Raw genomic sequence first — 72,089 nt, 5'->3', positions numbered from 1 at the left:
TGACTTAACAGACCAGTTTGTTCTATACAGTGACAACAAGCTGTGAAGTTGCAGATTGCAAGCACTGAATACAGCACAGTCCTCCAAATGTGAAACTATGGTGGCTGCGATATCTGTTCTGGGCTACTATAGATGGACTCATCATTAGAAAATGAATTTGTTGTGAGTTTTATAGAACATCTGCTAACACAGTCACTAATCATTAATACATGTCTGAATAGTGGATGTGCAAGTGCATGCAGAAATGTACAGTACAATGAAGAGTAAAACATTTATAACTGTAATTATAAACCACATAGTAATGACTATTTACAGCAGAATCATGCTTTATAAATGATGAATTCAGTATTTACTAATCCATAACTAATGTGCTTATCAATGATGAATAAAACATTTTTAACTGTGTTTATAAACTACATACTAATGTGTATTCATGCATTATAAATGATAATTTCATTATTTATTCATGCTTAACTAATGCTTAATAGTGTGTACTCATTATAAAGTGTTACCTCCTTGGGTATCAACAGATCCTCCTAAAAGTTACACTCTGGATCTTTAAAGTGCTATTATAGGCTATATCTCACTTTCATGGTCTAATTATCATCAAAATTTGGTTAGCCTAGCACATAGCATACCTCAGTACAGGAAATGAGAAAGTTGACTGAGGTTCTGACCCAGGCTTGCTCAACTGTTATTGGAGCACAGAGCAAAAAAGTGTGGGACTTAGAAAGGGTCAAATAAGGACATTCCTAGTTGTGTCAAGTAAATTCTTTTTCCACAGTTTTCTCTATGCTGCTTGTTTTTATAGTCACTAAATGTACATACATACAATGTCCTGTGACTAATTTTTTGTCTGTCAGACCTCAGAGTGGACACAGACCATGATATATTGTATCCATGTGTCTTAATCTGTATATTAATATTTTTTAAAAATCAATAAATCAATAAAACACATTATTTCACAAGCCTCGGCAGGGCTCATACAGTAGCGGTGGGCAGACAGATTACATGCCCAGTGCTGTAGTGAAATGACTTTACTGTAATGGCTGATGATGGCTTTATGGTCAGGGCTGGCACAGGCAGCCATGTGCTACTAAATGTTTGGGTTTTTTACCATGGAAGAAGAGTGACAATGAAAATGTACTGCATTATTATGACTGCGTTTCAGGTGGATTTCTTCGTCCTCCTGAGCAGATGAGGAAGCTTCATCTGGCAGACTGAGGCACAGAGCCATTAGCATAGTTATGAACTTTCACACTGTCTTAATTCTCAAATTAAACACCTGCCTCGTTCTGCCGCTGAGGTGTTTCTGTGGCTATCTCTCTTTTTCTGTTTCATAACTTGTATTCCTCTCTTCCCCTCCTTCCCCCCTTTCTCTTTTTCCTCTCTTTTCTCTCAGGTTTTTAACTTTCCTTTGTCCCCCCTACTTTAACAGTACAGGATGTATTTACCTCTTGTGTGTTTAAGTGATTTTTCATTTTATAGGGTCTCAGTACATAATGATTAAAAAACTAAAGGTTTTGATTGTGATCTGAAGTTGAGCCCTTTGGTAACAGTCAAAGGGTTGAATTCTTCAATTCGTTTTCTAAAATTTTCCGAAGTAAGGACCATTCTTGGAAGTTCTTGGGGCCCAGCGTGATGTATATTTTGGTGTTATATATTTAAAGCACCAGTGTGTAGGATTTAGGGGCATCTAGTGGTGAAGTTGCACATTGCAGATTGGTATTTATATGTTTTATAGGAAACTACACGGTAACAAAATAGTTACAAGGAAGTACTAAAAGAAATGGCTAGAAAGTACTAAGTTATAACTTAGTAAGTACATGGAAACAAATGTGATGAAATTACCCAAATTAATAGTAATTAAGTACTTAGTTATTACCCAAAACTCCAAAACTAGAGGTTTGATCTGACCCAATCCTTGAAAAAATGTGTGCAAGCCCGAACCACAGAAGCAGTTTTGAGCCAGAGCCCGACCCAAACCTGAATTTCTGATAAACAAAAAATAAAAAAATGTTTATTACAAGCTACAGTAAAATACACTGTGAATATAATATAGTGCAAATTATTATCATAACTGATAAATAACAAATTCACTCAATAAAACATGCATTATTAATGACCCGCGCCCCGACCTTCAGCAGCAGTTTTGGGCCCAAACCTGGCAGGCTGGGTCCAGTCCAATCGGGTCTGGGCAAAGAATCAAGGCTCTATCCAAAACTAAATACCTAACAGGGCTTAAAAATAATTAAATTGAAATATTCAACCTATAATGATGCAAAACTATGAAAATGTATTTAATGTATTATTAAATTTTAATGACGGGTGTTTTTGCTTAATCAAAAGGAAACAAACTGAAAACACTCAGCGTAGCCGACTGGCTCGTTTTGTCTAATTCTGACTGCATGAGCCTGATTAATAAGAAAAGCTGATTGGCACATTTTTTAAAACATTTCATCAATATCACAAAAGTTGTCTTGTGCTCTTTATGCTGGTTCAATTTCATTGTACACAGGTTGTCACGAATGTCACATTCTTAGGTTCACTTGTCACAAATGTCAAATTTCTCTTGAGCACTACCTCAAACATTTATACCTGCTGTCTGCTCCATGTGTATACCATATCTCCATGGCGACTGTACTATATTGAAAAATAAAATATGATCAACATTAGTTGACACTAAAGAACAAGAAAAATGTGCTCGCTACTAATGATTTGTCAAAAGACTGCTTTCACTTTTCTGCTTGAAGTATTTTTAAATGTTCAGTGGGTTGATTTCATTTTACCCAGTTGACAGAATGTGTTTTATTCTTTGTTGAGTGCTCTGCAGTAGCTATAGTCTACGTTCCCTTACTCTTTTTTTCCTCAACAAAGCCTAAAACACTTCCATCTATCTTAAACAGGGGAGTAAATAACAAATTAAAACTACTAATGTTACGATAATTAGTTCATTTTGTGGTAGTTGCTCTTTTAAGCCTGTAATTTTATTCTAAATTATGTATGCATTACACCAAGTACTCTACTTAATACTTTTAAAATCAGAATTTGCTACTGAGTAGGTCTTGGACATTTCATTTGCGTTATTGAAACCAATGACCAGGGGTACCCAGGAGGTGGAAGGACTGCCTTCTTCCTTTCGGTGCCCATGTTAACCAATTGGACTCCGACACTGCAGCATGGTGTGGGACCTTGGGCAAATCTGGCAAGAAAACCCGCCCACTTAAGGTTTAAGCGCTATCCATTGAAGCCCCGCCCATTCCAATTATGGAAACGGCTGTGCAGGTAATTCAGTTGTTTGAAAAGATACAGATACAGTTAATGGTGTACTCACTCATCACCACTTTGTTCTTTTACTCAAGTATTTAACACCAGTAAACTGTAAAAAAGAAAGATTGAGAAAGCTTATTATTTCAAGGCAACTGTCATTAAAAAAAAATGTAAATGTCCAACTCAAACTTTTAAGTTTTGAAATAAAGTTGAAAGTTTTGCTGACTTATAATCTTTTGTAGAAAGAATTTACTTTTCTTCTTCATCACAAACTTAAAAGATCTGTACTTTCAAAAATTGTTGACCCTGATTTTCTATTATTTAGGAATTTGAAAATAAATGCCTGCAGCTGAAAATATGAAGTAGTTTTTCCACTTTAAGAATTTTTGAAATACATATTTTTGGTTACGATTCAAAAGTAAATCATGGTATGTTATTGTTAAAATGTAATGGAGACAAATTTTGTCTGAGTGCAGTTTTACTTGTAGTTGACTAATAACAGTAATAGTACTTCTACTTGAGTAAATGTTTTCCATACTGTTTCCACCACTGCTCTCCACAGTCACCCCTCTGCTCTGAGCTGCAATACAGAATCCACTTTTTTTAAATCACTGTCTTTCTCTCCATGGTGAAAAAAAATCATTAGATTTGTCTGCTGTCTATTAGATCCCTGCTAATTAAAGAAAAGGTCACAGAGAGCAGTAGAGATGCCACAGTGAGAAACACTGACACAGTATTCTTATTTTCTGTTGCTGCGTTTTTCTGTTGCTGCATTTTTATGTGTTTGTGTGTTTTTGGTTTTGCATCATTCCTGTGTTTGCAGCGTTTTGCCGTTTGCGGCGCGTTTGCCCGTTTGAAGCGCGTTTGCCCTTGTCGGCCACCGTACCTAAGCTTTCCTATAGTGAGACTAGGTCAAAGTGTTCCACTGAAATATCACATCTTCTATATGGATGGGCAGATCCTTTTGTACATACATTCATGGTCCCCTAATGATGTATCCTAATCACCTGACTTTTCCTTTAGTTTCACATGGTTGATCTCTGTCATACAGGACTAAAGAAAGCAGAATAAAATCATTTGGGAAACATTTTATGCCCTAAAAATGACTCAAAACAATCAAAATATTAATTTCATAGTTAACTAATAGTTACAACTAATCGTTGTAGCTCAAATATAATATCAAATATCAGCAATTATTTATTAAAATTCAGGCAAAGAATATGGTACTACAAAAAAAGAAAAATGAGTCTACAATGAGGCATGGACTTTTCCAGAAGACCAGAACATCCGCCACTTCAATCTCTACACCCTTACTAACTATTTCACAACATTTTGGGTACACTTCAGCCTGCATTAGCACTGAGACATAATGGAATTTTCCAACATGTAAATAATAATTATTAATAATGCCGAGATCGTGGAAATATCAGCATCAACACTGAAAAAGACAAAGTATATGTTTGTAGAATCATTCTATCAAAGACATAAGGACACACATACAGTATTGAACCTTTTAATACCACATGTTCAAACAAACATCCTTGTTTGGACTGCGTTGTAGACAAAAACTGTCATCTCCTCCATCCTCACATTTGTCCTTTGGAGCATTTGACTCACAGTCCATCATTCACAAAATGACTCCCCCGACTCAAGCGCCACAGCCCCAGACTCCATAAAATCTGAGACAGCCTACTATACAACATACATGTGTATGTTTTCTGATGGTAGACTACAGTGGATTTTGTTATCATCTTAAATCAGTTCAACAGAGGCTCTTTGAAAAAGGACAATATGTTAGAAAATAAAAAAATAAACATCAAAAGGGAGGCATCCTGACAGAGGAATGACAGATTTGGTCTGTATGTGAAAGCCCCACCTAGGACGCCTGGCAGGCAGTAATGCTGTGAGCGAAGGAAAACCTCATAAAAGGAGTGGTGTGCAAGGGAGATGGGCTTCGTTGCCTGCGGGGGACTAATGGCAGCCGAGAGGCAGCAAAGCCTGAAATAAGGAGATACTAAAATTTATGAAAAGAATCAGCCATCCAGCCTGATTACCACTCTCACAGAGGAGGAGGTGAGAGTGTGTGTGTGACAGCGAAAGAGCATCAGATTCCTTCCTCCTCTTTTAGTGGAACAAGAAGTTCTTCACCTTGTGGTCTTAAGCTAAAACAGTTAAAGATTTTGAGAAATGGGCTTGTTTCCTGACTTATTCTGGGAATTATGTGGAGAGCTACAGTACAGTTGCTTGTCTGTGATAAGCTGGACTAAACATACCCAAGATTTGATGGACAAAGACTGGAAGTAATAGGAGAAATACAAGCTTGCAGTCCCTACATGCTACATATAACGAATAATTAACTGTATATTTGAATAATATAAATAAAATAAATATACAGTGCTATAAACAGTGTCCATCCACTTTGCATTTGAGCACCAAGCATCATCGATATACACACAGAGTCCGCCTCCTCTCGTCCTGTGCCCTGCCAGCTCAGAATAAAGTGTGTCCGTCAAGGATCTAGGATGGAGCAGGTCTCTGTAAAGATGTGTCAACTACAGTCTCCGCAGTGGCAGACTCAGGCCTTTTGAGGGGAAAAGGCACTAGCTTTTCTCCAATGGTAGGGCACCCTAGAGGACACTATATCACATTTTGCCCACTGGAAGGGCACCCAGGGAAGGCACTCTAGAAGGCACTTTCACATTTTCTCCACTGACAGGGCACACTAGAGGGCACTTTGTCGTGTTTCTACCATAGGGACATCCAACAAGGGCCCTCTCTATTTTTCGAACATGGTTGTCTCAAGGTCCACTGCTCTTTAATCCAAACCCAAAGGCTCCAAAAGCAACTAAAAAGTTAAAAAGTTTAAAAGGAGCTTCTGTAGGCGGCATCATAAGAACATCTTACCACAATTCCAAAACTGCCGCCATGTTTCAACAGTAGCCCAGAATGGGAATTTGCAACTAGGACGGTGTATTAAGTCATTTTGGAGGAAAAGTAATTACTGCTAGTTTGTTTTTTCATTCAGTGTGTGTGATGTATTGTGGATGTAGGTGCTTTTTTTGTTGGTACAACAGTGGTTTAAAGGTATTTGTGTAATCAGTTAATTTTGTTATCAAAGTTTATTAATTATCAAAAGATAATATTGAAAACTTTAATTAATATTAAAGATCCTCGGGGGTTTAATAAGGAATCATTTCATAACATACACTTAACTATTAATTTAGAAATCGGATTAATAATTTAATTAATAACTATAACCAAAATCACTATTAATAGTTAAAGTGGAAGGCTTTGGAGTTCTGCATAGAAGAGGTTGGTATCTCCCACTCTCCCGAAATAAATAGGCCAGAATATATAAACACAAGCATTTATTAATGAGATAATAAAAACAAAAAGAAAATACACTATATACAATCCAACTTAAAGGAGCTAAGCTAGAGAAAAAAAGTATTTCTTTGTGTGTGTGTGTGTGTGTGTGTGTGTGTGTGTGTGTGTGTGTGTTTGTGCGTGTGTGCGCATGGGGTACCAGAAAAGGTGTGTGTCCTTTGTCCTCTGACCAGAAGTTTCAGCTGAGCATGAACTGTGTTGGTGAGAGAGAAAGAGCATGGGGAAGCGGGAGGGTTTGAGCTCCTCATGTGTGTGCTAAGGTTGAGGCTGAATATGTGTGTGTGATCGTAGATTAATTAAATCAACACCACAATAACATAACCTGAATAAAACACACCAGTACAGCAACATTAACAGTAATTAAACAGTCCTTTCTTAGCTGTTAACTCTGTTAAGTTATCTGAAACTGTCTATGCCCAGTACATTACCAACGGTCCGTGAAAGGAGGGAGGAAGAAGAAGAAGAGCTGCCAGTGTTCTTCTTTATCATTTGAATAGTGCAAAGTCAATCTTGGTAATAAAACAAAACTGCTGAAAAACAATCATACTTGTGTGCATTGCCTATAATCCAGTTTTTGATTATTTGTGTTTTGATATTTCAGTCACTCTGAATTTCACAATCATGTTGAAAAGTCACATTGTTAAACTACCAGCATATGGAGCTGTTGGCGCAGACTGACCACACCATGGCCTGCTCAAAGAGAATCCCAGATTTCTGGTGGACTAGACCATTTTTCAACCAAACCCAAGTTTAATAAAAGCTCTCAAACTTGCAACATGTACCAATTTCTCAGAAAAACCTGTCCAATTGGTCTAAGTATGACAATGGCATGTGAGTAAGCAAGCTAGTTTGAAATATGGTCACTTGGAGACAGAATTTCTACACAACCTGAGAGCTTGAGAATCCAAACTCAGAGCATGAAGTCTCAAACCCCATACTGTGGAAGATGTTTGGTCACATTACATGTCTATCCTGTGATAATCAGCTTTTTCCATTCACTTCAGTTAGAGGTCATATGTCTGGCAAACACAAGAAAGTGTTAGAATGACAGGTAAAAGTTTGCTTTCTTTAGACTGTGGATTTACCAGTGGACATAAAAATGTATTGTGCTTAGAAAAGGGGAAGTCATTGTCCTGGCAGTGTCGCATCAACCTGTTCAATACAACATAACCAGACTACATAGAGCATAATCGCTCTGATATACCTTTCACACTTTGTGATCGCTTTATTACCCCTACCAAACCACAACAACATTGGACATTGGATTTTGGAATGCAGAGAAATTTTTACTGAATGCAAGGCTAAGAAGACTGTGCCTGTATTTCTAAGCCCATGGTAAAATCAATGACTTATGTCATTTACAATGTGTGATTTTAGTTAGAACAGTCATCCTTTGAGTATTTTAACAGTGAATTTCACTACATTTGAACAGAGCTAAATTAGGCTAAGCATGTTGTTTTTTAACTTCATAGAGAGACAAAATAACAGCATCCACATGAGTTGGTCTGACTCTGGATTGTAAGGAAAACAGAAAACCCATCTGAAACCAAACTTTACATTCAGTATCTTTCTTAAAGTGCATAATAATACGCCAATGGTGTGCTGCCCAACCTGGTATATATTAAACAAAGTGGACTGTGGAAGCATGTCAACCTGAGAGCAACAGTGAGTTTAATGACAGCACTTCAACATGATCTGACCCGCTCATTTGAAAAGCCATTACAAGCTGTTTGGCTAATCAGTCGATTAGTCCCGAACTGTAACACTCTATTTATCAAGTGGCCGGGGCTCCAACTCACCTCACACTCCTCTTCCATCTGATCCTGGCGCAGGGATCTGCTGTTTGGCAAGAGAGCGCCTATAAATAAAGCGAGGCCAGCACAAAAGAATGTGTTAATTACTAATTAGAGAGAAAGGGACCAACTGAGTGTTTGTTGGAAAGCTACAGTGCATGCATGCGTGTATGTGTGTATAGATGGGTTGGTGTGTGTTTGATGCTTGTTCTATTCTGAGCCATGCACTGATAATGCCACCAGGACAAAACACTTCCAATCAGATGGAGGTGTCAGGGGGACATTGGATGACAGTTTAAAAGTGCAATGAGTAAAAGTGATGACACTAATCGATCTCTGGGTATTGATAGGTGAAGTTAAAAATGTAAAGTTTGTTCTAAAGATAGTGTTACACAATGGGGTCATTTAAATCAAAAGGTTTCACCACAATCTACCAATTTGATTTTAATAAGTGGAAATTGTGGCCTGATGATGGTGCTAGAGGAAGAGATCACTAAAATGAATATTTAAAAAATAAACCTTATCATAGACCAAAGGGTTGGTCAAGGTGAAGTTTTGACCCAATCGGCTTTGTGCAGCTTGATGTGGCTTCAATAAAAAAAAAAAGAAATATGATTTGTAATCACGCAGTTAGAGCTATGTTCCCATCTTGTCTCCAACACTGGACATTGGTTTCCACTCATCATGACTGCAATTGTTACCAAACCTTAAAGTCATTTTAAGTTATTTTAAGTTAACCAAGTACTAAACATTGCATAGCTGATATCACCATCACTATATCTAGGCCAATGCAGTAGCAGCAACAAATGTACAGTACAGCATTTTAGAATGTATCATTCATTTTGCTCTTCACAGCTGGGGATACAAACATAATATTATTTGCCAATAATCCCACACATTCACCTTCAGTTCACCTCCAACCAACTTTTTACACAACCACTGAAAAATACTGAAACTCTTGAATACACTAAATAAGCCTTGCCACCCAGTTAACATGGAGGATATTAGTGTCATATAAAAAGTGGGTCCTCTCTTGCTCACTTCTCAACCTGCCATTATAACTGTGCCATGAAAATATTGCCATAGCTGGTCCCCCTTCCCTTCATCTAAAAAAAATGTTTTCATAATATGAAATAATAATGCCCTGTTTGCAGCTGCCGTCGTAGCTCCGTAATGGGGATGCAGGAGTGAAAGAAAAGTGGGTGAATTAAACTTTAAGGAGACGGCAGCGGAAATTTAGCAGTGTTTATTAAAACTCACATTTAAAGGAAATGGGAGGGGGGGGTGTGTAAAGAGTAAGAAAAAAAGACAGGTTTGGAATAATAGGTTTGGGGGGTTTCTTCCCTCACTTTGCACGTTCCTGGTTGGCTGACTGGGTGCCAGTTTGGCAAGGCCTCGTCATTAAAGATGGCATATGCAGCCGACGGGTCCCTCAGAGTAATGCGAACTTCTGCAGCCTGTCTCCCCAGACTCACCCCCCTCCCCCTACACCCCTGCCCCGCCCGCCTCCCTCTCACTGATGTTAAAAGAAATCTTTATTGTCAGTCACATATCCTATTCACTTTGTTCACCTGCACTGACAACCCTGAGCTGTGTGTGAGAGAGTGTGTACAGGTGAGTGTATGCTATCCATGCATGTGTGGGTTTCACATGCACGAAAGAAGCTGTGAGGATGCAGCAGGTTTGTATGTTGCTGTGTGTACTATGTGTGTGTCCCCATACACACGTTCATCTCCCTCCTCTTCTAGATGTTGGCATCCCTGAGTTTCTAAATGCTCCCTCATTAGCTGAAATCTGTTTGAAACCTCCAAGTGAGAGGCTGGTAACGAAGTGGTACCAGCTCCATCCCTCTATCTCCCAACGTCTGACAGGTGGGGAGAACAAGGGGTGGGGTTGGGAGGGCTGTTTGATTTGAGGATGAGGGGGTGACTGAAGGGAGAAGGAGAAGGAAGGAGGAAAGGATGTGGGAGGTGGACCTCGGTGATGTGGAGGGGTGGGTAGTGTGTGTGTGGGGGTGTCACCAGCTTTGCGGAGTCTCTCCACCCCAGAAAGCCTTCATGTGTCTTGCTGTTCCTCTGTGACTGCAGCAACCTCGATGGGAGAGGGATGACAAGTCCCAGTAAATTATTTATCTGTCTCAGCCACTGAGTTTGCCCCGCGCTTCATTATACCTGATTGGCTCCTTAATGGGGTGAATCATTTGAAGGTGCTGTGCCAGTTGATGGCCTCCTGAAGAAGAAGGGAAGTCTGATCTTTCCCAGTGTAATGGGCAGGAAGAGACCAAAGTCCAGACACTTTTTCTTTGAAACAAGTGGCAGTGGTTTGGTGGCCGGCTGAGATTTTAATGATGAGGCTCCATAAGTGGAGTCCCTACTGCAAATGTGCTGGTGACAGTTTAACCAAGAGATAGTGCATGGATACTTGTCAATTCATTAACTGCGCCCGTTATGTAAATTATTTCTTTGAGCTGTGTTGCACCACTGTCAACAGTTTAAGGAAATTTCCCTCTGAATAAATCTGCTTTGAAGACCATTTCCATGCCTTGATATTAAACTACTTTGCTCTTAAAATGTAGTGTGAAAGCCTTTGAAAGCCAAGTGTCAACAAAATAGCAAAATAATTGTACTAAGTGTGGGGAATCTAAACTCATTGAGGAGTTGTGATTGGCAGCCCGTCAGTTGGAAAACTTCACAGTAATTGCCTTACTCCAGGTGAGGCAGTGGGATCTGCAACTTGTTTGCGGAGATGGAAGTATCAAAATCCTCCGGGTGACGAGCTAAAAGCACCTGGCATACAATCTGCCGGCTGTCTCGTGACCCACGACGCCAGGGCTGATAAGAGGCGGTCACGTGCACCCGATGAGCTACCTGGGAGTGATAGAGGGAGATTTTAGGCTGCGTGTCACGCAAGCAAACTGAAACTTTTGCATCTTTTCCTTATCTGCAGCTGTTTTTTTCTCCACAGGGAGAGATAAGAGTTCATGCTTAGAAGGACTGATTATCTCCTAAAATAAACAAATATGGACAGCCATGTCTATCAAGCCATGACAATACCTCTACCTCCACCGCTAAGTTATATGCATACACTTCCTGCACTGATTCTGGGAAAGAGGAAGGTGCACTTCCCTCCTCTTTCCCAGAGTCACTGTGTAATCCAGTCAGATGTTTGTATTAGTTTGGCCAAAGAACTTTAAATTGAATTCCCCTTTTGAAATACACACACTGTGCTGTAATCAGACATGTCAAATTGCAAAGTGCATCGGCTCATCTGTTTCATTTATAAGCTATCTGAAAATGAATTAGATCACAGGGTCAGAGTCATCTTAATTCCTTCCAAAGTCAGGTGATTCTTATTTGCTTTGGGTTAATACACCCAAGGGAACACAATTATGGAACAATTAAATTCACATTAATGAGGTATACAATGTCCACCTTTAGAAGAGTTGACTGCATTAAGAGCTTGGTTGGAAAACAACTGATACAGTGCGTTTGTTTCCAATTAGTGCAGTTACAAGCTATTTCCCTTTCATTGTGTGTTTATCTCTTTAACTAAGTAGAGAGAGTTAAATGAACAAGTTGAACAAAAGTGCATGTCTCCAAGAAGCTGGCTGATTTTCAATTAACCTAATGACATAGAGTCCGATGCTATCTGTTTGCTGCAGGTAGCATAATGAATAAACTGTGCACACATAACAGATTCAACAAACTACAAATTGTGACTGCGTTGCTTCATGAATCACTGTAACTCTATGACAGTGTATGTCTTAGTTAGAGAAAATGGAGGGCTCCTATCAGCTCTTGAAATAACCAAGCATACCTCCCTTGTCTGACTCTTGTCAAAGCTGCTGGCAGCTTGACTCACTTTCAGCAGGAGTTCACGGTTAGAGAAATGTAACCCTCCATTTCTTCCCCCTCTGTGCTGACCTAGCTCTGGGCCGGCAGGCTAATTTTTTGCTTCAATGGCCAGCAGTCGGGATGTGTCACTTAATTCAACCTGGAATGGATACAGGTATGCATGACACGTGCAATTGAATTGAACTCTCCTCTGGTTGATCTAAGGAGCATATGCGGAGAAATGGGGGTCCTGTGATTTCATTTTACAGATAGTCTCAGACAATGAAAGGGTCATGATGGCGTTTGCTGTAAGAACCTGAAGCTTAAACATACACAAATGTTTATGTCTGGAGACACCTGTATAAGGTATATAAGGGATATCTAAATCTACATACAACCAGCGCTGACAGGGCCAGCTGGGCCTGAAAAGAACATGGCTGGAAAGTTAAAATCTGAAAATGTAATAGCAGCTTGCAGATGGTCACTTTATGTGTGTTAAAACTGCCCATGCCCCACCTACCTTTTATTACAAACTCCATGTGATCTATATGACTGTTTTACAACAAAAATGTAAGATACCTTTCTACATAACAAAGTCCAATTAAACATGGCCTTTTACCTGTTTGTCTTACAGTTTAGGACAGTTCTTGTCCATATCAAAGGTTTGTAGGGCAACAAATACACAACTTAAGGACCAGTAACATTTAATTTTCACTGTTAAAAGATCCTGTGATTAAGTGGCATCTCATGCTGTAGCTATAGATTGCAACTCCTTCACATCACCCTCCCCTTCCAACCACAAAAGAGAAACTACAGAGGCCGTAAAACATGCAAAAAACGCCCTATCTAGAGGCAGGTTTGTAGCTCCTCCTAAATGTTAAACACTAGACTTTTAACAAAGGAACATATAACCTATAAGCTATGTTTCCCTATTGACTTTTAGATAACCCTGCTTTACTCTACTCCTCAAAAGAGACATGGTTTGTAGACAGTTGAGACAGAAGGAAATAGTTAAAATACTTATTTTTAATAAACTGTCTTGTCTGGGTTAGCCACCAAACTACCTAGGCTTGCTAGCTAGCAGCAAAAGCTATTGTGACTGGCGCGTCCTAGCATGTTTCCACCTGAAAAGCATATTAGGTAGCCTAGCAACGCCAGACTCATTCACAATTGAAAATTAGTTTGGAAACTATCAGTTAATTAGGGGCAAACCAGACCTTCGCTGATAGAGTAACATTATCTCAGTAGCCCAGCTGCTAACTTTACTCCTTTGCTTTAACCAGAAAAAAAATGGGTAGAAAATAAAATATCCACTTCCTCAAGGTCCCCACCTCCCTTTCACAATATATTTTTTAGTGCTGGGCAATGATTAGAATTTTGTAATCACGATTAATCGCATGATTTTATGCGATTAATCGCAGTTACGCAAAATTCTGTAAAGAATTCATTAGTAGTGTATTGCGCACTTTTATTTCAAAAGTACTGCTATATGAACAAAAGTGAAAAAACATTGGGTTTGCACTTATACGCAACTTAACACTTTAAACAAATTAGTTGCTTTTTAACAGCAGTATTTCCTTTTCGCAGTTAAAATAGTTCATGCACTTTCTGTGTATCATTGTGCTGACTTTATTTGAAACGTTCCACGTCTGTACAAACAAGATGTCTCTGTTTTCATTACAGTAGTGCATGTGAATGCAGCTCCCACAGTCCAGTAGTCTCCAGTAAGAGCAACAGGTGATGCACGTTGTAATGCTGTCGCTTTTGTAGTCCTCTCCTTTTCATACAACTCGTGCATTCTTCTTGTGATGGTGCATCTTTCGGGAGGCTCATACGTGCCGTCATTTGTTCTATAGATCCTATCTTCCACAATACTAATCGACCTGCAGTTTGAAGCTATCCACTTCGCTATGGCATTTGTTAGCTTGTCTGGCTTTTGTTTATCTATACTCTCCCACACGCTGCGTCCAACGTAGTGTGCTAAAGCCTCCCTCCACTCCCCTCTTGTGACCCATGTGTCTGTGTATTCATACTTTCAAAATAATAATAATAGTAAAAAAAAAACTGCATTAATGCAAGATAAAATTATTGCTGCGTCAATTTATGCATTAACGCAATAATAACCTGTTAACTTGCCCTGCCCTAATATTTTTATGTGCATAGTGTTATAGAGCCTAGAATGGGTTATCATCTCTGTGGGCATCATGATGAAATCCTCCTGCCCAACGATATCCTTAATACCAGTTCCACAGTAGAACAACTAATTTGGGCTGTTAGTAATTTCAAACTGCACCCTGTTAAAACTCAGGAACACTTAAAGTACTCAATCAGTCATTGTATGTAATTAGTAGAGGCACTTTCATGAAAACTTTACTTCTGCTAATAAGAGCAGACCTTTAATACCTGCTATTTAAGTCAGCCTTGTCTGTTTTTGCCAGGTTCTGGCAAACCTAATGCAAACAAATCTACCTTTACATTGCATTTGAGCCATTAGAAGTATCTGAATCCTGTCAAACTTCATTGAAAATCAAACAGCTTTTGATCTTCCAGCGTTCCCTCTTCTTTATTTCCACCATTACAATCAGTCTGACTATGACTTATCATTGCCATAAAGCCACAAAACGTTATTATGAATGTCGACACTTCAGACAGTGGAGGAAATGTATTTAGACAGATGACTCTAGACTTTTCTGAAATGCATGTCCTCATAGTAACACACTGGTGCATTGCCGCTAGGCAAAATGTAACAATCAGACCTCATCCATGACTGACTGAATTGTCTTGGCATGTGCAAACAGCCCACAATATGACAGGAGGAAGTGATTGTTATTGCTGCTGCTTTAAATCTGGAACATGAATGAAGCACAGACAACAAGGATCACCTACAACAAAAAAAAACACTTTCTTTTCTTTGTGGGGAGTATAGTGGTTTGTAAACACAGATCCTTCTTCTTTGTGTTTATGGACAAGACTAGCTCTCATAAAGTTCTTTTTAATGCTGCTTGTATTGGAGAGGAAGGCTGGTGATTACAGAGAGGAGGGGAAGAGATAATTAATTTTCTTTAAGATGACATTGCCTGGTCAGATTTTTAGATGCTTCTTGGTCATTAAGGGAGCAAATTGAACCATAAAGTAGTATGTTCAGCTGTGTTTATTGGGAAATAAACACTTAATTTGCTCCAATAAGGTTTGGTTGAACCTAGTTTCAGCTGCTGGAAACTGTTAGGAGACAATACAGAGAAGTATAGTGCCTTCCCCCCTCTGTTTCTATCTTCTATACTGTCCAGGCTGTTTATATTGGTCTACATCTTCTACTGCTGGCAGCACCAGGCTATGCTAGCTTTTTTCATTAGTGTAACAAATTATAAGGATCTAAGGGGGTCAAAGGTCACACAAGTCGATACTGATAATTACTGTAACGTGTCATACCTAGATAATCATAAAATGCACTTCAGCTGGAAATAAATAAAACAAAGCTCAATAAAATCATCCTTAGTCTTTCCAACAATCACCAAATCTGGTTTGGTCAAAATAAAACCTTAATTCACTGATTTAGTTAAGAAAATAGCCATGAAGAGGACTACAATGGCTGCCATGTAATGTTAGCTAATCCTTGTTCAAAGGACTTGGAAGTCCTAACAGTTCTTGTTCTTGCGATTGACAGACTTTAGAACTTTCTTTAACCAGAAATAGCTGTAATATTGCTATCACTCACGACCAGACTCCATAGATGAAAACAGTAATTCAACCTTGCACATCATCGTAACATTTTAACTTAGGTATAGTGGACAGAAACAAAATAGAACTCAGCAAAATAGTCCTTGTTAGTAAATGGACCTGTACTTGTATAGCGCCTTTCTAGCCACATTCACCCTTTCACACACATTCACACAGTGATGGCAAACTCCATCAAACAGAAACTACCTCATTCATGCACATTCACACAATGATGCACAGCATTTGGAGCAATTTGGGGTTCAGTATCTTGCTCAAGGACACTTCGACATGCAGCGGACTTTGGAGAGAACAATGATTAGAAATCAAAACAAACAAGAAACAGAAATGAAAACATACTAAATGAAGTCAATGTCATAAGTTTAGATGAGAAACATGTCACATGACCAAAACTAAATATTCAATTAAACTCATGAATAAAGAGCTTTTCACATGACTGCTGAGGGAGTGAGTGTAGTTCCCTCACAGTTAATTTGGATGATTCACAGAATAATAATAATATATTAAGCTTCACAGTTAATTTTTGACTTCGGGAACAGCACCTGACAAAACAATCACCATCACAAAGTCCACTTACTTGCTTGCTCTGGAGCTGTCAACCATATCATCAGCAGAAGAGGTTTGTCACTGTTATTATTATTTTAAAAACTTTTTGGACCGTGTTGGACTTGATTGGAGACTGGTGCCTCTGTCATTCTCATGTAATTTTTGGCACAGCTGTAGGCCAGGCGAGTGGGCAATGTCACCTGGCTGATAAGCTTTTGTGGACAAAGCTATTGACAGAGTCGAAGAGGATGCAAAGGGTGCTCCTCTCAAGTTGTCAACTTGCTAGTTTTTGATCATGAATTTATCATAACAAATGCACATGTGCAGCTGTCCATATTCACCACAGTGGGATTGCAGAAGTCTTACATAGTGTTGCTTCAAGCCACAGAAAAGGTTTTATATGGTCTGTGTTTCGTGGAGAGTTGCTCTAGTGAGACCTGATCACAGTGTGTTCTGCAGATTACCCAGAAGACAGTTTGTGGAAAGAGAATTCTTCAAATGTAACTTTTCTGAATAAAATTCCATTAATTTGGGTTGAGGCATACAAGTATGTTAAACCTAGACAGATGAAACAAGATGATCCGCATGGGTAGGCACAACTAGTGACTGCACCATCAATTTGAAGTTTATACTGACTGTGCAATCCATGATACATTGTCATGATAAAGGTGAACCTCTGGTGAGAAGAAGGTGGACAAAGTTTGGTGGGTTCAGCCTTTATCCCTGATGTTCAGTTTGCAGTAGCATATCTATAGAAAGGAAGACTTAATAATGTGGCAGAGCCGTCCTCTGTGGGATTTATCAAGGAACTTTCTTTTGATTGTCCCTCCTTTCTTCTTTCTCTTTACGTCTTCTTCCTCTTCTTTCCTCTGTCTTCCCTCTCATCGTCTTCACCTTCAAGCACGCTGTCATTCCTCTCTCTTGTCCCTCATCAGCAGTACACCACTCCACACCCCACCTCACCCCACCCACCCAGCTCCCATGATGGGGACGGGGGGGGGGTTGTGTTGCGGTTGCCCTGTTTATGCAATCCCCCTTGTTTTGAAGTGACAGGCCGGGGATAGATATGCAATATTAAAGAGAGGCCTTATGAATTTTTGACATCTAATTAGTTGCTTCCCCGTTAACATATCGTGGCTCGCGGGGGCATGGAGCGCTCTGCCGGGGCCCCTCTGAAGTGTAGGGTAGAAAAAAGGGGCCCGCTGCCACCTCTAATGTATTCCACTCTAATGTAAGTAGTAATCATAGCACTAAGGTTAATTAATGGCCCTCCGAAGCCCTGCTTTCCACAGAATATCAGGCCTGTGGTATCACCGGAGCACCAATTAAAGGCTTTTTTCTGCTCCTGCTTCAAATGTTAATGGCCACTGTTTCAGGGTCGCAGAGCGACAGGGAGGAGGTATAAGGCTGAGGTGAATGTCGTAACACTTGGATGTTACACAGGCCAGCAGAGTGTTTCTGCACAAAGCCACACATAAAAAATGACTTAGCCAAATGTTGAGGTTAAGCTGTTTTACAGGTGTGCCAGTGCAATTGCTGTCTTGTTGCACAAAATGACCATAATTGATCTGTAGGAGGTTAACAAGGTTATTGATCAATGCCATTGACATTTTCAGCAGTTTTCAGTCCAGCTCCTAGCCCTGTGAGACCCAAATGTGTTTATCTTATGATTTGGATGTCTCTTTTGTGTCTGTCAATCAAACATGATGGGACAAAGGTGACAATGTATTGATGAATCTGGAAAAACCCAGTGTAAAACTAAAGCCCTTTAAAGGGGTATGTTCACAAAGTTGTGGGACTCACAAAAGACACATTTAAAAAAGATGGTAAAAAAGGTAAAATAAAAGCAGCAGCAGACTACTGAGACTTTTAGTCCTTACTACGGGTTAAGGTAGATAGCTGGATCCTACATTTCCTATATTTCAATCAACAGCATTATTTTATTAGATGGTATTGATACCTTGTGAACAACCACATCAACCTCATGACCATTTTGTAACGGAGGCTCTCTGTAATAAACATGGAGTCTCCAAGTTGAGTTGACATCATTATGAGATCATCAGGGTTATTTTCTTAGAACTAAAAGAGTCCCTCAGCAACACAGACGAAGAAAAGAGGATATGCCTGGGAGTTCAATTCAATTCAATTCAATTCAATTCAATTCAATTTTATTTGTATAGCGCCAATTCATAACAGAAGTTATCTCAGGACACTTTTCAAATAGAGCAGGTCTAGACCGAACTCCTTATAACATTTACAGAGACCCAACAGTACCACCATCAGCAAGCACTTGGCGACAGGGTCAAGGAAAAACTGCCTTTTAAGAGGCAGAAACCTCGGACAGACCCTTCGGCTCTAGGTGTGTGGTCGTCTGCCTCAACCAGTTGGGGTGAGAGAGAGAGAGAGACAGACAGAGAGAGAGACAGACATAAGGACAGGTGCACAGCAACAACAGTAGCAACAACTACACTAATAGTAGTGACCGATGATGATGAACATTAAGAAGATGATGATGACGACGACAACAGCGACGATGGGGGACAATGAGCAGTGAGAGTGAGTTAGTTCTGTTAATGTTTACTTTAAATTAAGTTTAAACTTTAAATTTAAAAAATGACCAACAATGATAAGGTAAATACATGTATGTCCTATTGTGGGGCTAACCAGCTGAAATTTGGTAAATTGTAAATGGACCTGTACTTGTATAGCACCTTTCTAGTCTTCCGACCACTCAAAGCTCTTTTACACTTTGTGCCACATTAACCCTTTCACACACATTCAGACAGCGATGGCAAAGTCCATCGAACAGAAACGAACTCATTCATACACATTCACACACTGATGCACTGCATCAGGAGCAATTTGGGGTTCAGTATCTTGCTCAGTATCTTGTCCTTGGCAGTGGCAGCAGCGTACCAGATGTAGATGGAAGTCACAGGCGCAATGTCAGAAAGCCGTGGTGGAATTTCAGCGTGTGTTGGGAGAAACTGAATGAGTAACACTTCCCCTCATCAAACACTAACTGCCAGAGTGGCTAAGACCTTCCAACATCCCTGTTGCTCAGTTATCACCACTAGCAGACTGTGGTTGTACTGGGCAGCTCCCAGTATGAATGTGTGAAGTGTTTCTGGAAAAACTGCATACAGCTCTGTAATCTTTCCCTGGGTAAATAAAGGTTAAAAGAAGGCTGTACACATACACACACACACACACACACACACACACACACACACACACACACACACAAAAAGAGTTACACACTGTCACTCACAGTTCAGCTCACATCACAGTCCACATAATGATGAAGTGACCAAAGGAAAGAGTGTATTGTTATGTATGTGGAGCCTCGGCACCACTTTGAACTGGAGATGTCAGCGACTCCCTTACCCCGTCTTCTTCTTCTCCTCTCTGATGCGCTCCTTCTGTCTCTCTCCTCTATACGCCTGTATGTCTCTTGCCCGCTTTCCTTTGTTCATATTTGATTCCCATAGGTGTTGCTGAAGTATGGGCCTTGGAGGGCAGCCACAGCGATGGCTTCTCTTCAATAGTCAAACATATGTAAAGACAGTGTGTATATCTGTGAGTGTGTGTAGGTGTGTGTGTGTGTGTGCGTGTGTGTGTAGGTGTGCATGTGTGTGTGCATGTTTACTGAGAATACATATAATAGAAGCAGTCATACACAGACATAGAAAAGGAGGTGTAGGCTGTGAGTGAAAGGATTGGTATGCTGGTGGTAGTTTGTGTGTGTGTGATAGGAGGTTGTGACCTATATATAAAATTGCATACTCAGCCATATTTGGATATTTTCATCTTTTATTGCTACAGTAAAAATAAGCTTACAAATGTATGAAAAAAAATTCCTCTGACAATGTATTGTATAGTTTGTATACTGTATACATAAAAAATAATTTAATTATATGGGTTGATTTTCATTTTTAACATGTAATTTTTAAAATAATCTAAATTATAATGCAATGAATTTAACAGCATTTGACACCAAACTGCCCTCTAGCTCCGCCCCTGTGTGGAGTAGATTATGTTGTCTCTGGGATTACTGATTTCTATATGACACTCATTAACACCTATTTATTTAACTTTGTTTTTAAACAACGGCAACAACAACACAGTCAATGGCCTGACTGGACATACGATTTGGTGTGTGATTTGATGCTGAGCAAGAGCGGTGTGCAAGATCTTCTTTTTCAGGTCTTGTAAATGAAGTGACACAATCTATGTGAGTGAGTGAGTATGTACTTACAGTGGGACCTCTCTTTCATACATAGCACATAAAAAATTCTGATGCTTCACTCTGCATTCAGACAGTCTTAAAGTGTCAGGAGACTGCATTGGACCATGTGTCACTCCTGCATCACCATGGTGCAAAAGTTTCGGCATGCTATGCCAGGAGGTGGACGTTTTGGAGGAGGCAATGCTGTCATTGAGAGATGTCCAAGCGGAAACCCTGGAGTGTCCTATCAATAGCTGGTAAGTCAGCTAGCTTAGTGCCAATATGGTGTTGGCTATAGACAGGAATATGACAGCGTACAGTGCGAACAACATTTCAGTGTGCAGTTTGTTTACATACAGTTGTTGTCTGCCCGACACAGTTTAGTTTATGTTGCTCCCCCGGTACTAATTACTAGCTAAACCTAGCTACTACAGATGCTAACAGCTGTTAGCTCGCAATGTCAGTACCAAAGTTGTTCATGGGGTCACATAACTTGACCGACTAGGTTGCATGTTTCTGGTGGACGAGCCAGTCTGATGCCAAACATGTATGAGAGCTGACAGGACGAGTGTACAACCTGTTTGTTTGTGTACATCACATTCGCTGCACATTATGAAACCAACATTTGGCACACCGCAGTCAAAACACTGTGGTGTAGACAGTTTGGTGTTGGATATAGACAGACATTTAGCCGGGTTCATTCTCAATAACTTTTGCGTGAGATCATCAATACACAGTATGTATATTCAGAAATCTGAAAGAAATGATTCACTTAATAATACATCATACATTCAACTTGTAATATACAAAGGCGGAAATTAAATTTGCTCAAGTAGTGTAGTTAAGGGCAGTTTGGATGTAATTGTAATTTACTGTAGTATTTCCATTTCATGCTACTTTATATTTCTACTCAACTACATTTCAGAGGCAGATATGATGTACTTTTTACTCCATTACATTTATCTTAGAGCTTTAGTTACTAGTTACTTTACAGATTCAGATTAATACTACAAAATATCATTATGATGTATTATTATGATGTATTATTATTATTATTATTATTATTATTATTAGCAATTCATTTCTGGGGTGGAATTTACAAGCTACCCAGTAGTAGCATATATAAAGTAGTTCAAATTAGCTGCACCTTCACCACTAACATTAAAGTGATGTACATATTAATTCACAATATTTGTAATACAATAATATAATTTAATAATTTGAAATGGGTCACTTGGCATTATGAGTACAACCACATGTAAACAAAAAAGTAAGTTTATGAACTTTGAATAATTTGAGACTGCATAAAACAGTTTTGGAGAGGAAATGTATATGAGTACATGTGATTATACGTAATCTAACTAATACATTTCTTTTTTTACCAGTCTCTTCAGGTTGACTGCGTACCGCCAGTTTACCATTTGGGCCAGGGGTCAGTTCCCATTCCAGCCTGTGCTGTCAGCACCATCAGGGCTGTTTTTCCCTCCTCCAAATATTATGGTTTTGAGTACGCCTTTGATGAATTTTAATTTGTTTGCCATTAAATAGTTGTTTAATGTGCATTTATATTATATTTGGTATTTTGTTTTTTTGACAAGGGGTGTGTTTGCATCCTTAACAACAATGTTTATGCAATGCATAATCCAAAATGGTTTTTGCTGAAGGCTCAGTTGCTCTAATACACAAAAAACACAAATTAATGACTAGAGCTTCTGTGACACTGAACTGAGCTCTGACTTGGTGCTAACATTGTTATTGCTTATGTTATGGGAAATTCACATTCACAACAACCTCTGAGAAAGACTAATTCCAGGTGGGATAGAGAAACTGAATATTTAACATATATACATAGCTGATTTTAATAGTAAAAATAGATTGGATGGTGGATTCAAATATCAGAACAATCTAAAAACAGAAATGAGCCCAGCAATAAAAACTATCTACATAACATTCTGCAGGGTTCCTATAGAAATTCAAATCCATAGAACTCTGAATTTGAACTTTTTTCCTCCAAATTAAATCTGATATAATCGTGGAGCTTATATTATTTTGTTGGTAAGTATGTCATCTGTCAAAGTGCCTGTATTGCTTATCTCTCTTCTCTATCATGTTCAAATGCGTCAGTCTGTGTGCTGACACTGACTGTCAGGTTTGGGACACTGCCTCTCTCCTGCACTCGCTCCTGCTCTCTCTCATTACTGACCACTGGTTGTGAGGACATCAAAACAGTGGACCAGTGAAGCTTTTGGACTCTACTGACTGGGATGTTTTCAGGACTGCTACCAACAGTCTGGACGAGTACACAGAGGCTATGACGTCATACATCAGCTTCTGTGAGGACTGCTGTATACCATAACGCACCAGGGTGAGTTATAACAAAGACAAGCCCTGGTTCACAGCCAACAGCTGGAGACATGTCATGTGCCAGCCTGCTTCAAAGCATCCACCATCATCCCTGTCCCAAAAAAACCAAGGTCCACAGGACTCAATGACTACAGACCTGTTGCCCTCACCTCTGTGGTCATGAAGTCCTTTGAGCGCCTTGTGCTCTCCCACCTCAAAGCCATAAGGGACCCACTCCTGGACCCCCTGCAGTTCACGTACAGAGCCAACAGGTCTGTAGACGATGCAGTAAACATGGCCCTGCACTTCACCCTCCAGCATCTGGACTCCCCAGGAACCTACGCCAGGATCCCGTTTGTGGACTTCAGCTCTGCTTTCAACACCATCATCCCAGCTCTGTTACAGCACAAGCTCTCCTAGCTCACTGTGCCTGACTCCACCTGCAGGTGGATCACAGACTTCCTGTCTGACAGGAAACAGCAAGTGAAGCTGGGGAAAAATGTCTCTCAGACCATCAGCACCGGATCCCCCCAGGGCTGCGTTCTTTCTCCTCTGCTTTTCTCCCTGCAACTGCAAGCTCCTGAAGTTCACGGATGATACCTCCGTGATTGGGCTCATCTCTGGTGGGATGGGAGATTGACCATCTGGTGACCTGGTGCAGCCAGAACAACCTGGACCTAAATGCCCTGAAAACATTGGAGATGGTTGTGGACTTCAGGAAGAACCCAGCCCCACTTGCCCCCATCATCCTGTGTGACTCCCCAGTTGACTCTGTGGAGTCCTTCCGCTTCCTGGGTACCATCATTGCCCAGGACCTCAGGTGAGAGCTGAACATCAGCTCCCTCACCAAGAAAGCCCAGCAGAGGATGTACTTCCTGCGGCAGCTGAGGAAGTTCAACCTGCAAAAGACAATGATGGTGCACTTCTACACCACCATCATCGAGTCCATCCTCACCTCTTCCATCACCATCTGGTACGCTGCTGCCACTGCCAAGGACAAGATACTAAGCAAGATACTGAACCCCCGAATTGCTCCCGATGCCATGCATCAGTGTGTGAATGTGTATGAATGAGTTAGTTTCTGTTTGATGGGCTTTGCCATCACTGAGTGAATGTGTGTGAAAGGGTGAATGTGCCATGTAGTGTAAAAGAGTGGTTGGAAGACTAGAAAGGCGCTATACAAGTACAGGTCCATTTACCATTCACCATTAATGCACTCCTGTTTTCTGTACAGTTTTCTTATCTTCATTTATTTATATTTTGAAAGTTATTTATTTTTGTGTGATTTTTGTGTGATTTGTACATTTTTGTGTGATTTGGATATTTTGTGCACCAAGACAAATTCCTCGTATGTATAAAAACCTACCTGGCAATAAACCAAATTCTGATTCTGATTCTGATTCTAAAAAGGCAAAGCAGGAAAAATTGCCATATATGTGTGGCATAAGGGCTTTACCGTTGGTTAATTTAACAGGTTTATTGGTGTTATGGACCTGTTGGTTATTAATAAAAACTGCTGTTAGTGAGCAGGTAGAATGAATCAGCCAATCGAAAGCGCTTATTTTGTTGTGAGCTAATTCCGAGGTGGTAATAAACAAGTCGGGCATCCAGCGGTATTCCTGTATTGACTCAGCACTACTACATAGCACTCAGGATTGAAAAAGTAAGATATAGTTCAAAAAGTAAACAATTGTGCCTTACGTTGTTTTGTGATTATTATAATTGATATTTTTATTTTACTTTTTGGCAGTTGTAACGCTGCAAACCTGGGAGTCAACACTCATGCGTGGGCTCTTTCTCTTCAGTGCCGCTAGCCAGCGCAGCAGCACTGCTCTCCGTTTCAGTGACAGTTTATGAAAATGGACTGTTTTGTCCTTGGCTTTCACCCTATAAAACTTTTGTTATAGAATTATTGAGTAGAGGTTAAATCCATTTAGTAAATCAGCTTAACTCGGGTTGACTGCTTCATATCTACTTTAAGGGCATGCAAGGGGACAATAAAGCAGCTTTCTAGTACTTTTAACTAGTTTGTTTTGAAAATATTATTTGTGGCTCATAGAGATTCCTTTCTTTTAGACTGAATCTATATATATATATATATATATATGATTCATTTACAATTTAAGGAACTGAATAATTAAAGGCAGCTTAAAGGCCCAGTGAAAACATTTCTTAGAGCAACTGTAGCTTTCATGAGGTGACATATTTCAGAGTGAACTAGAATGTGTGGGTGAGGTATCAAATGTGGAAGGGAGTAATAAATTAATTAGACATCCGCTGTGCCTTATAGAAATATAAACAAAGCTTTAGACTATGAATGATACAAAACAGTTTACACAAGGATCGATACTAGATTTCATTGATGCTTCAACTACATCAAATCATTTGCATGGCAGCAGTGGTTGTTTGAGGGTCAGGGGCCAAAAAAATAAAAAGGGCATCAGCATGCAGGAAGTTTTGATGCATGTATTATGAAACAGTTTGGGGTTAGGATTAATATCCTAGAGGGAACTTGGTACATTTTCTCCACTGGAAGGGCACCCTGGAGGGTAATTTAACGTGTTTTATCCACTGGAAGGGAGGGTACTTTTTTGTGTTTAGTCGACTGGAAGGCCATGCTCGAGGGAAATTTAACATATTTTATCCACTGGGAGGGCACCCTGGATGGTACTTTATCATGTTTTATCTATCATAGGAGCATCCAAGAGAGCAATTTTGTGGAAACATTTGTTTTTCGAACATGATCACCCCTTAGTCTTTATCACCCCCTTACTTAGCTTTTATCAAAATTTATGTTTTTTAATTACAGGAAACAGTAAAGAAAATTTGCCTTAGCTAGCTCTAGTTAGCTTTAGGGAGTGTAAGCACGACTGTGCTGTTTTAGCTCCATTTTTAGTTAGGAGAAGTAAATTTACAGGCTATCATTGGAATTACATATTTCTGTGGCATAATAAGGCTTTTCATGAAGTAAAATAATGTTAAAAAGTCATAACCTTGTCTTATCTCAGATATGACCAATAGCTTTCATCGTGGCTCTCTATAAAGCAGTACAGTTGTTGTTTTTTACACACAAACACATGTCCTGAAACCTACTACCGACCAAGCCACTGACCATCCAATCCTATCTTAGTGATCCCCTCATGGGGCGGCTGTGGCTCAGAGGTAGAGCGTGTCGTCTATTTTTTCGGAAGGTTGTTGATCCCCTGCCGCATGTGAAAAGTGTCCTCGAGCAAGACAGTGAACCCCAAATTGCTCCCGATGCTGTGTCATCCTGCATGTGTGATGCCCACTAAAGTGTTATCACATTTGTGGTAGTTTCTGTAATTTTATAATTAATGGTTTAAATATTAGTTCAGGGGTAATTAACCTGTTTCCACCATCCTTGCACTAAAATATTTTATATAGATGTCAGGAGTAATTGTGGGGTCACCAGCAGGGGGCAGTGTGGCGCTTATTGTGTTCCGGGAGGCTTTACGTCAGTTTGGTCCGCTTTGCTGTTCCTCTTTCTGCTGAGCGAGATGAAAAACGGACGCAAAGTTTGCCCTGTCTCACTTATTTCTCCTGTTTCCAGGTTGGTGGTATAGTAAATTAAGCTAAGTAACTGAAGTGCAATACGTTGTCATGTCACTGAATGATTTAAGGTCTGCTAATAAGGCTGTTTTATGTATATGAGGACATATATGTACATATAGCAGTAGTCGCGGTTTTGCGCCTGATGATATCACCTGTTGCTACCTAAGTCACGTCGGCAGAAGTTTTATTTTTAGCTCCTTGAACATTTTTGTCAAATGTAATAGTTTTGAAATGTATGATTTTGTGTAAAATGTAATGTGGCTAAAAAACAAGTTAAAAATCTGTCAGCTCATGCATTATGGAAGAGTAAAATGATTTTAGTTGGAAATGGAAAATGCATTTAGGAACCATATGTAAGTGGTAACATAAGCTATGTTTTATATGTAAGTCGTAACATAAGCTATATATATATAAGTTAAAAAGAGACAACTTACAGGGTAACAGTGGTTATTGTCATTTTTATTTATTTAATCACACAAAACTTATAACTCAGTATTTGCTGAAAGATGAGGAAAGACAAATTGTATTTTATTTTGAAGTCGTGTTTATTTCATTGAGAACATTGAGTGTTTGTAACAGAGGAGGATTTAAATGGTGAAAGTTTTAATAAATCCTCTCTCCTCTTTGACGCAGAGTTTGCCCTGTCTCACTTATTTCTCCTGTTTCCAGAAAGAGCATATAAGCTGTTGACGTGGTGCCAGCCGGTACCTGTAACACATGGATCGGTGTTTGAATGTGCATGAATGCAAATTAGTTTCTGTTCGATGGGCTTTGCCATCACTGTTTTGGTATTACTTACAGCGGATGCCTATCTGACAGTGCTGTAGCTAAATTTAAGGAGGAGATTCCATCAATGTTTAATTCAATGCCATATCTGAATATATATAGTCCTATAATAACTTTAGTCCCTCTCAAATTGATCATCTTGTTAATTGTGCTGCAGGCTCCATTAGATTATATCGCTCCAATAAAGAGGAAAATATTAAAACATAGGAGACTACCGTGCACCGTGGTACAACCACCAGACCTGCCAATTAAAGCAAAAAGCGCAGAAATCTGAAAGGAAATGGTGCTCTTCGAAATTATTAGAATATCGCTCAAATTGGCAAGATAATCTTAAAACATATAGAAAGGCCCTCCGTAATGCCAGAGGAGCCTATTACTCAGCACTAATAGAAGAAAATAAGAATAACCCTAGGTACCTCTTCAGCACTGTAGCCAGGCTGACAGAGAGTCACAGCTCTATTGAGCCACATATCCCCATAACCCTAAGTAGCAACGACTTTATGAGCTTCTTTTACGATAAAATTATTACTATTAGAGATAAAATTAATAACCAAACGCCCTCAACAGGTATCACTGTCTCTCCAAGTTCAGGAACTTTAACTAATGTAAAATATATTTAGACTGTTTTTCTGCTTCCAATCTTTATCAGTTAACCTCAATAATTTCTACATCCAAGCCATCAACCTGTCTGTTAGACCCTTTCCCAACAAGGTTGCTTAAAGAAGTTGTACCTTTAATTGGCACTTCTTTACTGGATATGATTAATCTTTCTTTATTGTCATATGTACCACAGTCCTTTAAAGTAGCTGTAATTAGACCCCTTCTTAAAAAGCCCACTCTTGACCCAGGGGTTTTAGCCAACTATAGACCGATTTCTAACCTCCCCTTCCTCTGTAAGATTCTGGAGAAAGTAGTCGCCAAGCAGTTGTGTGACTGTCTACATAGCAACAGTCAGGATTTAGAGTTCATCACAGCACAGAGACAGCTCTGGTTAAAGTTAATAATGACCTTTTGATTGCTTCCGACAATGGACTTGTCTCTGTACTTGTATTATTAGATCTTAGTGCTGCATTTGACACCATTGACCATAATATTCTTTCACAGAGACTTGAGCATCAAACTGGCATTAAAGGAACCACACTAAGCTGGTTCAGGTCATACTTATCAGATTGTTCTCAGTTTGTACACGTTAACGATGAATCTTCCATAAATACTACTGCTGTTAGTCATGGAGTTCCACAAGGTTCTGTACTTGGACCATATTATTCACTTTATATATGCTTCCCTTAGGCAACATTATTAGGAATCACTCCATTAATTTTCATTGTTATGCAAATGATACACAGTTATACCTGTCGATCAAGCCCAATGAAATTATGAATTACTGCAATTCCTTATTATCATCAGGCTGCCCCAATAGGTCCAATTAATCCAAAATGCTGCAGCACAAGTACTGACAGGAACTAGGAAAAGAGATCATATCTCTCCTGTACTAGCTTCTCTGCACTGGCTCCCTATAAAATTTAGAATAGAATTTAAAATCTTCCTCCTCACCTACAAAGCTCTTCATGGTCAGGCCTCTTCATATCTTAAAGAGCTCATAGTACCCTATTACCCCACTAGAACACTGCGTTCTCTGAACGCAGGGCTACTTGTGATTCCTATAGATCTCTAAAAGTCGAGGCAGACGACCAACAACCTAGAGCCGAAGGGTCTGTCCTAGAAGTGCTTGCTCATGGTGGTACTGTTGGGTCTCTGTAAATGATGTTATAAGGAGTTCGGTCTAGACCTGCTCTATTTGAAAAGTGTCCTGAGATAACTTCTGTTATGAATTGGCGCTATACAAATAAAATTGAACTGAAAAATTGAATTGAATTTCTTTAAGTGAAACACTAGTGTAATAGCTTTATTATTTATCTATTTTAGTATTTTGCAATTGCTGTGTACTGTTACATTGTAGATGGATAGGATCAAACTGCTTCAGATAGATAGATGAAAATATTGAGGTTGTTGATGTGTTCAACCTTCTGTTAGAAAATACCCAGTAAAATCCAACTGACAACACCTTCATTAATAATCAGCAGAATAATGGATTTTTACAATATAAAATAAAGGTGTCATGTGGCCTGTTATGACAGAACAATTCTTATACAAGTCAGTTAAACGCGTTCTTCACATGCTCCAGCTTTATTATCACAGGTTTTTAGTATAATAAGTTCTTCATCACCAGATGCATTAATAAGAATGTCAATCAAAGCTTTCTACATCACACTGTTACATCATGTCACACACAGGGACGAGGAGCAGAGCTGCATTGTGATCTCCAATCACTGCCTGTTTCCCGAACACTCACCTCATCCGACGTACTTGCATATCTCTGCCATAATATTCTTTTTTGTTATTCCCTCTCTTTTTTTCAATTAGAGTCAATTGACCTGACAAAATTGCCAGCAATTAAGTGATTTTTGTAATGGTCCTGGGCTAATTTGCCTTGGCTTGTCAGCTGTATTTTATGTCGCCAACCCCCAACCTCGCTTACTCTCTCTGGCACATAATAGCTTATAATTTCAAAATCTTTACCCTCCGCTTCCTTCTCAATAAATCGCAATTACAGGAAGTTGTTAGAGATGCCTAAACTCCGCAACACCATCCCCACCCCTGCCGCTTTACTTTTTTTATATATTTTTATGCAATTGACAGAGTGGCGGAGAGCAGCAGAGGAATTCTATTTGTTTGCAGAGCCTTAATGTAATCGTGCTTCATGTGTGTACACTGAGTCCAACTTTCCCGAGCACCAGCACACAGGGAAGTTTACTCTCTCCACATTGCTCATTAAGAATATGATTTTCTGGCAGCTGGTCTTTGGACGGAGTAGCTTTTATTTCATTTTAAAGGTGCTTATTTTCCTTAAGAGCTGCATCAATGCATCGTCTTGAAGCTTCTATAGGTTGCATTAATACGTCATGACCGAAAATCCTGATGAAAGGGAAAGGTTGGCTTGTGGTTTCTGTCTGGGTCACATTATTGTTTCAAAGCCTTGGCAGCAGGGGTCAGTGAGGGAGCTTGCTGCCTCCCACCACCCCATCCCACTTTGCTCCTGTTTCCTCTCATCCATCAAACCCGTGCGCCACGCTTTGAGTCTCCTCATGAAATATGCAAATGAACTTCAAATGAAATACCTTTTTTCCTGTCTCTCCGAGCTTGAAGGCCTTACATCAGTTCAGTGAGACACCCCCTCCCCCCTCCCCCGACACTCCAACCCACCAACACTAATCATCTCTGTATGTAATAACTCCAGAGGCGAGCATCTGCTTGCCTCCATAACACTCCACTGATCTCCTCTCCACCCATTCCACATTCCCTCCCCCATTTGCCATCACAATCTACATGTATTAGGTCGTAATGACTTAGCAGTTAAAAGCAAATAGATGCCAGGGGACATACAGATGCCCCCCCACCCCCACCCCAACACCACTACCACCTCCCCACATTTCTTCTCATACATACACACTACCACCGTCACACGCACTCTGATGCCCAACTCTGGCTATTCAAGATAAATGGTAAGGGCGTTTGTTATCAGAAAGTGGGGCTGTCACCCCCCCTTCAAAGCCTGTGGGAGTTGGGGCAGTGGTGAGATTAGGGTGGTGGGGGTAAAAGTTTGTTAACATCTCAGCAAATGCTGTTGACGGCAGCGGTGCACATAGCAGGCAGTTGAAGAAGTGGGGGGGGGGTTTAACAAGGAGCAGTGGGCTTTAACCAATTAGCACACTCACACACACACACTTGGATATTAGCTGGTACCTGTGTGTGTGTGTCACTGCATCTAATACTCACCTAACTTTCTCTATCCCAAAGTTGGAGTCTTGATGTTATTTCAGTTTAGTGCAGTAGCAGCAGAGGCGGCTGATCGATGGATATTTTGCTGCTTGATAACTCTATTTCCTCACGCAATCTCATTTCAGTAAGCATAAGTATACCGAGGCCCTAATGTCTGCGCGTGCTGTGCTTAACACAGTTTGAAATGAATAACCCCACTAACAGTCTCATAGCCATTACAAGCAGGACTTAAATGATCATTTGGGAGGATGGGACCACTGATAGCGTTTTTGAAATAATCGTAATATCATTTTCAGTTTGCCTAAATCATTCTAATGAGATGTGCCACTTAGCGACCATGTTGGAGCTGAAATAAGGCCCTGTGTTTCAGCTGTGTCAAACACCCTGGATGTAAACGGCTGCAAAAATATGGCCGCCCACTGCTACAATAAGTGGCCTCAGTGTGTGTGTGTGTGTGTGTGTGTGTGTATGCGTCCCATCAATCCCACAGTTCCATCCAGCTCTATTTGCATCACGCAGCCATTCCTCAAACCAATAGATCATTTTGTTGTTGTTGTTGTTGCTGTTGATTGAAGCATTTTATTTTCTAAGGATACAAGCGCACGCACACTCACAAATGGGCTCAGGAGAGAAAGGGAGATGGATACATACATTCAGCTGGATCAACAAATAAATTATTCAGAGCAATATGACAGCAGATGTTTGGGAGGCCGTGATTCAGCGGTGGTCTCCACTGCAACTTTTGATCAGAAATTCAAAAACAGGCCCTGTGTGGCCGACAGACGGCTGGATGAGAGTCTGCGCTCTGGTTCTTATCTCCCACCCTCTGCCATCTTCTCATCCCAGATATTTCTGAGGCCATTTGTTTAGGGGAGACGCTTTGTGGAGAGGCTGCAGACCACAGCCAAATAGTGTTAATTTTTTCATCGCAACTACAAGGATCCCGGATCATGTCAGGGAGGAAAAAATTGGTTGGTAGATTAACATTAAGTAATGAGGCAGGCTGAACTATTCTTTCCTTTGATGAGGATGTAACAAGACACAAAGGATACATAATTTGAACAGAGATGGAGGATAAAAACACAGCTAAAATCCTTTTTAGAGTATTAATGTCGCAAATTAATAGTATACATCTGGTTTCCTCTATGAACATTGTTTCTTGGTGTTGTGTCCTGGTAAATGGACTTGTACTTGTATAACACCTTTCTAGTCTTCCGTCCGCTCAAAGCGCTTTTACACTTTGTGCCACATTCACCCTTTCACTCAGTGATGGCAAAGCCCATCAAACGGAAACTAACTCATTCATACACATTGACACCAATTTGGAGTTCAGTATCTTGCGCAAGGATACTTCAACATGTGGCGGGAGGAGTTGGGGACTGAACCAACAACCTTCCGATTAGTGGATGACCTGCTCTTACTCTGAGCCACAGCCGCACCCTGGTAGATTTTGGGCCTTGGATAGCAAACCAAAAAGTGGTCTTAACTTGTCAGAAGCAAAAGGAATAAGAGTTCTTAGGTTATTAACTCATGTCAAAGAGTATTTAGAAGATACAGTAACCAATAGAGCTGCTGGAGCTCAACCAGAATATGACTTTGCAAACAAATGCTAATGCAGATGAACTTGAAAATCAATCTTGCCTGGAACCATAAGAATAACTGGTGTTGTTAATGTTTTGTGGAATTAATGCCAAAGATCTCCCTTTATGGATTAAAAATGTACTTTAAAAAAAGAGAATATTTCATCCTTTATTTAGACACTCATAATTATATACGTTAGGGCATGCATGTTTGACATATTTTAAAGGTCCAGTTTATAACATTTAATTCAATTCAATTCAATTTTATTTGTATAGCGCCAATTCATAACAGAAGTTATCTCAGGAAACTTTTTAAATAGAGCAGGTCTAAACCCAACTCCCTATAACATTAACACTTTAGGAGGATCTATTGTCAGAAAGACAATACGGTATTCATTTGTATATTTTTATTAGTGTAAATTTACCTGAAAATAAGAATTGTTGTGTTTTCTTTACCATAGAATGAGAAGTTTTTATCTACAGAGGAAGCGGGTCCTCTCTATGGAGTCCGCATTGTTGAACTGCCATGTTTCTACAGTAGCCCTGAATAGACAAACCAAACACTGGCTCAAGATAGAAGTTTTGCATCAGTTGTCGCTTCCCCTTCACACTACAGTGTGCAGTTGGTTACAGCCTGCAAGTTTACCACAAGATGCCACTAAATTCTACACACTGGTCCTTTAAGCAAACTCACAACATCTGTAACTCTCTTTTCTTTCCAGACAGTCTCAGGTTAATTATGAAACACTTTACAAAGTGACTTTCCAACCAACAGTCAACGCTGTTTTTTTAAGCATGTCCACCATCACTCCCTAACCATAGTGTTCATTATTGTAACCATGAAAATAATGCTGCCTTAACCTCAGCAAAGCAGTAATTTTAACCCAACCATTATCTTTCCCTTAACCTAACCAGGCCTTAACCATTGTCACATCATAAAACATGTATTTTTTAAAGAGTTTTGAAGGAACAAAACAACTATGTGGTCCTACGGATATAGGCTGATGTTTCCATGTGTTGTTCTAGAGGTCATGAAGGAATGAAGTACTCTGTTGTTTCAATTTGAGCACTCCTTCAAAAAGACTAACATACAACAATGTAAGCTGCATGTTACACTGACAAACATGCTAAACGCTGCTAAGCATGCTAAGCATTCATATATTAACGTGTTGACTGTGAACATGTTAATGTAGCACCCCTAATGCTTACCCAAAAGAAGTAATAGTAAGGCAAATAACATCTACCCAGGTCCGAGGTGTGGTGCCTGTAATAACTCAGGACAAGTTAGTATGGGGATTGAACAGTTGATAGTTTTTATTGCCTCTGGCAACCCAACAATATCAACAGCAATTTACATGGAATGAAAATAAAGATAAAAAATAAAACAGAGCTCTCTAATAATAAAAGAAAAGAACAAGGTTCAGTTCCTGATCCTTGTATGCGGGTGTCCTGAGTATTCTACTACCCAGGTAGAGTTAATAGTGTGTACACATTCCTATCTGTTCCTGAATTTGCAAACTAATCCGATGTCCTCTTTGGCTGGTCGTGTGGCAGGCCTCACCACGTCCCCGACCCTCCACAGTCACTCTGGCTGGGCTCGCCATCATTGGATTCTCAAGATTCTTTCTTGTAGCTCAAAAAAAACAACCTGCACAAGTAGTGCAGAGTATTAAGTTACTCTGTTCTGTTCTTATTTCTAACATGAGACCTCATTAATTACTAGAACATACTTTGTTGACAATGGAATGAATTACTAAATGTAATAGCAACTGGTATTTTAAGCACGAACAAATTATATATATATATATATATTGTAAATTTCTATATACCTCAACAATTGGTATTCTAACGTCGGCAAATTAATTATTTATCATCACTTTCTATATGCAACATTGTTTTTAACTGTTCCATACATCATTTTAATATTTTAGACTTTAAACAGGAAATTTAATTGAATCTATTTATGTATTTATCATGTACAATTTAATAAACAGAACCAGCTCAACACAGTTTAGTCGGGTTACAAATCATTAAAATGTATAACCAATTTAAAGCTGAATGATTTTAATATTAACACAAAATAAGTGCAATGCACCTTTAATATTTTACCCTGCTTCGAGCTGTTCCTTAACCAAACTAACAATTGGCTTAGCACATTAGCACTCCTTCAGGAGCATAATACAATTAAACACATTAACCAATTAAGCAAGCAATTTTCTAGCGATTAGCAGTAGCACTATTTTAAGAGCGTTTGTACAGTGATACAACAGCTAGCGGTGTTCTCTCTTTTCACTGTGGCTAGCAACAGGCTAGCAAACAAAGTTGCTTCAACTCACTGGAGTTTCAACACTAATAACTTAATAAGTTATAAGTACTAATAACAGAAGCTGTCGTTCTCGGGTTCACAGTTGCAACTCTGATGAAAGAGAAGCTTATCAGTATGGATGCATGGGTATAATCAAAGTTTCAAGACTTTCACTTTCATTTTGCATTTCATACCAGCAACATTTTCAGGACATTTCAGGAAGAAGCAATCTCTGGCAATCTGATGTGACATTCTCTACCAATCCTGATAGAACATTGTATGGTGCTCTAGTGGATTTGTGGAATAACATTGCAACTACACCTCTTGATAACGTAAGGGTTTAGTAGCACTATATTTCATACTGGTTACATTAACAACCGGTATTATGTTAACTTGGAGTATGTTACCATCGTTTAACATGTTACACGCTTCATGGTAAACACAAGCATCTAGTTATTTTTAACAACAACACCAACTAGCTCTAAGGTTGTATACATTGAGCCACGTATGGCAATGTAGAGCTGGGCCTGACAATCAGGGATGTGCAAGAAGGCCGTGGCCAAAGTCATTGAAAACTGTAATATAATGTAGTGAACTGACTGGCGAGTACCCAGAGGAAAACTTGACTTGTGAATTACAGCTGAATACAGACCACCTAGCTGTTTTGAACCTGGGCATTTCATGCCTCACTAGTAGTAAGAATGTAGTCTAAGAATGAAATGTTTGTACTAGTTTATAGTGGCATTCATTTAACAATTCTGTCTTCCGGAATGCAACAGCCTCATGGGCTCCTAGGCTGGCTGTAGATTTTTTGAAAAAACTAAGGTCCTAGTCCACTTTGTGGCTTCATTGTATCCACTTTAGAAAAACTAGCCCCACACGACACGTCAAAATGTCAAATTCTGGAGGGAGACAGTGCAGGATTTTGCCCATGCTGCACATGCACTGATTTGGGGAGATGTGAAAAATTGATGAGCTATTGATATCTAAGCAAGGGAGAGACTTAGGTCAGAAAGTAACTAAACTGGGGTGTAAAAAGAAAGCAAACATATTTGTATTTATTAAATGTACTTCTTTATTATTTTATTTGGAAGACGATAGAAGTAAGGCCATCATTTGTCACTGTCTCTTTAAACCCTTATTTCCTTTTTTGTCATGATGTGTGTAAGTGTGTGTGTATGTGTTTGTGATTGTGATTGGGGAGGGAAGGAGTGGTGGTTACAATGGGATTTAGTCATACTTAACTCGCAATTGAGGGTCCCCCTACACCAATTCCTTCACCCAGACACCTTTTTCATACACGAGTGAACCATTCATATTCCATCTGTTCCAGCTCTCACTCTTTGGGGAGGCTGTCAATCTCTGAGACTCATGTGATGTGAATGGAGGAGGGGTGGGGGTTGAACTGAAGGGGGTGTGGTAGGCCGGGAAAGAGACAAAGAGAGAGAAATTGTGGAAGTGGAAACAGAGGAGAGTGAGTGGAGAGAGAAAGAGAGACGCTCAGCACCGGCGCTGAACTCCTGGGACCTTTCAGAAAAGCTCATCGCACATCAGTGTCCTGCCGAGCTTCTGCCATGGAAGAGAGAAAGAGAGAGAGGGAGTGAGTGAGTGAGTGAGTGAGTGAGTGAATCAGGGAGGGGGGGAAGAGTAGAAACATAAGAAAGGAGTAAAAGAAAACTGAGATTCTGATCAACGTCTGAGAAAATGTCGGAATAGAAGGACATTGACAAACTGAAGACTTTGATGTGGTGGTAACTTCATCACTGCAGTTGAGTAACAAACAGCACAATGTCATACGAGGAAGAAAAGGACAATCAGGCTAAATTATGTACACCTTTTCACATTTTTAAATTTTTATTTAATCATTTTCAACAATTCAAATCAAAAGACCAAAACTGTCTGTCTTTCGGACTTCCCAAAATGCAGGTATTATGCTGTAGCGTCTGTATGAGTACATGAGGTTAACGTTGTGAAACATTCACAAACAAGATTCCTATATTCAGGTGATTACACGCACCGCAGCCATCTGAGCTGATCACGCCTGTTATACACATTGTACAATGTTTAAGGACAAAATACACAAGTCAACAACCCTGGGCAGACAAGACGCTCTTAAGATGCTCCACTTCTGAAACGCTCTTAGTGGGATTTGAAGGCATGCAGATGACAGAGGTGTACCGCATTGCAAACGTGACATTATAAAGCAGGCATGACAAAATGTCCATATTTGGCGACTTTTAAGATAATAAGAAAAGGCTGGACTTCCCTACCCTTTCCTAAGCCCATTGGTTCCTTCTGAATTTTTAAAAGCAGACCACAAGTAGCCTATATAGTTTCCTTTTTTAAAATGGCTTAGTAATTTTCTTAAACAGCTGCTCACTGTAGTTTTTGTGTGTGCGTCTATGTTACTCAAACAGGAGGAAACGGTGCATTTGTTGGGGACTATTTAGTATTTTCAGTGGTGGATTAATACACATTTGATGCTCTAGTGAGTATTTCTGGCAGCAGGACAGTGTATGTGGGACTGAATAAAAATAAACATGTTCATGTTAATAAAGGAACATTTCACCCAGTGCAACAGTTACAACAATGGAGCTCTATGACATAGATGAAGAAGATATCAGGCTTTGATATACACACAGTACCGGGGCAGCTGTGGCTGTGTCGTAGGGTTCGAAGGTTGTCGGTTCGATCCCCAGCTCCTTTCACTGCACGTCAAATTGTCCTTGAGCAAGATACTGAAGCAAGAACTACAGCTCCTGATGCTGTGCATCGGTGTATGTGTGTGTATAAATCATTAGTTTCCTTTCTGATGAGCACCTTGCATGGCAGCCACTGCCATCAGTGTGAGTGGGGCATGTAGTGTACAGTGTACAGCACATTGAGTGGTCGAAAGACTATAAAGTACCATCTATCAACTTGTTAGCTACATTCACTGTTGGTTTGGCTCTGGTCATGGGATTTGCTGATGAGAAAAAAAATACAGAATTACAGATACAGAACCGCCCCCCGCCACATGTCGAAATATCCTTGAGCAAGATACTGAACCCCAAATTGCTCCAGATGCTGTGCATCGGTGTATGAATGAGTTAGTTTCTGTTTGATGGACTTGAAAGGGTGAATGTGGCATGTAGTGTAAAACCCTAACCCTAACCCTTTGAGTGGTTGGAAGACTAGAAAGGCGCTATACAAGCACAGGTTAATTTACCATTACCATTACCATTGATTTCAAAAAAGAAAAAAAGCCATTGGGATTCATCCTCTGAGGACCTCTCAAAATTTCCCAATATTTGTTGAGATATTTCAGGTCATGGCCATTGGCCATTTGAGCAGACCTAACAACCAACTAAATTAAAATGTCTGATGCGTGTGTGTGTGTGTGTGTGTGTGTGTGTGTGTGTGTGTGTGTGTGTGTGTGTGTGTGCTATGTGTGTAAAGAGCTGGATTCTGGCCCCATCTTCCTGCCTTACTGATCCCCCCCTCGCGTAGCTCTAATTACCCTCTTAGATTAGGCTGTATAGAGCCACAGGACCCCAGGGAGTGGTTGAGCAGAGTGCTGTTAGGGAAAGAAGCCCTCTAAGCTGATGCAAAGTGCTACTTCTTGCTTCTGGTGTGATTTGGTTTATGAATACAATCAAGCTTCTTCAACATGGTGAGGTTCTGTTAAAACTGGTTCTTGAATTTTCAATTTGTCAGTAGCTGAAATATGATCATCCTCTGATTGGAAGATCAATATCAATCTCATGCTAGTGAGTAGGCAACAGAGCTGCAGAGAAGTGGTTAGCCTAGAAAAGTTAAGACTTAAAATTGTTGTTTTCACATTAGACCTACACATGCAGTGCTTTTAATTAGGGAGCTTTAGAGGTGTTGTTGTATGTGTAGTTTTTTTGGGGGGGATAGAGCAAGCTAGCTCTCTTCCCCTTATTCTAGTCTTTTTGTTCAAGTAAGCTACCCATATCCTGTCTCCAGCTTTGTAATTCATGCACAGAAGTTGATACCAAGAGATTGATAATCAATTTCCTCATCTTACTCTTGGAAAGAAAGCAAATATATTTTCCAAAATGTCAAACTATTTTTTATTAACTTATTTGGAATCAGGATGTAGTTATCCTAGCGTAGCATAAGGACAAGGAGCAGGGGGAAACAACTATCCTAACTCTTTTCCTGTAAAAGCCTAAACTAATTACATACTTAAATATGATTATTTTCCTTTAAATAAATCATAATTACTGGTTATATAATGGACTTAGAAAAACACCACAAGTTCAGTAAAAGCTTCTATCTGGTGTTATTTGCAGATTGTAATATTGTTGCATGTGACTCCTTTTCTAACTCTGAGGCAGGATTCACCTGCAGATGACTTAGGAACAGGACCAGAATACATTGTCATTTACAGCCATGTGCTTTGTTTTACCTTCTGTACAAATGAATGCAACGCTGAATGGATTAATCCTGGTGGAGCCTCCTGCCATGGTCCTGCTAGATTGCCATTACCAATACTGTTGTTGCTGTGCACCTGTCTGTCTGTCTCTGTCTCCGTCTCCGTCTCTCTCTGTCACCCCAACTGATCGAGACAGACGACCACCCACCTAGAGCCGAAGGATCTGTCCTAGGTTTCTGCCTTTTAACAGGCAGTTTTTCCTTGCCCTTGTCGCCAAGTGCTTGCTCATGGTGGTACTGTTGGGTCTCTGTAATTAATGTTTTAAAGAGTTCGGTCTAGACCTACTCTATTTGAAAAGTGTCCTGAGATAACTTCTGTTATGAATTGCGCTATACAACATTTTTTTTATTGAAATGAAATTGAATAACTAATATTTCAGCTGCTTTGCTTGGATACAGACATTATAATTTTTATAATGGAGTTCTTCAACTTTTAATTGGTTCTGAAAATAATAATTATTCCATGCACACATTTCTGGTAGTGTGGCGCTATATCACAAAAGCATGCCTTGTCAATGAAAAACTTTATTTGTGGTTAAGAAGTATCAATTAAGGTGTGCCTCCCACAAAGAAATACTGTATAAAAATAATACATTACCTTTTTTTAATTTAGATGCTTCTATAGATTCTAACATGTCAGGATCCTGACAGCTGCATGGCCAAAGGAAATGGCCTTTGTCTTAGTTGACAAATCTGTCCACCATGTATCATCAACAGCTGACCCTTTCTAAATCCCACCCCTTTTTGCTCTGTTCTAATAACAATTAAGCAAGCCTTGGTCAGAACCTCGGTCAACTTCCTCCTTACCTGTCCTTAGATATGCTAAGTGCTATGCTTGTCTTTATTGAAAAGACAACCACATTTTGAAGTTGCAGGCTGTTCTTTCCGAGGAGGCTCAGGTCCTCTTCTTTACTGTGGTGTGCTGGGGACGTTGCCTTCTTCCCATAGTGCTGCCTGGTGCCATGTGGTCCCCAGGTAAGTGATGCACATGCTCCCGGCCATCCACAAGATGTAAAAGAAAACGTGATTTATCAGACCAGGCCACCTTCTTCCATTGCTCCATGGTCCAGTTCTGATGCTCACGTGCCCATTGAAGGTTGTGTAGGCAGTGTACGGTTCAGCATGGACACCCTGACTGGTCTCTGGCTACGCAGCCCCATATGTAACAAACCGCGGTGCACTGTGTTTTGACACCATTCTATCTGAACCAGAATCAACGTTTTCACCAATTTGAGCTACAGTAGCTTGCCTGTTAGATCAGACCACACGGGCCAGTCTTTGCTCCCCACGTGCATCAGTGACCCTATTTTCAACATTGATAACCCTAGCACATAGCATAAATAGTACAGTACAGTGCAGGAAAGGAGAAAGTTGACAGAGGTTCTATATGAGGCTTGCTCAGCTGTTATAGGAGTACAGAGCAAAAAGGGGCAGGACTTTGGAAGTGGAATACTTTGGACTTCTGTATACAGTAATAACCAAGCAAGACAGAAACCAGTATAATATTATAATACTATCCACATAATTCCCAAAACTGCTCACAGCATCCACTGTGAAGAAGTCAGAGGTAAAGTACTATAGGAATCAGTGGATGACCATAGGTGTATTTTGTGAGTGTTCTTGATCTTTCTCTGACACCAGAGATCATCTTTGAACAGAGACATATAGCATGTCTCCTATGTCAGCCAAGCTGAAAGTTTGTTTATTTTTTTCCCAAAGCTTTCACTTGGAGATTGCAAAGTTATAATTAAGCTGTCATGCTATTATGTACTAATGGTATGGTTTGTTTGTATAGGTTACTTTGGACCTGTATTTGTATAGCGTCTTCGTAGTCTTCCGACCACATTTGCCTTTCACACAGTGTGATGGCAAAGCCCATCAAGTAGAAGCTAACTCATTCATGCACATTCACACGCCGATGACACAACATCATTCAGTATCTTGCTCAAGGAAGTCTCTGCACGAAACAACCAACGACCTTCCAATTAGTGGACGCCCCGCTCTACCTCTGAGCCACAGCTGCCCCCACCATTCAACAACCCAACAGAAATCACATTTCCCTGTCAACCATCACACCACCTTCTGTTCTGGGTTGTAGCAACATTAGTTCACACGGGCTGGGAACTTCTGTTTTAATTATGTTAAAGGAGAAGGGGGGGGTGCGTGACATTAGGCTACATCTAATTAACAGCATGTGTATTAGTAGCAGGAAACCATCAAAACTGTATCTAAATTAATTAGGTTTTGATTTAAGATATTAAATTCAAATTAATCATTGGGAAATGGAAATGGTCCTTGACGTTGCTCCAGCTGCGAGGCCGGCTCTCCCCTGTCTTAGCTGGATCATATCACTTTACAATGTCCTTGGGGGTGGGGTATGGGGTGAGCTAGCTTCAGAGAAATCATTAGAATATTTTGCAATTAAAGGGACTTAGAGGCCACCTGATCCTAATGATCAGAGTAAAGGTTGAATGTCCACCTCTATATTCAAGAGTGAGGTGTGTGTCTGATATTTTTTGCTTTTAATTGACAGCAGCGGATACTCACCAGGAGTTGTCAAAGTGCTCTCATTCAGTACAAAGCTCCTCGCTGTTTTGAATTTCCTCATGTCCTTGGCTGTAGAAAAATTTCATCCTATCATGTTAGTCATGCTAAATTCACTTCTAGTGGTACTTGAAAACCAAGAAACAAAACCTCCCACTTCTTGGTAGCCTTTACTTGAACTTACAGGACTAAACTTCCCTAAATGATATGACTTGAAAAAATGTTGCATCTGACAAGTTCTTAAGTCGTTCCTGTGAGTTTTTCCTTGTTTGTTTTCAGAAATGCTAGCTAATTAGCACTCGCTAGATAGCTATCTTAACTTGTCAAAACAATGAAATAGTATGAAAAGCAGCAAAAAAGCCCATGATTACATGGTTTATTTTTCTTGGTCAAACACTGTATCTGCACACTGCGGCATAGCTGCAATCAGAGCCTCTCATACTGCAGACAATCAGTCAAAACACAGTAAATGAACACAAACTCATCAACTGAGCTGCTCACAGTAAGGACACGGCGAAAGAAGTAGGCCAGTGATGGAAAGTTGGAAAACCACATTTATGCACATTTACTCAAATTAATACAATATTACACTTACTACATCAACCAATCCCTGTGAATTCTGTGTGACCATTTGTTGTAGTGTCACTGGAGTTTCAGCAAGTTGCCTTTGATTTTTAATGAATAATACAAAACATTTTCTATTTTTTGCAATTTCCACTTCACATCACTAACAGATCTTTTAGAACGCTACTGTGAAATTGTGAAATCAGGTATTTTAGGCCACAACAATCCCCCAAAAATCCCCCAAAACCCTGTTGTCTAGGGACTGTCTAATATTGCTTTAATATTATGGACAGGATCTGAATACTTTTTCCTGCACTGCCAGGCACATAGCCTTCACCATAATGTATTCCTCTGCATTATGACACATAATGTAAAGGGCTCTCTCACCTCCCTCACCGTACATGCATGATGAGGGTTAAAGTGGAATCATTATCATATAACCAGCCCTGTTAAATCATCTCTGCAGTGATGCTAAATGTGTTTAGATTGGATGGTGCTGTGCCACTTGTGGCCCTTGTTTGGGGATGATCAGACGAATGCACCGCAGGTTCATGGATGTAGACAGGAGGGACGGATACTAAATGAGTCTCTCTTTCTCCACCTCATCTCTAACTGGCTTCTGGTCCCTGTGCAATGATTAGCCGCATCCCGAGGGGAAGGTGAGTTAGCAGAAGCAAACTCTCTCTAATGAGCTAAGCTCTGCCTCTCTCTCCCTCTCCCCCTATCCCTCCTGCCTCCCCCCTCCACGTCCCATCTTCGTCCCTCCCTTTGAGGACCCAGGGGCGGTGGGGTGGTCCCACGAGGGGGTCCACAGCACACCTGTTCTCCCACCCCCCCAACCTTTCTGTAATCAGTGCATTTCTGCACTCCCTGGTCGATGGAGGGGGTATTCCTCCTCTCCCCGCTGGGACCCCAACCATTGTCTGTTTTTCTTTCTTCCTCTCTAACCCTCCTCCTCTCTATTTTTCTGATATTTTATCATAATCACTCCCTTCTTGCCACTCTTTAGTGATACTCTGCCTTTGTTTGATCCTTGTGTATGGATACTGTTCAGTGTTTACGGAGTTTGTGTTGTTTATTCGTACACAGGTAAAAACAATATATGTAGTTGGATGAAATAATGCTGGCAGGAGTGAGAAAAGGCCACCTGGCTCCAACCTGCCCTTCCCCTCCTGTTCCCAAGACAACACTTCCCTCCTGTTAATTAGGCCAAATTTTTGTTTACATAACAAACTTCAGGGTCGCTGATGACAAACAGCATCTTGGGACATGGGGGGGGTGGTTGGAGGGGTTTAATGGGCAGATGGGGGTGTGTGCACATTGGTAACTCGTAGCTGAACAAAACATCCTACCTGCCGCCTCATGGCATTAAATTCCCAGAAGCCATTGTGAAGACACGTGTTCTGGCGTGGGCCGAATGGGGGGCAAACGGGGGTAAGTGGAGCTTGTCCAATCGCCCCTGGGGCAGTAATATGGCTGAAGACCAAAGTTAAGGCCTGTCTAATTAGTCTGGTGTAGGCGCTGATAACAAATAAACACAGAGGAGGTTTGGGAAGCTCTCCTGGGTGATGATGCCGGAATAGATCTAACTGCTCCACTGAGTCCTCTAATAATGCTGTGAGTCAGAGAGCCACCAGAGCAGGCCTTGCCTTGGGGTTCATCACCAGATCCATCTCTTCATTTCATTCATTATAAATAACATCAACATTTAAATCATCATCATGTAGTATTCATCATAAAGAATGGAGTGCAAGGTGAATAGAATAGAATAGAATAAACTTAATTGTCCCCGAGGGGAAATTTGTCTTGGGCACAGTGCTACAGTTTGTTGCTTCACAGAAACAAGCATACCTCAACAACAGACACACATCAAAAAACAATTACAAAATCAACATAAAAACATCTTAAAACATGGAAGACACTACATTTTAACACTGACAGTGTGGCAGCTTAAAAAGAGACTGTAAGAAACTATAAGAATTATAGTATAAGTGAGAAGCCATTGTGTTGGAATATCTGTTCTCTGTTTTATTAGGAATTTTTTTGTTGTAAATAAAGGACCAATGTGTAGGATTTTGTGGCAGCTAGCGCTTTAGTTGCAGATTACAACTTTCCGGAAACTAGGGTGGCCACAAAACTAAATTTGACATTTGGATTTGTCTCTGTAGCCTAAAAAAGTGAGAAAGAGTTTCAAGTTGGCCTTAGTAAAAGTAAAGTAAATGATAAAATCATATTTTATTTGAAGCTGCTATTGTGTTAGTTGCAACTATCGATTGCTGTCATTATCTATTAACCTGCCAACCATTTTCCAGATCACTTGATTAGTTGTTTGGTCAATAAAACATAAGAAAATTCTTAGAAATGTTGATGACAGTTTCTCAAGCCCAAGCTGACGTCCTCAAATTTTCTTGTTTTGTCCACAACACAAATATATTTAGTTTACTGTCATAGAGGAGAAACCAGAAAATATTTACATTTGAGATGTTGAATCTGAATTTGTTGTTATAAAAAGACCCAAAATCTATTCATTCTATTAAATCTATTAGCTTTTTAGCCTTTCTTAGCACATTGTTTTGGATTTACAGCAAACATTTTTTGTCTCTTTTTTAGCAGCAACAGGCAGCTCTTTATTGGATGCTCAAACACAGAGACTGGCTGGTGAACATAGTGGAGCATTTAGCAGCTAAAGAGACAGATCATTTTCTCATGAGTTGGTGGAGACCAAAAACAGAGCTAAAAGAGAGTAAATATTGGACTTGGCTCTGTGTCTGCCGGATTACATATTTTATGGATACTTCATATTATATTCAACTGTTATTTTTTTCTCCAAACATGTTTAGTTAACAACTTTTTTGATGCTCTTATTTCTTCCCCCACACCAGGACATTGTTGCATTCCCAGATCCTAGAAATAAATTAAACGAGTCCAATATTAACACATCTGAATGATAATGACAGAAATGAAAGTGGGACCCAAGTTTCAGCTACTTTAGCTTGAATGACTTATGTATATTGTTACTGGTCAGATCAGTTTCCAGTAAACGGTTCCATCCAAAACCTTGCCTTATCCCTCCAAGAAATATGATTATTGATGTGTATGGTTTCTAAAATGTAAAAGCAGTTAACTTCATAATGTTTTTTTTATCTGTCTTTATGAGTCTGAAGTAGATCAAAGTTGGTAAAAAAAAAAAAAAAGTCAAGGCATGATAAGACCCTGTTAAGTGACCAATGAGAGCTGCTGTCTTCTGGCCTCCTCCAACTGCAGGCGGGGAGGTGGTCGTCAAGCATCACATCTTATAAAAGGGCAAGTGCTTGCCAGTGAGACGTCCATCAAGGCTGGGCCAGCGTGGGGCCATAATCCCTGGAAGTGCCCCTATGGTTCTTGCCCTACCTCCCTTATCCCCTCCATCCTTCCCTCTACACCTCCCTTCCCTCCATGCTGTTGTTTTCCTCTTCTCCTCCCCAGGCAGGGGGTGTTTGGACCACGCAGCGTGACCTGGCTGCCAGGGGAGGGATCCAGGGAGGGGCTCCGGGGCCACAGGTGAGGCCTGAGCTCAATCTACCCCCCTCCATCCTGCCTCTCCCTCCACCTCCCCTGGGTGCCAACTTCACCAACCCTCCTCTTCCCCGTGCCCAGCAGGCCAATCAAGCCATATCTGTGTGCCATGCAACCTGGGGACCATGGGGATGGAGGATGGGAGGAGGGTAATAGCGGAACAGGCAGGCCGAGGCCCCATGTGGACCTCCCTGTCCCTCTGAAACCCTCCCAGGATCTGTGTCGCCATCACCACCACGTTTAATTACCTTGCTCATCTTCATTAATTCATGGGGCTCCTTTATGCCCTGCAGGCTGGATGGATAGAGAGGGAGGAAGGGAGGAAGAGAGGGATGGAGACAGAGGTGGAGGGAGAGACGCCACTCCACTCAACAACAACAACAGTGGCAGCAGAATGCAACAAAAACAACAAACCCAGCAGCTGGAGCTCAGTGCCAGGAGCAACAGCTTGGTGACCCTGGCATCCCTCAGGGTACTTGTTTAGGACCTCCAGTGCAGAAGGCTTTTTGCCAGTTAAGGGGCCTTAGGGCTTCAGGGTCAGTCTGGCCACACCAGGCCCTCTCAGCCCCAGAGACAGTGGAAAACAAATCCCCACTGTCTGGCCAGAAAGCACCTCTGAGATCGAACTCTAAACAGGCTCTATTGATTTGAGGCACCAAGGGCTGTTCCCTGGACAAAGTGACCATAATGACATTAGAGATTAGATGCTCAGATGTTGCTCACAAGAGACTGGGATTAGAGCAATAGGTAATAAATGCCTATTTAGTGGACCAAAGGTTCATTTGTGTGTGTGTGTGCCTGTGTGTATGTGTGGCTCAAATAAAAATCTCCAGTGAAAAAATCTAAATATATTTACTGTATTGTCCAATATTTTCATCTCTAATTTTAATCCACCAAATGTCCTGAAAATCTGATCTGAAATTCAAATCATACATTTCTCAAATTTCTTGACTCAAGTAAGAGATTCTTGTTTTTAACTTTTTATGTATCTTTGTGTTGCAAAGCCTTTTTAGTTTACTACAAAAGTTGTTCAGTACTACAAGCTGAAGCCATCATAATAGCCACAATTTTAGCATTTTTTGACCCATGCTTGTAATTATTGATCTTATAAATTAATAAAAATGCTATAAAAAAACAGATTACAATATCTTTAAAAGGCTAGACTTCCCAATAATTGTGTATTTGTACAAAGAATTTAAAATATTAAAAAAATACCACTGCACTGTGGCTCATGAGGGATTAACATATCAGCAATGTAACGAGAAGCTTTACCATGCAAACCCTTAAGGTTCTAACCAGAATCTTAACATCTCTTCTAAAATTCAGCCTGTCTGAGCCAGTGAAAGGGGGAAAGAAAGCCATTGACCATTTAAGCGAACCATTTTTTAGCTATTGCCCACAGCTGAAGGGAGCATGACTATATTACTGGATACTTGGTTGTGAAATGAAAGATCCGAGTCAAATATGACACCTATATTGCAAGCAGGGTTTTTTTGTATTGGATGATAGAGAAGTTGGGAATGCACAAGGAACTATCAAGTAGACCACCCAGAAATGTACTACCTGGAACTGACCAGTCTATTATTTCAAAGCTAAGACCTGGGCCCATGCAGAACTGAGTGTCTGTGTGTCAGACCTGAATCCCGCCAAGATGTAGAAACAAACCTTTGTGTCATAATGTTATAAGGAGTTTGGTCTAGACCTGCTCTATTTGAAAAGTGTCCTGAGATGACTTTTGTTATGAATTGGCGCTATACAAATAAAATTGAATTGAATTGAATTAATGTTAGTAACCTTCTCCCCTGTGCATGCTTGGCAGACAAAAGAGGTTCCCTTAGGTTTGTGCAATCTGAATGCATACGGGTCCCAGGTCAGGTCTCGGGTCCTTAGGGTTCAAGTTTAGGGGTCAAGCTATTTTCCCATTCATAGTAACTAGATTTTATTTTTGATTTCAAATTGAAAATTGAGCTGATCCATTGTAATATATAACTATGCTTTTGTTACATTCCCAACACGAAATCCTGAGAAAACGAAAATAAGTGTCACTCATTTTACTGTTGTGTGAAGATAGAGCTGGAGCTAGTTAGCTCTTAACAAGAGGAGCAATAACATTTAAATTGTGCAACAATCATGACTTGTGCTGTATGGATGAGATAGTTTGGGAGAGACGATGGATTGTGGTACAGCACAGTTAGTTAGTGAAGCAGGATAGTTGTTTTTGGGGAGGCAGGGACTTCAGTATCACTTCCCACTATCAAGAGCAGAGTTCTGCACAGGGCTGCTTTTAGGGTGGCTTTGTTCCTCCATCTGAGCTCCAGGATGACTGGAGTTGGGCCCCAGCGGCTAGCGTTGACACCCAGGCCCCACAGAGCAGAAAGTGAATACTGCGACAGATGTGTCGCCTCCGTACTGCCTCCTGGCCATGCAGAACCCCTCGCCTCCTCCCTCCCTGACACCCTCCTCCTCCTCCCCTTCCTTCTGCCTGCTCTCCCTTCACTTTTCCCTCTTCCTCATATTTGATCTGTGCCTATCAGTGATGAAGTGTTATAGAGTGTAGAATCAAAAGAGAAAGAAGAGTAAACTGTGACTGACACACTGTGTTCAGTGAAAGAATAAAAGTGATAACTGAGTAAACTCTATTGACGATGGAGTTGATAAAACACTGGAATAAATGCACAAAAGATGGTATCCAAGGTGGTAATATGTTAGGAAGTGTATGCAAATAATTACAAATTGGATCGTTGACTGATTTTATTTTTATACGATATGGTTCGACTCAATAAATGGTAAACCACTCAAAGCACTTTTACACTACATGCCACATTCACCCTTTCACACACATTCACACACCGATGCATCGGGAGCAATTCGGGGTTCAGTATCTTGCTCAAGGATACTTTGACCTGTGGCGGGAGGAGCTGGGGATTGAGCCAACAACCTTCCGATTAGTGGACAACCCGCTCTTCCTCCGTGCCACAGCCGCCCCAATATGATATAATATCAAATTCCATAAGATTTGTGTGGTGCAACACGATACGATTCAATTAGATAGGATTCAATATGATACGATACATTACGTTACAATAGGAGCATGTTGACCTTGGAAATCATAGCTTGAAAGATTAGTCTCAATTTAACATCTACTTATTAGTTATTAGTAGTTACCGGAGGTTTTGATTTATTTTTTAATTTAGATTTTTTTTTTTTATTTAGATTGTGTGCTCTCATAAAGACTGTGAAATGCAGTTGAATGGACATAGGTTAAAGGATAAGGCTGCTGTAATTCTGTATTTTTCTTCTCATCAGCAAATCCCATGACCAGAGCCAAACCATCAGTGAATGTAGCTAACAAGTTAATAAACATTACTTATATAGCACCTTTATAGTCTTTCGACACTGTACACTACATGCCCCACTCACACTGATGGCAGTGGCTGCCATGCAAGGTGCTCATCAGAAAGGAAACTAATCATTTATACACACACATACACCGATGCACAGCATCAGGAGCTGTAGTTCTTGCTTCAGTATCTTGCTCAAGGACAATTTGACGTGCAGTGAAAGGAGCTGGGGATCGAACCGACAACCTTCGAACCCTACGACACAGCCACAGCTGCCCCGGTACTGTGTGTATATCAAAGCCTGATATCTTCTTCATCTATGTCATAGAGCTCCATTGTTGTCACTGTTGCACTGGGTGAAATGTTCCTTTATTAACATGAACATGTTTATTTTTATTCAGTCCCACATACACTGTCCTGCTGCCAGAAATACTCACTAGAGCATCAAATGTGTATTAATCCACCACTGAAAATACTAAATAGTCCCCAACAAATGCACCATTTCCACCTGTTTGAGTAACATAGACGCACACACAAAAACTACAGTGAGCAGCTGTTTTAGAAAATTACTAAGCCATTTTAAAAAAGGAAACTATACTTGTGATCTGCTTTTAAAAATTCAGAAGGAACCAATGGGCTTAGGACAGGGTAGGGAAGTCCAGCCTTTTCTTTTGTTATTATCTTACAAGTCGCCAAATATGGACCTTGGCCAGCGTAATATTCAGAACTATGTTTTCATTTGCGAACCAACAACCTTCTGATTAGTGGACGACCCGCTCTTCCTCTGAGCTACAACCGCCCTCTATCTATCTGCATGTTCCTGCAATACTAATTACAGTAAACCAACATTTCTGAAATTAGTCTGTTCACTTCTCTTGTGTCTCTCACACATAAAATGGTGTAGATCATCTTGACAATTTCTCTGATTACCTGTTTCTTGCCCCATTGGACGTAGTTGTAGAGATGTTGCCGAGTTCCCTCTTAACAACTATTTGGCACTACCATATTATTAGAATTTATATAACTGATGACCAGAGCTCCAAAAACAAAATCCAAGTTGTAATAAATAGTACCTACCCTTTAATTGTATTAATCAGGTAGGTCCTGTCACAGGATGTTCACCCCTTCCCTATCAGGTTTCTTCTCTCCTTTTAACAGAAAGAGCAACATGACATTTGATGAGTCCAAGTATAACTAAGTACCCTTCTTTCACACACTATGTACCTGTCAAAACTATGAAAGGTTGATTTCTCTGACCCAGCATGCACTATGTCCATTAACCATCCCCACTAGCTTAGAGAAATGACAGTGATTACAAGATCAGACTTGAACATATAACTTGTCAAGAGAACACCCATTTAGGGAGTATATTTGGATACTTTCGGCCATAAAGACAAAAGTGAATATCTGAGATACATTATAATCAACTCTAACAGGCTCGCTTGGGATCCAGGGTTAATTTTCTTTGCTAATACCTCAGTATTTTCCTGCCACTTATGGCTCCATTACCAATAAGAGGGTCCTAGAGGCTGAAATATTTCTCTCCTTCAGTCGTTACACCAGCCCGCAGGAGCTCAAGTCTAATCAAAGTACCTCTTGGGGCTGTTGGGTAAGAACTTGATTAATGTTTTCTCCAGCCTTACCATCGGTGGACAACTTAATATTATGTTAATAAAATGCTTTGGCTCAATTTGACGTGACTTTTTATGTCCATTAAGATGTCCACAGCTTGTATATTTTATAGATTTGATTTGATTTACAAAATTTCATACTACATATGTTGTGGTACTGGACGTATAAAATACACAGATCAGCCATAACGTTATGAGCACTGACCTGTGTAGTGAATAACACTGATTATCTGATGGCACCTGTCAGTGGCTGGGATATATTAGGCAGCAAGTGAACATTTTGTCCTCAAAGTTGATGTGTTAGAAGCAGGAACAATGGGCAACATAAGGATTTGAGCAACTTTGACAAGGGCCAAATTGGGATGGCTGGATGACTGGGTCAGAGCATCTCCAAAACTGCAGCTCTTGTGGGGTGTTCCCAGTCTGCAGTGGTCAGTACCTATCAAAAGTCCAAGGAAGGAAAAGTGGTGAATCAGAGACAGGTTCATGGGCGTCTAAGGTTCACTGATGCACATGGGGAGTGAAGGCTGGCCTGTGTGTGCCCCAATCCAACTGTTGAGCTTCTGTAGCTCAAATTGCTGTAAAAGTTTGTGCTGGTTCTGATAGAAAGGTGTCTGAACATGCAGTGCATCATGGTCATGATGGTGGTCATAATGTTATGGCTGATTGGTGTAGCTGTTATACTACTTACAGAAATGGCTTTGTAGAATAATTTTTCACTTCCTCATAGATATACAGTAGGTTTAGCTGACCTAACAAATCTCCACCAAAGTTGTGCTTATCACTTTCCTTTTGTGATAACATTCCCCACCTGGTGGCTTGGGTGGCTGACTTAAGACTCTATCTCCACCTTGGTCTTACAACCCTGTAACACCCATGTGTGGGGTTTATAATAAGCTAAAATTGCTTTGCTAATTAGTAACAAGCATTGTCGTCTCCCACCTATTAGGTTCTGGGTTCGAAGCCGAGGGCTTTTTGTGTGGAGTCTTGTGACCATGGAAGAAACAGACATTTACAAAAGAAGGCAACCAAATGAAACAAACCTAAAGCTGTTGAAGTCTATAAAGTTCAATCAACCAGCTAAATTAGCATATAGCTTTGCACATCATTTAGTTATTGTGTAACTTTGTCTGCAACCATATCATTGTGGATTATCAAACCAAAGGTTAATTACCAATCTTTGATGGTCAACGGCCAGTCCCCTGAGGGCCACCAGCAAGCATCACTTTATTGGATAAGCAGACCTCTAGGACTGCCTTCTTTCATTTACGTAATATTACAAAAATTAGACACATACTATCACAGACAGATGCAGAAAAACTAATCCATGCATTTGTTACTTCAAGGCTGGATTACTGCAACTCTTTATTATCAGGTTGCCCCAATAAGTCCATTAAAACGCTCCAATTAATTCAGAACGCTGCAGCACGAGTACTGACAGGAACTAGAAAAAGAGATCCCTTCGTATCTTAAAGAGCTCATAGTACCCTATTACCCCTCTAGAACACTAAGTTCTCTGAATGCTGGGCTACTTGTGGTTCCTATCACTGCATGAAAAGTGGAATTCCTGGCAGTTGTCGCCACTGTGAATTGCTGATGATTCCCAGTCAACTGGAAGTTTCAGTCAGCTACAGATAACTGCCAGGAATTGCCCTTAACTCACAGTATAAGGTGAGAAAGTCACCCCGCCCAGCTCCTAGGACTGGATAAGGTTTTCACATGTAAATGACCATGCTGTCATCTATACAAATGCAAATTAGGAGTGTGTGTGTCTCCACCAAAAAAGATACACAAGTCTCTGGGAGCCATTGAGTTAGATTTAAGTTTAGTAATTATTTTGTTTCCTTGTAGAAGTAATTTCAGCATACATTTTGAAGAGGCATTATGTCTTTCTCTTTTCTTTACTTTTATTATGTGTTTGGAAACTGGACTATACCACCACACCGTATTCACCTGTTCATTGTTTACTATGAATGATAAGAAAACATAAAATTAACTTTAAAAAAAAATCTTTAATGGTGCCTGACAGTTACAAACAGTGTACATGTTTTATATAGTATAACAATATCTATATCAACAGCCCCCAAAACATTTCACATCTGAGAAGGTCTAAATTTCAGCCAGCGTGCAGAGTGGTATGACTACTGTCACCTTTTCTCTAGTACTGCTTAACTGCACAGTGGATGTGTTTACAACACATCTTCCAGCAATGCGTTCAACAGGGAGAAACGATTTTGCCTTCCGGAGCAAAACAGAGCCACACTTCTACCTCAGTGCAGACCTCTTCTGTGGATGCTTGTAGAATGGGATATGGCTACGAGTCTTGCACACCTTCATGCCATCCCTTCTGACCTCATAGGTTTCAGATAGCATGTATACTGCCATACATTTTGGGCAAACCACATACTGTAAGAAATTGTCCCTAATAATAATAATAATAATAATAATAATAATCTGTACATTTTCTCAAGGAAAATAAAGTTTTTGGTATATTGCTTGCGAAGACAGTGAGTGAATCAACACGGAGGACTATTATTATTATAATATAATATAATATTATTATTGTTATTTGTGAGTTAATGTCTGCATATATGACTGGCTTTCTAGCTGAAATAGGTAAACTCATATGCTAAGTAGAGTTATTTGTGAGTTAATGTCTGCATATATGACTGGCTTTCATTCTCTTTACTAATGCATTTGTATTTTATACATGCATAGGAATGAGAGAGTTCCTGGTCACAATGTCCACAGGTGCGTCGAAGCCGTTTCAGTTTGGGGATATCCATTCTCTCCAAGCAGGGTTTGGAAGAATGCATCTTCCAGTATTTATGTTGTTTACTTCCTCTAAATACGTCACTTACGTCATTGCGTTACATCATCGCGTCAAAGGGGTTATCCAATCACATGGGAGGTTGTGGCCGCAGGGGCAGTCTCGCCGAGACGAGCATATAAACAAACACAGCATGCTCTTTACAACACTTCGAATCTACTTCCTTCCTTCTCCTCTGCGAATTTCAAATTTCAAACGATGTCTGGACAGCGGCTAAACTTTTCCCCCTGCGAAACTCCAGTTCGAAGAAGTGTTGCTGTTGTTTTCCAACAGCTGGAAGCGAGGAGGGCTGTTTTAGCTCCAGAAGAGATGGACTTCTGGAGGGGCACCACTGTGGACATGATGTCCGATGAGGAGGATGCCACAGCTGATGGGGAAGCTGGGTGGCTAGTTCGGCCCCCATCCTTCAGGAGCCGTGAACTGTCTGCCCTGTGTTCTCTTCTACAGAAGAGACTGGAGAAAGACCCCAGATACTGTGCAACCCACCACAAAAGGCTACATCATGGGCCACCCTCTGAAAGACCTGCTCCACCCTATTATGATCCTAAAGCGGCCAAAAAACATTTGATTTTGAATCAATGATTTGATTTGATTTGTTTTAATGTGTGCAAAGCGTGTGTGTGTGTAATGTTTGTTTTTTATTTTTTTTAATAAAGCTCTTCATTCAATATGTTCCTTTCTATGTCTCTTATTCTCAATGAACTGCTATTGTGATGTGTAGTTCTCACTAAATAATAATAGCAATAATAATAATAATTAGTATTGTAATTCTATAATTAGTATTCTAATTATATTAGTAAAATTAATATTTATATTATTGATATTTATATTATTATTAATATTTATATTATTAGTATAATTAAAATGGGAGGGGCAAATGACCCTATGTCCCAAAGGTGACCAATGAGTGAGGGATTTGCTGTCCAATAACAGGTGATTTTATTTCTGAGCTGTCTGTGGTTTCATCCAATGGTTGTTAGTTTCACTCAGGCAGGCCAGACGATCGCAAGATTGAAATGCTAATTAGAGCAATTCACACCTAGCGGGGGGTGCGCGCACCCGCGCTCCCTGCGCCCCCCGCCAGTACGTTGCTGGACGTAATCGACACAGGCGAAGTTCGCAGTGAACTGCTGGTAACTGATTTGCAGGGATTGCCAGGCATTATTGTGCCGACTATCTCGGTTTTCATGCAGTGTATAGTCTCTAAAAGTAGAACAGGAGCCAGAGCCTTCAGTTACCAAGCTCCTCTCCTGTGGAACCAGCTTCCAGTTGTGGTTCGGGAGGCAGACACCCTCACCACATTCAACAGTAGGCTTAAGACATTCCTCTTTGATAAAGCTTATAGTTAGGGCTGGATCAGGTGAGTCCTGAACCATCCCTTAGTTATGCTGCTATAGGCCTAGACTACCGGGGGATTTCCCATGGTGCACTTAGCTCCTCCCTTCCTCTCTCTTTCTGCACTCATTCATGTCCCATTAATGCATGTTACTAACTTTACTTCTTCCCCGGAGTTCTTGTGCTTTCTCATCTCGCAGGTTCTTATCGATCCTGGTGGAGCCTCTTGCCATGGTCCTGCTAGATTGCCATTGCCAATACTGTTGTTGCTGTGCACCTGTCTGTCTGTCTCTCGCTCTCTCTCTCTCACCCCAACTGGTCGAGACAGACGACCACCCACCTAGAGCCGGAGGATCTGTCCTAGGTTTCTGCCTTTTAACAGGCAGTTTTTCCTTGCCCTTGTCGCCAAGTGCTTGCTCATGGTGGTACTGTTGGGTCTCTGTAAATAATGTTATAAAGAGTTCGGTCTAGACCTGCTCTATTTGAAAAGTGTCCTGAGATAACTTCTGTTATGAATTGGCGCTATACAAATAAAATTGAATTGAATTGAATTGAATTATTCATCCCTCTCGCTCTCTTTTCCCCTAACCTCGTCCCTCATTTTCTTTATCAATCAATCATCCTTCCTTCCCCTTCTTTCTTTTTTCTCTGTTCACTAGTCTCATGCCTAAATTGATCAACCCTTCTTCCATCCATCTCCTTCATTTATCCATCTCTCCTTAACACTTGCCTCCTCTCAACATTTCTTCCCTCCCCTTCTCCACCTGTCTTTGCCTCCATCCCTCCCCTCCTGTTCGCTGACTTTCAGAGAACAGAAGCTGGCTTAGAGGGGGGAGAGGTGAAAAATCAATAAAGCATGATTTATTGATCACTAAAAATTATGGCGCTCATTAGCCCCCCAAAGGGACCTCAGCGTTAAGCAGATGACAAAATGTCACCTGTCCTTGCCCCAACACACCCAGCCACCCCTCCCAACAAACATCCCTGGTCACCTAAAAAGCACCCGTCTATCATTTGCTTTCTTCCCCCAGCAGATGATCTGATTTCTGGGATTCAGGACAAAAAATGCAGACCTGACAGTTAGATGGCAGTAAGATATCTAAAGCATTTCTTTCACAGTTTTTGTTAGCTTTGTTGTTTCCCTTAGATTTAAAAACTTACCAGATGAGTTCAAGATCTGGGAAGTAAATGGATGGTAAACAAACCTGTACTTGTCTAGTACCTTTCTAGTCTTCCGACCACTCCAAGCGCTTTTACACTACAGCCCACGTTCACCCTCTCACACACATTCACACAGTCATGGCAAAGTCCATCAAATGGAAACTAACTCATTTATGCACCTTCACACACAATTACACAGCATCAGGAGCAATTAGGGGTTCAGTATCTTGCACAAGGATATTTCAACATGCAGCGAGAGAAGCTGGGGATTGAGCCAACAACCTTTCGAGTAGTGGACAATCAACTCTACCTCTGAGCCACAGCTGGAAGTGACCTGGTCACTGAGAAAGAAATAGATGAAAAATAGACCTCACTTAGAAAGAGTGAAAAGTCCAGCAATCCTAGAGGACTCACAATTGATGTTCCTCCCATTGAAAAGCCAACTGAGGAAGTTTGGTGTCTTTCTGTTGCAAAACATGTTTTTACAAGAAAGATGCCTTAAGGTAAGCACAGAATAATCTGAAAATGTCCAAGAGGAAATGGTTGCAGTTGTAGCAGTAATGGATGTCAGGGCTGTGGATAGATAGATGGATGGATTTTAATTTGTGCTGTAAAGCAGTACATTTGATTTCACACCAAATCTGACTCAAAGGCATTCAACATAATGTTGTGGCGAGGATAAAGTGAAAATAAACCTAATAATTTGACCAACAACCAAATTAGGGCAAGGAACCGACAACGCCACCCTGGGAATTTCACCCAGAGAATTAATTTGGAAAGCACACAGGTAAGTTTACTCAGTAAGGCATGAGACGTGGTTCAGGTATTCATAGAAAAATATACAATTTTATTGTTAGTTAAAAGTATTTCAATTTCATTCATACAAAAGCAAATCTAAACAGGGAAATCAAACAAAAAGGAGGGGACTGGAGCTGAGTGTATGGACAGGGGCTTAGTGCGAGGGGGGGGACTCAAAAACACCCGACATATGTGACACACACTCAGTGAAGTGAAACCCGCTTCCCCGGACACAGCAGACAGAAGGGGATGCCACCACCCGGGCACCAGCGCTGCCACCACCAGTCTCCAGCAACTAAAAAGAGAAATAAACAAATTAATGGGCCAATCACAAAACAAAACGGCAAATAATCTTAACCAATATCAATAACTGCCCACTTTAAGAAATGAAAAATAAGACAACATAACAAATTTAAATAAGTAATCAATCCAAAATAACAAAATTACTCAAATAACCCAACACTCATTCACACACGCACACATGGAGGCCAGGCCCAGTTAAAACACACAGGCTTGAGTCTGACAGAGCTGCTCTGGGGCACGGCATGGGCCACAGACGCCAGGCCGCGGCGAGTGCCAGGTGAAGCCAAACAGAGTGGAGCAAGAGCAGCCAAGCGGCGTGGAGATCGTCTCAGACCAGCAGCGTCAAGACTAGGCAAAGCAAAGCAGCAGCGACCCCAATCAGTTGATCGCATGTTACACCTAATGATAGAATACATACCATTAGCGTCACTACGTTTAACCGTAAATACTGCGGTCGATTACTATACTAACACACATACCTGTTTAGGGACACCCACCCATTCGCACCGGAGGAGGGAGGGAGAGAGAAGACCGGCCACTGCTGGCATTTACCTGTGACCACACTAACGTTAGCCCTCAGACAGCATCAGCTACAATGGCAAGAAAGGGAGGACACTTACCACGCACAAACTATGCCGCACATACAGGACACACGGAGCAGCTGCCCTACAAACAAACACAAATGCCGTGAGCACACAGAAAGGACCAAGCAACCAGTGTGGTAAAACAGCAGGCAGCCATACCTGTCAGGTCAACAACCTATGACCCAGAAGTGACGCACCAGTGACGACAGAGGCGCAAAAGGAATAGGGTGGTGGCTTTTATACTAGCCCACCTCATAACAGCCACCTGTGGCGCTAAATACACAACAGCAGCACTGAATGACAGATAGCACATGTATACTGCTACAATAATGACTAAAATAACAAAGCAATGCTTGTGGTCCCTAAAGGCTGCAATGTTCTTAACACCCCAGAAAGGTCTCAGACAATCTTACGACCAGGCCACACTGCCTACCTGAGCAGCATGTGTGCGTGTTTTTGTGTAAATGTTGACCTGGTGGTGGTGGTAAAGAATAAGTTAAGGGGTCACTAAAAGCGCTAGTGTTTATCCTCTAAGGACTGTGAATATTCACTGCAATTGTCATGGAACTGAAGCTTTTATTTTCCAGACATCTTGTCATAGACCAAAGAGTTGATCAACTGGAAATTGGGACCTGACACCTGGGCAGTGGTCCCAGCAGGAAAGATCATGGCAAAATTTATAAAAAGTAATAATTTTTGGGGAGCATGAATATATTTCATCAAAATCATTGTGGAGACAATCTTCTTGGCTGTGGCCAACTTTGCTTGATACAATTATACAAATATCTAAAAAGTCTATGTGCTGATAATTTCTCCTTGACACTTGATACTACTTGACTTTGAAGCCAAAAGCTTACTGCTAGACAGAGGACCATTGGCAACAAACAGAGCACCATAAACCATTGTCCACATATACACAAACCAATGTGTGGAAGTGTATGTGTTTACAGGGTAGTATTTCATTGAAAAGGAAAGACAGCAGATGAAGGATCTGTGAACGGGGGTTGGATGTGTTTTTAATTATTTCAAGACACTGCAGTAAAACTTTGCTTCAACAAACCAGAGGATCAGCAGTACCCACCTCCGAATAACTGGACTCATCTTTATGCCTCAATATTAGTGCTCAGTTAAACACGTTATTAACGGCGTTAACGCAAACCCATTTTAACGGCGTCAATTTTTTTTCTTTTTGGCCTAGCACACTTTGTAGTTTTTTTCACATACTGTTGCAACAACTAGTAACGTTAGAAAAACTACAACACCACACCAGATCTAGCTAGACCGGAAACAAAACAACAGGCACGCCGCACACACTTGTTTAAGAGTAGTAGACGTTACGTTTTGAGTGGATGAAATGCCAGATGCCAATAATATTCTGAATGGAAAGTTTACTTTTAAAAAGTTGCCAAATGTTCCATTGACAAGACCAAAGTGATCTGTGTGTTTTGTCGTTGTGAACTGAGCTATCATCGCAGAACGTCCAGTCTGAAATACCACTTGATGGCCAAGCACACAGCTGATGCGAATTCTCCACCCTCTTGTCAAAGCCAGGCAACAATGGATGATTTTTCAATAAAAACAACATTTGCACAAAGCAAGCCGATCCACTTTTCCATGCTGATAACAGCATTAAAATGAGAAAAAATAATGGGACAAAAAGAAATCAAGGGACATTTAGAATAGATGAAAATGTGCGATTAATTGCGATTAATTGCAAGTTAACTATGACATTGATGCGATTAATCGCGATTAAATATTTTAATCGTTTGACAGCACTACTCAATATGTATCCACAATTGGCAGTGGGGCTTTTTTCTGCTGCAGAATGGGAAAATGATGTGATGTTTTCTCATTGATACTATAAACAAACATTACAGCAAAGTCCTTAGCCTTCATTGTGGGACGGCTGTCGCTTGGGAGGTAGAGGGGGTGTCCACTGATCAAAAGGTGGCCGGTTCGATCCTCAGTGTATGAATGTGACATGTAGTGTGAAGTGCTCTGAGTTGTTGGAAGCCTAGAAAGGTGCAGTCCATTTACCATTTGTTTATTTCGTCATATTTCATGCTGGGAAAACAAACTGTAAGACTATAAAAATTGGTAAAAAGGGTCAACTGATTTTCATCACGCTAGGCTCAAACTATACAATATGTTTGCACTTCAAGATGATCACTGTGTTGGATTAATGGTGTTAACAGAGTTGTAAATTATTGATACGTAGGTGATTAGAAAGATGCATTAATCAATTTCACGTTTGTTTGATGACTTTTGCAGATGGAGTTTTCCTTTGCATTCGAGCCAAGCTTTATGCTGTGACTTTGATAGTTGTCCTTCATCATGGGATTTGATGAGCTTGTATTGTGTTTGTGCATTTCAGTACACACACCTTAAGCAGTACAGTTTCCACCCCACTGCTTGCTGGACAATCCCTCATGTCTGACTGTGTGTGTGTGTCATTGGGAGGAAGGGAGGGGCTCCGGCAGGGCCCCAGGAGGGGGTGACTGGACGCTTCATCACCCGATGGCCAACCTCTCACAATGATGCATGAAGCCCGGCAGGACGTGGTGCATGGGCCTCTGAGGCCAGAAAATGCCACAGATAAACACACAGACACACACCTAAGGCATAATGGGACCTTCATCCAGTGTCACAAACCATAGTATTGGGGCTTGGCCTGTGGGCAGGAGTGCTGTTTAACAAAGGAGGAAGACACATGTTGAACACGAACATGATAATCAACAAACATTCAGATGAATATGAAATAAAAAAAAATATTATTTTCTACATCTGCTATGGCTTTGTATCATATACGGAGTTTAGTTCTGCAATTAGACACATTAATGCTTCTCCAACAATGCCTGACAAACAGTACTGACTCATTTATTATGTAAAAATTTGAAGTCCACAGTATATTATAAAGTCATTGCTCTAAACCAGGGGTGGGGAACGTCCGGCCATCGGGCCGCATACGGTCCGCAAGACCATTTCCAATGGCCCGCAATGCAATACAATTTTTATATTTTATATCTTCATTTATGCATATATGAATAAATAAAAAATCAGGGGAAAAAATCGCCAGCCATTAGTTTTCTGAGAAAAAACAGACGTTGTCTGAGTCAACGTCAGGGTCAGTGAATACAGCATGCGATGTACGTGTCATTGCATTGGGCCGGAGTGATTGACACATGACAAGTGACGCTTCATGGCAACTGTCAAGACAAGGAAGGTGGATGTAGAATGCCGTGTATTCCAGGAAAAATGGACAAATGACTTTTTCTTTGTTGAAGTGAAAGGCAAGCTTTTGTGCCTAGTTTGTGGCGAGGCGCTGGCGGTGATGAAAAAGGCAAATGTCGAGCGCCATTACAGCTCGAAACATGCTAAACTCGACGAGTTGAGAGGACAAATGCGTTTGGATAAAATTAACGCTCTTTGGATGCTCAACAAGCAGCTTTCACGCGACCACAGACTGACAGAGAGAATATTACGCGTGCAAGTTTTGTGGTGAGTGAATTAATAGCCATGAAGCTGAAACCTCATGCTGAAGGAGAGTTCATGAAGGAGTGCCTCGTAGCCGCCGCGGAGCTGCTTGCGCCCGACAAAGTGAAATTATTTCAAAGTGTTTCAGACAGGATTACTGATATGGTGCAAGATATTGAAAAAACACTGAAGAACACTGCAAGAGACTTTGAGTATTTTTCTATGGCTTGTGATGAGACAACAGACATCACAAACACAGCGCAGCTTGCCATTTTTGTGCGTGGGATTACAACCAGGTTTGAAACGAAGCAGGAGTTGCTGTCTTTGCAAGCCATGCATGGCACTACTAAAGGTGAGGATTTGTTCAATCAAGTTATTGTGGCCATGAACAAATTTGAACTGCCATTTGAGAAGTTGAGCGGCATCGCCACTGACGGAGCTCCTGCAATGGTTGGCACGCTAAAAGGATTGACCGCATTAGTCAAAAAAGAAATGAGCCATCTGAGTCTGGATCCAAGTGATTTAGTTGTATGCTACTGTATCATACGTCAAGAGAGTTTGTGTGCACATCCCCTGAAGCTTACCAATGTGATGAAAACAGTTGTGTCCACCATAAACTTAATTAAAAGCAGGGGGCTGAACAACCGCCAGTTCAAGGAGCTACTCAGCGAGTTTGAGTCAGAGTACGGTAATCTGGTTTATCACTGTGAAGTGCGATGGCTGAGTCGTGCAAATATGCTTGCGCGGTTTTATACACTGCGGGAAGAAGTCAGACGCTTCACGGAGATGAAGGGGAAACCTGTCATGGAGCTCAGTGATGGCAAGTTTCTCTTTGATCTGGCCTTTATGGTGGACATCAGCAAGCACCTGTCAGAGCTAAACATCAAGCTACAAGGTCCCAAACAGCTCATCAGCTCTCTGCTTTCAAATGTGAAATCATCTGAAGTGAAGTTAAGGCTGTGGCAAGGACAACTGGAAATGGGAAACACTGTGCACTTTCCCACCCTACAAGAACAAAAGCCTGATGTTACGACTGAATATGCTGGTGAGTGTGCAAAACTCATCCAGGCATTTGATGAGAGGTTTCATGATGTGGAAAATATACAAAAGGAACTTGACATGTTTGCGATGCCATTTAATGTGCAACCATCTGATGTGCCAATGGAAATAATTGAGCTGCAAAACAACAATGAGCTCAAAGCCAAGTACAACAACCTCTCTCTGCTGGACTTTTACAAACTGTATGTTCGTGCTGAGCATTTTCCCATCCTGAGGAGACGTGCCCTGAAGTTTGCATCTCTGTTTGGGACAACGTATAGCTGTGAACAGTTCTTTTCAAAACTGACTCTTGCTAAGACTCGCTTCCGCTCAAGACTGACAGACTCAAACTTGGAAAACCAGCTTTGAGTAGCATCATCATCACTGTCAGCTGACATCAGACGCCTCGCTAAAGAAAAACAGTTCCAGCCATCGCATTAGGTGAGTCTAGAAATGCAGCAATCATGAGGCTTAGTAACACAGTGGTCATAGACTTTTTTCGTCTTTTTTTTTCATCCCTAGTTATGTGTTCATAATAGTATGGCCCTCGGAGGACTTTATAATGACTGAAATGGCCCTTGATATGAAAAAGGTTCCCCACCCCTGCTCTAAACAAAACCTCCAGTGAGCACATTCAAGTTCCCTAGAGAGTGAACCCTTTCTAGTTTGGACACTACAATAAATTTTTTCTTGTGTCACCACAAGATCAAAATGTAGGTAAGGGAGGGAAGGGAACATAAGGTAGTTCCGATTCTAACTAATTCATGAAATTTACTTTCAGGGCCCCAGGAGGATGAACTGGAGGCAGCAACATGCATCTGCTACACGTCATGGAAAAAGTTCTGGTTAGCCATTCCCTAGCAAAACAAGTGGCAGAGAGCATGCAGTAGCTTACACTCCGCTTACAGTCCTCTAAACATTTTGTAATGGCATTCTTGGTGAGTGCTCCATCTGCCCACCATTCACTGTTGCTCTTCAAATAAACTCTGGAAATGAGGAATTCCATTCCACTTTTGTTGATTTGCCAAACTGTAAAAAGAATAAGGGAGAACTACTCTCATTTATGTGAGCTCTGGAGATGCTTAGTCATAATTATATCATATCTTAATTGTGTGAGTGTGTATGTGAGTTTGTACGCTGTGTTGCACATGCAGCAGGAATGTTACAAGCCAAAGGGAAGTGGTTTAATCCGTTTGAAATCCAGAGGCCAGCAGTGATGAAAGCTTTATTAGTTAATTTTCGTTTATTAAAGTTAATAACCAACACTGCCAGGGATATACATCCTCTAAGGCATGTTGATGTTATTCATAACCTCCCACACTTTAACAAAAATAATACAAGCCTTTTTTTCTCCACTCAAAGAGCTTCTTGAAAAAATCATTAGGGTCTGAAAAAAGATACATTTTCATCTACAAAAACTGAGAGTATCACATTGCTGGGAGGTGTGAGGTAGACAGAGTGGAAAGAGAGAAACTGATTTGGCCAAGTGGTCAACAGACGGAGTGCTGAAGGCCTTGATGTTCCCCCCACATGGTGTTAAACACTGTCTCTGGACCGCCAGACGCTTGGTCACTTTAACTGCCTCCAACTGAAAAAACACACAAATGAATGATTCAGTCGGAATAAAAAGCTGCCACTCTGAGATGGGCTATTGTCCTGTTGTGTTTAACTTAATTCACTTAGAAAACATGAAAAGTACGCTTTGAAAACATGACAATGGTATGTGTAACTTTTGCTAATTGCTGCTCCGGATGGGTTCTGAGATTGAAGTGCATTGAATCACCATCATCAACGCAACATATCTAAAACTATTTGTGGCTGATGCAGAGACTCTTATTCCCACTGAGAGCATCTTGCCTGCCTGACTTTGTTGATCTAAAACTAGAAACATTTGACCATATTACACCAACTTTAGCCTCCTTTCATTGACATATCCATGTGAGATCAGATTTCTGATGTCTTACAGAATTGTAAATGGGCACTCTCCTTCATATATGTCGGATCTCCATTCTGTGCTCTCTGCTCTCAGAATACAGGGCTCCTGTCTGCCCCCAAAATCAAATTCTCGGTGCCTCATTCCATATGCTTTGGATCTGGATCTTGGTCCTCCAGGAGATTCCACCACTCTCTCTCCCCTGTGTGCATGGTGTCCTTGTTTCTCTATGGGTTAGGGTTAGTTAGCGCTGCTTTTTTTACCTAATACTGCTCTACTGAATGAGGAGCAACACCAGCAGAGCCTTCGTCCTTATATTCATTTTGCCATTAAAAGAAGCTAGCAACTTTAGGTAGGTGAACTGCAAAACCCTGAAGTTGTGTCACCAATGTTGGAGCCACACCTATTTCATGAAGACTAACAATGTACATTTCACAAAAGCTTGTGTGGCACCTTGACTATTGGAATGGAAAAGCCAGTCGGTTGGTTGCTCAGTCCACCACTTTGGTCCAGACTGGTCCAAACTGACATATGTCAGCAACCATTTGATGAATTGCCATTACATTTCCAAAGAGCATTAATATTATAAGTTAAAGGTTAAGTTTATTGATATTATTTATTTTCCTTGTTGTCATGAAATCCCTTGAAAGGCCACATACACCGTCCTACTGACGTAAATACAGTAGAGCAAGACGAATATGGATTAATCCGCCACTGAAAATAGTTTTCAACAATTCACTCATGTTTAACTCGAAAAAATATGTTTGCTATAACTTACTGTTGTAAAGTAGATTTATGTCTTCAGGAAACAATGGGTTTGGAGCTGAGAAAGGGTAGTGAAGTCAGAAAGCAAATAGACACATTGTTGCTTTGGGTCTTTTCATGGGATATGTAGTAACATTAGGTTATCCTTTAAGACTGATTTCTTAACTTAATGAATCCATAAATGGACTAAAAAAATGGACTAAAAAATTAGCTTTCCATCGCCCACATTCTTGTAAGGCAGTAACCTGTCTTGAGCCCAGAGAAATTAAACTGGAAAAGAAAAGAACAAGCAAGAGACTGCAGGCAGGTGGAAGAGAAAGGCTGTGATGTAGTTTGTGTATGCCGGTCCGACGCAGCTACCAAAGTGTGTACACACATATTAGCATAAAACAGCTTTGCATATGATCTGAGCACTTTCCAAGACGCTCAAGACGACAGAGAGAGAGGGAGTTGAGAGGGAAGAAAATAAAGCTCTTGCTATTTTGCAAGCCTGAGACGATCACATGCTGTCAACAGCACCTCACATAACAACCACCCACCACCAACCGCTACCCCCCTACAAACACCCACCCACCCTGCCCTAGATCAGCTTTATAATCCTCCTCAGCACACACTTATACTCACATGGATACTTCAGGTGCTCTCATCTTTCTGGACTCTCAGTCTAGGGCTGTTTTTTCTGTTTTGATCCAAGCAGGAAACAGCATACAATATTTTGGACAAGTGTGCTTCCAACTTTGGGTCACCAGTTTGTGTTTGTCCCTCTCCGGTTTCAACATGACATTGCCCCCAGGGACAAAGCTGGCTCCATAAAGAAATGTTTTGCCCAGTCTGGTGTGAAAGAACATTATTGGCCTGCACACAGTCCTGATCTCAACCCCTTTTAACACGTTTGGAATTAACTGGTATGCTGAGAACCAGGACTTATCAGCCAACATCAGTGTTGGATCTCACTAATCTTCTAATGCAACCAATTCAATTAAATTCAATTCAGTTTTATTTGTATAGCGCCAATTCATAACGGGGGTTATCTCAGGGGATGGGCATGCAGCAGAGGGCTGCAGGTCGGATTTGAGCCTGGGCCGCTCACCAGCTCTACCAACTGAGCTAACCAGGCGCCCAGCTTCTACAAGCTTTCCCAAACACTATAAAGTAACAATATTATGCAGTGACAGCAAAATACTACAAAATAGTGTTAATTCAACACAGTTACAATATTATATAGGTCCACACTACACTGTTAAAAGAACTGCAGGTGGTCAATTTGTCAACTCTAATACAAATTGATTTCGTATCTCCTGATGGGCTCTATGCACATTTATATGTTAAGTGTGTATTATATGTATATATGTTGTAGAATATAAATAAAATCACAACACAATTTATACCAGTAAAAACAACAAAAAACACATCCCCCGGATGGTACAGTATTGAGCCCCAATAGCCACGAGATAAAAGGCAAAAGTTTGTCTTCAGCATCATCTGGGGTTATTTTGACCCTCCGACTGCAGGTAGAAAGAGATAGAGAAGCAGGAGCAATGAGGCAATGTCTTTATCCCAGTCTGAAAGGGTATTAAGGAGACCCACAAAGTAACTAGACTAACCCCCTGACAGTTGAATGCCTCCACCAACTAGTCAAGTTGCAGTTTTTGTTCATGTCTGTCCAGGCTCATATAATGTACTAAATGCATTGCATTGTTACAAAATGTTGATGGCTGCCCCTAAAATTTTACCCGATCATTAATATCAAAGGGCTACTAATGATTTTCACTAATGAAGCACCTTACCTTTGACTTCCTCTCCTCATTTTTCCAAGGACATCTATTTAAAGTACTGTTCTAAGAGTAGCTTAACTCCTGTAAGGAATAAGGCGAATACGGCGAATAAGGCGGGTAGGTGTGTGTAGTAGGTGTGGGAGAAAAGAAAAAAATACAGAGAGAAAAGTCATGGTGAACACAGAGGAAAAAGTTAGCAGTAAGTCAGTAATGTCAGTCTGGCAGTAACTGTATATTATAGTGTATAAATTAATAAACACTGTAGCTTCCTAACCCCAAGGAAAGTCCCGCAAATGTCTACCCTGTGGTTCAGACTGTGGTCTGGAAGCCGAGCTGGAAAATAAGGACTGTTTTTTTGGCCGCTATGCCATTATCTGGCCAACTGTAAGATATGGTCATCAATTCTTGAGTTATTGCCTAAAACATGTTTTTGATGAGGTCTCAGTGACCTTGATCTCCAAATTCTAATTAGTTAATTGTTGAGTCCAAGTAGATGTTTGTGCGGAATATAAAAATAGGACAGCTTATCACTAGAGTAACTGCTACCTACTGCTAACTGTAGCTGCTGTTAGCAAGTTAGTTCAGTTAGCTGTGCAGCTATCAGTCCTGTTAGCTGACTTTCTGCCCCTACTCGGAGCTCTGAGCACCAGGGAATGTTGGTTTTCACAGCACTAGCACAAGAGCTTTAGGGCTTATCAGCCTTTTATTGAACACAGCTGAACCTGAGACTGACAGAGGCCAGTTTGACCCAGCAAGAAAACCACTGAATGCATGGTTAATGGATAAATAAATATATTTCAATACATAACATACATAGCATTTTGATTGGATTGCATTGTCTGTGGATTATTTAGCTAGGGGGGTTTTAGGTTTGTAAACAGAGTACCCTAACTTCTTATTGCAAAATCCCATCTCCTGGTGGGTAGAGTATGCACCCCTAAATGCCCACATAACGCTTAATTTTTTTGCATGCATTGCACGTAGACCTACCCTAATCTACCTCTGATTTGCAAGTGTTCGTTGGTTTGGTTGATCCTACAAAATGTTGAACACTGGACCTTTAAATAAATATTTAAATTAATCAAATATCATGAAAGCCTCTTTTGAATCCTTTAACTTTAATCGGAAAAAATATAGGAGATAGATTTCATGGTTTCTGATCAATTTTAAGGGCTTTTGGCCACATAAAAAGTCAGCAGGGACTGTTCTTTTTTGGGAGTTTTCTGGCTATGGTTAGTGAATCAGTGTGGATTTTCTCTTGATATCAGTAGTGACATGGCTGTTCTGTGTCTGTCTGCTAGCTTCACTGTCACTCCTGACAGACATGCACTAACACAAACAATGCTTGCTGTGTGTGTTTCAGTGCGTGTGTTCAGAGACTTGCAGAAGCTCTTAGCTCATTAATGTAAACACGCTGCTAAGCACAGGTTCTGCTGAGCTGCACCACTGACTCCCACAATCTACTGGGAGACAGACCAACATGTCTGCCTTTTTCATAGCTCATTATACTTCACTGTCTCTCTGTCTGTCTAGGTCTCTTGCCCATGATTTGCCCCTCAGGCTTTACCTTCCCTCTGGCTTTACCTCCTCCATCATCACTTTTGCCCCCTTCCCTTTTTTCCCATCTTGTGTTCTTGCCCTCTTTGTATGCTTTCCTTCCTTTCTCTGTCTTCTTTTTTCATGCTCCAACATCTGCAAACACTTTTTGAACTCCACACAAGTGGTCCTTCTGAAGTTTACACTGCAACACTAAATAATAACTGCCATATGCCATTAACTCTTTACAACCATATAACTTTCATCTAGAGTGGTTTTAAGGTAACCGGCCTTTGGTTGAAAGGATTTAATTGTGAGCCCTATAGCTCATGAGTATGTGGTGTATTGATAATTTCTCATGTCTTGTAATGTCCACAGGGCAAATGGAAAGATTGAATGCTGGTGTTGCAGATGCCACTATCATAAGATATGGAAATATTAATAAAATGGAGAAGGGCCAAATTCTGTCCCCAGACCAGCCAGTAGACAATCTTTCTGTTCTCCAGGCAATGTGCAACTGTTAGAGCACAAATTTATTTTGAAAGAACGTATTGGCTAGCAGGCACAGTAGCTGGGCTATTATCAGTTGTGGAGAAACCTAATGTTTAATGGATACTCAAGCACGACAGTTCATTCTTTACATAGGAATCATTGTTGTAAAGAAAACTCTGAAACTTGCCCAGCACCAGACAGCAGACAGACACAGATAGAGACTAACTGGTGAACACTTAGCAGCTAAAGAGAAAAGAGCTAAAAGGGGGTGAACATTGGATGTTGGGCACACGGGTAATCAGAAAACACAACTGAATTCTAATGTTTCTTTGAGTCTGCAGGATGAAGCAACATAACATATTATCCATTATCATAAACCCTGCAGTGATAATATCATGTTTACAGCTTGCTCCAGTGAAGATAAAGTCAATTATAGCTGCTGACTCCTTGGGACTTAAAGACTCTTGCTAAATGTTCTGACTTTCAGCCATGTAAGTGAGTCCCTACTGGAATACTACAGGTGGTCATTGTTGAATTAGCAGTGTCTGTCATGATCTTAAATGGAGGGGTCAGTTATTGAAAGAGAGCTGATAGTTGAGTCTCATTCTCAGGTCATCAAATACTGACACGTTGCCAAAGCGTCTGTATTTGATGACCTGTTGGGGTTTTTTTGGGCTGATCCAGAGCCACTTGATTTGTTTCCCATTTGACTGACAAAAATACTGAACACCACTTGTATTTGATGACCTGGGAATTATTCTATTATATCTATTATTATTGTCCATTGTCCCCCATCGTTGTGTCTTTAGTTGAGTCATCGTCGTCTTCATGTTCATCATCATCATCATTATCAGTCATTTCTATTCGTATGCTACTGTTGTTGCTGTGCACCCTTGTCTCTGTCTCTGTCCTTCTCTCTTTATTGAATTGAATTGAATGAGAACGAGCTGTGAAGTGTGTAGGAGAAGCTATGGGTGGCTGTGGTGCAGAGGCAGAGCGGGTCGTCCCCTAATTGGAAAGTTGTTGGTTCGACATGCCACATGTCGAAGGATTCTTGAGCAAGATGCTGATGATGCTCTGCATCAGTGTGTGAATGTATATGAATGAGTTAGTTTCTGTTCGATGGGCTTTGCCATCACTGTGTGAATGTGTGTGAAAGGGTGAATGTGGCACGTAGTGTAAAAGCACTTTGAGTGGTCGGAAGACTAGAAAGGTGCTATACAAGTACAGGTCCATTTACCATTTAGCATGGTGGCTGTGAAATTTGCGAAAAAAGAGAAATGGCCCAAGTTTGGTTTGTCCGTTCTGGGCGACTGTAGAAACATGGTGGACTCCATGGAAGACGACCTGCAGCAGATATAAACAGCTTATTCTAAGGTAACAAAAACATAACAATTCCTATATTCAGGTAATTATACACTAATCATACCTTTGAAGATTATATTCCATTTCTGACAATAGATACTCGTAAATGTTACACACTGGACCTTTAACCCTTTAAGCGCCAAAGTCACAAAATTGTGACAGGAGGCGGTACTGAATCAAACAGCTGTTTTCTCCCAACAGAGTGTTATATCTCGTTCATACTCCCCTCCACTAGTTGGCCCGTACTTAGACCTTAGCTCAGAAATACGTCATGAAAATGTTCGAGGAAGTCCCATCCAAACTGTTGGGTGAGAAACCGGAAATAGTGTGCCACGGCGCTATTTATGCTGAAGCGGTATTGCTGGATTTAGGAGTTATTGAGACGAAATAAACGAAAATGACAAGCAAAAAGTTGACGCTTAGGGAAGTGATGGGTCTCCTATCCTGATTCTAAAAAAACATAAATCATAAAAAACGCCTACTGTTTACATTTTGTGGTGTAGTAATAGTTCTAGTTTACGACTGTTGGCTTACAATTCACTTTTTCCCTGTTCATTTGATATGTGGACAACATAACAAATGGATGGATGGGGGTGAATCTGATGAAATAAATTCAACTCTCTTTCAAAATATCAGGTATTTTATGGAAATTACATAATCCAATATGGCCGCCGCCATATGATGTCATAATATGCAAATTAGATGGAACAATTTACTCCCTAGATAAACTTTAGGTCATTCTCAATATTTATCTCATTTACACTTTGTCTCTATCTCAAACAACTTTCAAGCCAGAGCCTTCTGAAATTTAGATGTCAAAATCTACTATTTTTAAAAATAAAACCCGGTGCCTCAAGGGTTAATATTCACCTAGCACTCAGGTCACTACCACACAATACTACCAGAATTTGTATAATTTGTGTTGTGAGTTTCAGCTGATTTCGAACAGAAGCTACAGTGTTTACACTGGAGATTCAACATGCCGGACGGTGCAGGGAAAGTAGTGCAACTCAGATTATGAAAGGTTATGCAACAATTTACATTCTGCTATCATGTTCAGGTATCTTTACAAGTTATAAAGTGTGGTCGAGGTCGCCACCAGTTTTTAGCAGATTTTATGTAATTGGTAACACTAATCTAATGAGCACTTACTGATTTAGTCTTTCATGTGTTTCTCTGTTTCCCTCTCTTTTTCCCTCTCTTCCTGTGCACTTGTTTAGTGTTTGTTTGACTGTCCCTCCCATCCTCTTAGTCCCCACGGCATGCTAATCAGGTATTTTTGTCACAAAGTACAAATGTGTGCATGCGTGTGTGTGTTGGGCCAGGTTGACTGACAGACGGCCTCTGTAATAACAGGTGTTGCCGTGGCAATGTGGAACAGCTTGCCTTCCCTTACCCAACTTTAG

The 72,089-nt window shown here is 40.6% G+C and overlaps 1 long non-coding RNA gene across 1 annotated transcript; it reads left to right on the top strand.

Moving 5' to 3' along the window:
* The first annotated feature begins 38,812 nt into the window (after positions 1–38,812).
* LOC127354557 (uncharacterized) lies at positions 38,813–47,169 on the top strand. Its single transcript, XR_007881582.1, has 2 exons — positions 38,813–38,871; positions 46,032–47,169. It is a non-coding gene; the product is annotated as an uncharacterized LOC127354557 (long non-coding RNA).
* The last annotated feature ends 24,920 nt before the right edge of the window (positions 47,170–72,089 follow it).

This window comes from Dicentrarchus labrax, unplaced genomic scaffold (genome assembly GCF_905237075.1).
Source record: "Dicentrarchus labrax unplaced genomic scaffold, dlabrax2021, whole genome shotgun sequence".
Lineage (NCBI taxonomy): Eukaryota > Metazoa > Chordata > Actinopteri > Moronidae > Dicentrarchus > Dicentrarchus labrax.
The sequence above is the reverse complement of the archived record's forward strand: the minus strand, read 5'-3'. Positions and strand labels throughout refer to the sequence as shown.